Here is a 62,681-nt window from a genome sequence, read left to right on the forward strand (position 1 = left end):
GCTTGTGACTGCTGTTTGTTTTGGTTTTGTTTCAGATATTAGCGCCTCTGTAAGTTTCTCACTCATCCTTACTCACGATTCATTCAGGATTATTCATTAAAACAGACTTCATTTACAATAACAGTGACTCCAAAACGACATCATTTATTGTGTCACTGTCCCAATACTTTCAGAGTTCACTGTAGCAGACGGGGGTCATCGCAGTGTCTCCAGTGCTGCTTGCATGGACGTTTAGTCTCTAGACGTTTGGTTTCTGACGACACGTTACCGTGGAAATACAATCTAGCAATTTAGCTGTGTACAATAAGACATGATTTCCAACGTAAACAACAAAGCTCATCTCAGAAAGCTGATTTACAAGCCATATTGAAGACAGAAGACAGAGCATATTGTCAGTGTGGGGTTGGAGCAGAGCTTCCTGATTACGTTGGTCTGCTTCCCAAACGGCACCCTATTCCCTATGTAGTGCACTATTTGTGACCAGAGCCCTTATGAGGTAGTAGAGAAGAGGATGCCGTTTGGGACTGTCGTGGAAATTTCCTCTATTTACCAAATCATGGGAGCAAACCACAACACAAGTCAGAGTTAGTTATCAAAGTCCATCTTTCAATTATATGAGCTCTATCACAATCCTGTGACTCTCAGGCAATTCAGTGTCTAACCATGAATTCTCTGAGAGCCCCCTTCCACATTTCAAATGAGGTCCTTTTATAGTAAAGACACACACACAGGATAAGACAGCATCCGCATAATTCATCGTTCAGCTTTGTCTCCTTTCTCAAACCCCAGAACCATAAACCAACCCTCCATATCAACAGGCATATATCAAATTGTCATTTAGATACAACCAACTCTAAATACAACCAATCCTATCTTGACAAGATCACAGAGACACACTGACTGGCACACAGACATTGTGGAGCCAAGAGATATGTTTACACATGATGATACTTTGACCATGCAACTTAGTCTTGACATAGAACAGATACTGCAAACCCTGCCACAGTACTATACAAAAATAACATTCTTGATGAGAAGTAATTTACACACATTTGATGAATATAAAACGTCTTACATATGTTACCAACAAATTCTGATTCTTCCACGACAGTGCGTCTAGAGCAGAACGTCCCTATTACAGTGCTTCATAATGTCTCACTCTAAAGGTCACACTATGGTCACACTAAGGTCACACTAAGGTCCCACTAACGTCACACTAAGAGCACACTAAGGTCACACTAAGGTCACACTAAGGACACACTAAGGACACACTAAGGTCACACTAAGGACACACTAAGGTCACACTAAGGACACACTAACATCACACTAAGAGCACACTAAGAGCACACTAAGGTCACACTAAGGACACACTAAGGTCACACTAAGGACACACTAAGGACACACTAAGGTCACACTAAGGACACACTAAGGTCACACTAAGGTCACATTAAGAACACACTAAGGTCACACTAAGAACACACTAAGGACACACTAAGAACACACTAAGGTCACACTAAGGACACACTAAGGTCACACTAAGGTCACACTAAGGTCACACTAAGAACACACTAAGAACACACTAAGGTCACTTCTTACTCTTCTAGCCTGAATTTAAAAGGTTTTAAAAAAAGGCATGACTTTGGTTCTTAGTTAAAAGCTTGATTCGTTACTAATCTAAGTTGAGTTAAAATCATGTTTTGATACGTTACTAATCTAAGTTGAGTTAAAATCATGATGTTTTGATTCGTTACTGTTACTAATCTAAGTTGAGTTAAAATCATGATGTTTTGATACGTTACTAATCTAAGTTGAGTTAAAATCATGATGTTTTGATTCGTTACTAATCTAAGTTGAGTTAAAATCATGTTTTGATACATTACTAATCTAAGTTGAGTTAAAATCATGACGTTTTGATTCGTTACTAATCTAAGTTGAGTTAAAATCATGACGTTTTGATACATTACTAATCTAAGTTGAGTTAAAATCATGACGTTTTGATACGTTACTAATCTAAGTTGAGTTAAAATCATGATGTTTTGATTCGTTACTAATCTAAGTTGAGTTAAAATCATGTTTTGATACGTTACTAATCTAAGTTGAGTTAAAATCATGTTTTGATTCGTTACTAATCTAAGTTGAGTTAAAATCATGACGTTTTGATTCGTTACTAATCTAAGTTGAGTTAAAATCATGATGTTTTGATACGTTACTAATCTAAGTTGAGTTAAAATCATGTTTTGATACGTTACTAATCTAAGTTGAGTTAAAATCATGATGTTTTGATTCGTTACTAATCTAAGTTGAGTTAAAATCATGATGTTTTGATTCGTTACTAATCTAAGTTGAGTTAAAATCATGTTTTGATACGTTACTAATCTAAGTTGAGTTAAAATCATGTTTTGATTCGTTACTAATCTAAGTTGAGTTAAAATCATGATGTTTTGATTCGTTACTAATCTAAGTTGAGTTAAAATCATGTTTTGATACGTTACTAATCTAAGTTGAGTTAAAATCATGTTTTGATTCGTTACTAATCTAAGTTGAGTTAAAATCATGATGTTTTGATACGTTACTAATCTAAGTTGAGTTAAAATCATGATGTTTTGATTCGTTACTAATCTAAGTTGAGTTAAAATCATGTTTTGATACGTTACTAATCTAAGTTGAGTTAAAATCATGTTTTGATTCGTTACTAATCTAAGTTGAGTTAAAATCATGATGTTTTGATACGTTACTAATCTAAGTTGAGTTAAAATCATGATGTTTTGATTCGTTACTAATCTAAGTTGAGTTAAAATCATGTTTTGATTCGTTACTAATCTAAGTTGAGTTAAAATCATGACGTTTTGATTCGTTACTAATCTAAGTTGAGTTAAAATCATGTTTTGATTCGTTACTAATCTAAGTTGAGTTAAAATCATGATGTTTTGATTCGTTACTAATCTAAGTTGAGTTAAAATCATGTTTTGATTCGTTACTAATCTAAGTTGAGTTAAAATCATGATGTTTTGATTCGTTACTAATCTAAGTTGAGTTAAAATCATGATGTTTTGATTCGTTACTAATCTAAGTTGAGTTAAAATCATGATGTTTTGATTCGTTACTAATCTAAGTTGAGTTAAAATCATGATGTTTTGATTCGTTACTAATCTAAGTTGAGTTAAAATCATGATGTTTTGATTCGTTACTAATCTAAGTTGAGTTAAAATCATGTTTTGATTCGTTACTAATCTAAGTTGAGTTAAAATCATGTTTTGATACGTTACTAATCTAAGTTGAGTTAAAATCATGACGTTTTGATTCGTTACTAATCTAAGTTGAGTTAAAATCATGACGTTTTGATTCGTTACTAATCTAAGTTGAGTTAAAATCATGTTTTGATACGTTACTAATCTAAGTTGAGTTAAAATCATGATGTTTTGATTCGTTACTAATCTAAGTTGAGTTAAAATCATGTTTTGATACGTTACTAATCTAAGTTGAGTTAAAATCATGACGTTTTGATACGTTACTAATCTAAGTTGAGTTAAAATCATGACGTTTTGATTCGTTACTAATCTAAGTTGAGTTAAAATCATGACGTTTTGATTCGTTACTAATCTAAGTTGAGTTAAAATCATGACGTTTTGATTCGTTACTAATCTAAGTTGAGTTAAAATCATGACGTTTTGATTCGTTACTAATCTAAGTTGAGTTAAAATCATGATGTTTTGATACGTTACTAATCTAAGTTGAGTTAAAATCATGATGTTTTGATACATTACTAATCTAAGTTGAGTTAAAATCATGACGTTTTGCTCCGTTTTAATGTACTGTATCAGAATGACCAGAAAAGCTATGGACAGACTAAACTTTATTATGATTTAAAAAAAATAATATGTTACACACAAATGAGATAAACGAAGCGTCATGTTTATAACGGTGACCAGTGAGTTGTGATATTAGCGCCTCTGTAAGTTTCTCACTCATCCTTACTCACGATTCATTCAGGATTATTCATTAAAACATATTTGATTTAAAGTAACAGTGACTCCAAAATGACATCATTTGTAACTGTGAGCAGTGAGTTGTGCCTTGTCGTTCCCGAACGCTCATCTTCTTTATCTGGTTGCACCTCGTCTCACGTTGTTCAAGCACCTTCTACTCCTCGCCGCTTGCCAGGATGCCCAAAAAACCTGAAACCCTGACCTCATCCCTGGTTATGGGTAGAAGGTCGTCGGTTCAACTCCCTCCGCATGGCGAATTGCCTGGAATTGCGGTGTGAAACGATATCCATCTTCTATAGTCTCAGGGACGTCAGTAGACTGCACCTTCTTGACCTGACGAATCATCACGCCGGATAACACTTGCCCAATACACTGTGGGAAGGATATTACAAAACTACATTACCCATAAGGCAGTATGGCTGGAATTCAATCAAACATGGGAGGGACGGGTAAATCAGAGATAAACAACAGCAGAAAATGACAAAAGGAGTTAAACTGAGTTTGGTTGAATATTTGTTAAGGTTTTCTTCCGTCAAAGGAGAGGAGGACCAAAATGCAGCGTGGTTATTTTTGATTCATCTTTAATAAAAGATAAACCCGAACGATACAAAACAAGAAACCTAAAGTGAAAACCTAAACAGTCTTATCTGGTGCAAACAGAACACTGAGACAGGAACAATCACCCACCAAACACTCAAAGAATATGGCTGCCTAAATATGGTTCCCAATCAGAGACAACGATAAACACCTGCCTCTGATTGAGAACCACTCCAGGCAGCCATAGACTTTTCTAGACAACCCCACTATACCACAATCCCAATACCTACCAAAACCCCAAGACAAAACACACCACATAATTAACCCATGTCACACCCTGGCCTGACCAAAATAATAAAGAAAACACAAAATACTAAGACCAGGGCATGACAGTTATGTATAATGTATTAGCACAATTATCACATATTATTCCTTACAGCATACAAACCGAATCCAAGGAAGAATCCAAGTACGGTCTTAAAAGCTGAGTCGAAGTTCTCCAAGATGAGAGGACCACAGGGCTGAGAGGAGAGACACATACATTGATATTGGTCCATTAGATATTGATCTTTACATTTATTGGTCCATTAGATATTGATCTTTACATTCATTGGTCCACTAGATGTTGATATTTACATTCATTGGTCCATTAGATATTGATCTTTACATTCATTGGTCCATTAGATATTGATCTTTACATTCATTGGTCGATTAGATGTTGATATTTACATTCATTGGTCCATTAGATGTTGATATTTACATTCATTGGTCCATTAGATATTGATCTTTACATTCATTGGTCCATTAGATATTGATCTTTACATTCATTGGTCCATTAGATATTGATATTTACATTCATTGGTCCATTAGATATTGATCTTTACATTCATTGGTCCATTAGATGTTGATATTTACATTCATTGGTCCATTAGATATTGATCTTTACATTCATTGGTCCATTAGATATTGATATTTACATTCATTGGTCCATTAGATATTGATCTTTACATTCATTGGTCCATTAGATATTGATATTTACATTCATTGGTCCATTAGATGTTGATCTTTACATTCATTGGTCCATTAGATGTTGATATTTACATTCATTGGTCCATTAGATATACAGTAAAAGGAGGACTCTAGTCTAGAAGGATATCACTTTGTTTTGGTATAGACATAGCCACATTGCTTCCACCATTTAAAAGTAGTCAACTGGGTGTTGCCTGTGGTTTGTAAAACAAAGACGAAGGTAATATCCAGGAGCCAAGACCAAGATGTATACCAGGACATTGGTCCCAATGGGTCTATGGGCCCCATAGACTAAAGACCCAGTATGAGTTGAGACCATGACAAGTTGGTTCTTTATGTGGTCTTGAGTGGTTGCAAGACCAAGATCAATCGATCAAGAGTTCATGGGCCCTCTCTTCAATTGTAAGACACTCAAGTAGAGTAAACTTGTGCACAGTACAGTAGGGTACAGTACAGTACAGTACAGTACAGTAGAGTACAGTGGACTAGGGTACAGTAGAGTACAGTACAGTACAGTGAATTAGACTAGGGTACAGTAGAGTAGGGTACAGTAGAGTAGAGTAGAGTACAGTAGAGTACAGTACAGAAAAGTACAGTAGAGTAGAGCACAGAAGAGTACAGTACAGTACAGTAGAGTACAGTAGAGTTACAGTAGAGTAGAGTACAGTAGAGTAGAGTACAGCAGAGTACAGTACAGTAGAGTACAGTAGAGTAGAGTACAGTAGAGTAGAGCACAGAAGAGTACAGTAGAGTACAGTAGAGTTACAGCAGAGTACAGTGGAGTACAGTAGAGTAGAGTACAGTAGAGTACAGTAGAGTAGAGTAGGGTACAGTAGAGTAGAGTACAGTAGAGTAGAGTAGAGTATAGTACAGTACAGTAGGGTAAAGTAGAGTAGAGTACATTCGAGTACAGTATAGTACAGTAGAGTACAGTAGAGGAGAGTAGGGTACAGTAGAGTACAGTAGAGTACAGTACAGTAGAGTACAGTAGAGTAGGGTACAGTAGAGTACAGTAGGGTACAGTACAGTAGGGTACAGTAGAGTACAGTAGAGTACAGTACAGTAGAGTACAGTACAGTAGAGTAGGGTACAGTAGAGTAGAGTAGAGTACAGTAGAGTAGAGGAGGGTACAGTAGAGTAGAGTACAGTAGAGTAGAGTACAGTGGAGTACAGTAGAGTAGAGTACAGTACAGTAGAGTGGAGTACAGTAGAGTAGAGTACAGTAGAGTCGAGTTGAGTATAGTACAGTACAGTAGGGTAAAGTAGAGTACAGTAGAGTACATTCGAGTACAGTATAGTACAGTAGAGTACAGTAGAGGAGAGTAGAGTAGGGTACAGTAGAGCAGAGTACAGAAGAGTACAGTAGAGTACAGTACAGTAGAGTACAGTAGAGTACAGTAGAGTAGAGCACAGAAGAGTAGAGTAGAGTAGGGTAGAGTACAGTAGAGTACAGTAGAGTAGAGTACAGTAGAGTAGAGTAGGGTACAGTAAAGTAGAGTACAGTAGAGTAGAGTACAGTGGAGTACAGTAGAGTAGAGTACAGTAGAGTAGAGTAGGATACAGTAGAGCAGAGTAGAGTACAGTACAGAAGAGTAGAGTACAGTAGAGTAGAGTACAGTAGGGTACAGTAGAGTAGAGTACAGTAGAGTAGAGTACAGTAGAGTAGAGTACAGTAGAGTACAGTACAGTAGGGTACAGTAGAGTACAGTACAGTAGGGTACAGTAGAGTAGAGTATAGTAGAGTACAGTAGAGTAGAGTACAGTAGAGTACAGTAGAGTGCAGAAGAGTACAGTAGAGTAGAGTATAGTACAGTAGAGTAGGGTACAGTAGAGTAGGGTAGAGTAGGGTACAGTACAGTAGAGTAGGGTACAGTAGAGTAGGGTACAGTAGAGTAGGGTAGAGTAGGGTTCAGTAGAGTAGGGTACAGTAGAGTAGGGTACAATAGAGTAGGGTACAATAGAGTAGGGTACAGTACAGTAGAGTAGGGTACAGTAGAGTAGGGTACAATAGAGTAGGGTACAATAGAGTAGGGTACAGTACAGTAGAGTAGGGTACAGTAGAGTAGGGTACAATAGAGTAGGGTACAATAGAGTAGGGTACAGTAGAGTAGGGTACAGTATAGTAGGGTACAGTACAATAGAGTAGGGTACAGTAGAGTAGGGTACAGTAGAGTAGGGTACAGTACAATAGAGTAGGGTACAATAGAGTAGGGTACAATAGAGTAGGGTACAGTACAGTAGAGTAGGGTACAGTAGAGTAGGGTACAATAGAGTAGGGTACAATAGAGTAGGGTACAGTAGAGTAGGGTACAGTATAGTAGGGTACAGTAGAGTAGGGTACAGTAGAGTAGGGTACAGTATAGTAGGGTACAGTAGAGTAGGGTACAGTAGAGTAGGGTAGAGTAGGGTACAGTATAGTAGGGTACAGTAGAGTAGGGTACAGTAGAGTAGGGTACAGTATAGTAGGGTACAGTAGAGTAGGGTACAGTAGAGTAGGGTAGAGTAGGGTACAGTATAGTAGGGTACAGTAGAGTAGGGTACAGTAGAGTAGGGTACAGTAGAGTAGGGTAGAGTAGGGTACAGTATAGTAGGGTACAGTACAATAGAGTAGGGTTCAGTAGAGTCAAATAAAAAAAATGGAAACAGGATGCACCTGAGCTCAATATCGAGTCTCATTGCGAAGGATCTGAATGCTTATATAAATAAGGTATTTTTGTTGGTTTTATTTTTAATACATTTGCCAAAATTTCTACAAACCTGTTTTCACTTTGTCATTATGGGGTATTGTGTGTAGATTAACGAGTAAATTGTTGTAAAAAAAAAAATAAAACCATTTTAAAATAAGGCTTTAATGTAAACATAGTGTGGAAAAGGGAGAGGTTCTGAATACTTCCGAATGCGTTGCATAGTGTTGTTTTGGCTGACAATAAGAAGCATTACCTCTCTGTAGATCCACATCATTTCAGATTTGTCAGATCTTCCCTGAAGTAACAATGAACGCAAGAAAAAAAAGTTTCAAAATAACATTATGGGATTCAAATGTCTTTGACCTACAGTACCACTCAATAGTGTGGACACACCACCTCATTCAAGGGGTTCTCTTTATTTGGACTATTTTCTACATTGTAGAATAATAGTGAAGACATCACAACTATGAAATAACACATATGGAATCATGTAGTAACCAAAAAAAGTGTTAAACAAATCCAAATATATTTGAGAGATTCTTTAAAGTAGACACCCTTTGCCTTGATGACAGCTTTGCACACTCTTGGCATTCTCTTAACCAGCTTCATGAGGTAGTCACCTGGAATACATTTCAATTAACAGGTGTGCCTTGATAAAAGATCATTTGTGGAATTTCTTTCCTTCTTAATGCTTTTGAGCCAATCAGTCGTGTTGTGACTAGGTAGTGGTGGTATAGAGAAGATAGCCCTATTTGGTAAAAGACCAAGTCCATATTATGTTTAAGAACAGCTCAAATAAGCAAAGAGAAACGACAGCCCATCAATAGTTTAAGACATGAAGGTCAGTCAACCCGGAAAATGTCAAGACATTTCTTCATGTGCAGACGCAAAAACCATCAAGAGCTATGATGAAACTGGCTCTCATGAGGACCGCCACAGGAAAAGAAGACCCAGAGTTACCTCTGCTGCAGAGGATAAGTTCAGTAGAGTTACCAGCTTCAGAAACTGCAGCCCAAATAAATGCTTCACAATGTTCTAGTAACAGACACATATCAACTGTTCAGAGGAGACTGTGTGAATCAGGTCTTCATGGTCGAATTGCTGCAAAGAAACCACTACTAAAGGACACCAATAATAAGAAGAGATTTGTTTGGGCCAAGAAACACGAGCAATGGACATTAGACTGGTGGAAATCTGTCCTTTGGTCTGATGAGTTTTTTGGTTCCAACTGCTGTGTCTGTGAGACGCAGAGTAGGTGAATGGATTATATCTGCATGTGTAGTTCCCACCGTGAAGCATGGAGGAGGTGGTGTGATGGTTTGGGGGTGCTTTGCTGGTGATACTGTTGGTGATTTATTTAGAACTCATAGCACACTTCACCAGCACGGCTACCACAACATTCTGCAGCGATACGCCATCCCATCTGGTTTCCGCTTGTTATTCAACAGGACAATGACCCAAAACACCTCCAGGCTGTCTAAGGGATATTTAACCAAGAAGGAGAGTGATAGAGTGCGGCATCAGATGACCTGACCTCCACTATCACCCGACCTCAACCCAATTGAGATGGTTTGGGATGAGTTTGTGTTAGGAATTTTATGAAGAATGACTAAACAATATCTACATTTAAATAGAACTATAACTAATTAAACTCTACCCTGTTTTACAATATCTGATGAATAATGGTAGGTCCTAAGAAAGAGGTTATGTAGCATGGATAAGGGGTCAATGGAAATGATAACCATTGTGGAAGGATGTATTGTGTATGTCTAAAGTAAGCAAAGAAGATCATTAACCTATGCTTGAACCGACTCAACTATAACTCTGTGGCGATCAAATAAGACAACGAGAGCCTCTCCAGGTTTTCCGTATCTGGAACTGTCTGCTAAGTAGTGATAAACTATGGTGAGACTTCAGGAGTTAATCCAGATATAGTGTGTGTCATGTGTGTGCGCTAGAAAGTTGGAATGAACTTTTGAACCTGCTTTTTCCTGGTCCGGAGGAGGAGATTCATTTTATAACCTATGACGTCATATTTGATATATAAACTGTTGTACAGGGTTCTATGAGCAGCGCGCTCCGAGAATAAATACTATTGGCTAATTTTGATAGACTGGTCTCTGTCTATTTCATGCAAATAAGGATCTTACAAATTCTTAGAAACAGACAGAATGATTTTAATTGAATTGGTTAATGAACACATATAGGAATTGTTAAATTCCTTTGACAGTTGGACAGCAGAGTGAAGGACAACCAGCCAACAAGTGCTCAGCATATGTGGGAACTCCTTCAAGACTTTTGGAAAAGCATTCCAAGTGAAGCTGGTTGAGAGAATGCCAAGAGTGTGTAAAGCTGTCATCAAGGCAAAGGGTGGCTGCTTTGAAGAATCTAAAATCTATTTAGATTTATTGAACACTTTTTTTGGTTACTACATGATTCCATATGTGTTATTTCATAGTTTGTATGTCTTCACAATGTAGAAAATAGTAAAAATAAAGAAAAACTCTTGAATTAGTAGGTGTGTCCAAACTTTTGACTTGTCCTGTAAATTGTTTTTATTATATGTAGCATTCCTCGTAATTGAATTAGTTGGTTGCCGGGAGTTATTCCTGCTCAAATCACAGTTAGGATTGAAATCTCCTAGCACCATTTAAAACAGCTGACGTATGTTTTTTTACTTACCCAGTTGCCGCCATCTTTAGTCATTTGAACCTCCATACATTGGGACGGGTCTGACTTGAAACTAGAACATTGACAGGTCTCTGGAATATTGCTATCCCAGTCTCTGTAACTCATTATTCCACAACACTTACCCTGCAACAGCAAACACAGTTGTCAGTGAACACGAGGTGAGAAACAGTGAACACAAGATGAACACAAGGTTAGAAACAGTGAACACAAGGTTAGAAACAGTGAACACAAGATGAACACAAGGTTAGAAACAGTGAACACAAGATGAACACAAGGTTAGAGACAGTGAACACAAGGTTAGAAACAGTGAACACAAGATGAACACGAGGTTAGAAACAGTGAACACAAGATTAGAAACAGTGAACACAAGGTTAGAAACAGTGAACACAAGATGAACACAAGGTTAGAAACAGTGAACACAAGATTAACACAAGGTTAGAGACAGTGAACACAAGGTTAGAAACAGTGAACACAAGGTTAGAAACAGTGAACACAAGGTTAGAAACAGTGAGAAATTTACATTGCTAGTCTTACAATTTGATCATGACAGATTAAGACCTCTTTATGAATTAGGTTGCAAAATTCTGGTAATTTTTAAAAAATTCACAGGTTTTCCAGAAATCCTGTCTGGAAGATTCCCAGATTACCAAGGGAATGTAACAGTATAACTTTAATCCGTCCCCTCGCCCCTACCCAGGTGCGAACCAGGGACCCTCTGCACACAGACAACAGTCACCCACGAAGCATCGTTACCCATCGCTCCACAAAAGCCACGGCCCTTGCAGAGCCGCGGTGAACCACTACTTCAAAGTCTCAGAGCAGGTGACGTCACCGATTGAAACGCTATTTAGCGCGCACCACCGCTAAATAAGCTAGCCGTTTCACATCCGTTACACATGGAATCCAGAATCCTGCATCCAGGATTTATGGAAAACTTGGGAATTTAGGACATTTTGCAACCTATTTATGAATATGAATAATTGTGGACGATATGTAGACTTCCACAGTACTTGTACTTGTAGAGCCATGATAGTTTGTCGCTGCTCTGCATCAGACATCATTTCTGATGTAATTGCAGGGAGGTTTTCTTGAATCAGTTGCATGGCCTTAAATAACAAGGGGGGAAAAAAAATACACATTTTGAGAGGATTCATCAATTTAAGATGCTTTTATATTTAATTTAAAAAGTGTTAATCAAGCCACAAAGTAAATGTACAAAATATAAACTGTGAAAGAATAATAAATAATAGCAATAGCTTGTGTCTAGAGAACTTTAAAACCCTTCTGTATAACAACTTAGTTTAAGATAAACAGTGTTGGTGATATATCGGCATAAAATCAATGCATTTAAAAAAAAAATAATAATAATGCAATAGACTTTTAAATATCTAAAGAAAAGTTTACCTCAGGCATTGAACGAGCCACTTTAAATCCCAAAATAAGAAAAAGGATTGATCCAAAGCCTATTATTCCAAGGAACTGAAAACAAAATACAAATTTTCGGGCAAAAACAAACAATTAGTAAATCATACACAATCACACAGTTTTGTTTAATACATTTCTTTAAAATGTTATTATATATATATTTATATTTTTTTGCCACATTGAATTAAAAAATTGTTACCATGCAACCATATCATTGTCTCTTGCAGGAAAAGTTTTATTTTGTATTGTATAAACACTATGGTCAATAAAGGCTAATAATGTGATGTTTTAAAACGGTTTTGTATTGAGTCAATGAGATCCAAGTATTCACCAATCTCAGTATCACAATGTTCTCTTGGTATGCACCATATGCTCCAAGTAAAGAGAGCAGCACAGAAACAACTGCAGTCGATATAATCCATGTCAAGCCAATCGACTCTCCTTGGTCATGCTGGAAAACAGGATCACAAGCATTGTCATTGGGGGGGGGGGGAGAGTGAGACTTAAATTGTACAGTTGTTGTTTGTGTTGTTAATTAGTTGGATAATTTCACCTCTGTATTATGTGGTGCTGCGATCATTCCCAAAACCAATAGGACACACCCTGCAATCTGAAACACCATGAAAACCATGTCATTCCCAAAACCAATAGGACACACACCCTGCAATCTAAAACACCATGAAAACCATGTCATTCCCAAAACCAATAGGACACACCCTGCAATCTAAAACACCATGAAAACCATGTCATTCCCAAAACCAATAGGACACACCCTGCAATCTGAAACACCATGAAAACCATGTCATTCCCAAAACCAATAGGACACACCCTGCAATCTAAAACACCATGAAAACCATGTCATTCCCAAAACCAATAGGACACACCCTGCAATCTGAAACACCATGAAAACCATGTCATTCCCAAAACCAATAGGACACACCCTGCAATCTGAAACACCATGAAAACCATGTCATTCCCAAAACCAATAGGACACACCCTGCAATCTGAAACACCATGAAAACCATGTCATTCCCAAAACCAATAGGACACACACCCTGCAATCTGAAACACCATGAAAACCATGTCATTCCCAAAACCAATAGGACACACCCTGCAATCTAAAACACCATGAAAACCATGTCATTCCCAAAACCAATAGGACACACCCTGCAATCTGAAACACCATGAAAACCGGGTCACAATTTACAATGCAATATATTAATACATCAAGAAAAGTTAGAAACATACACAATGAAAGTATTCAAACAACAGAACTACTTTATAATAACTAAAAATAAATTAAAAAAAACAAAGAGGTTAAAAGACACACAGGCAGAAAAATCTATGAATAAACCAACAACAGGTACACTTAATGAACAATAAAATGGACGAGGTTATCTCATCTTAATATTGCTTACCCCTAACAACATGTTGAATCCAAAGAACAGCTGTTTCAGACATCTGTTGACCTGTGCCATTGTGAACAGAATCAAAGAGCAAAACAAGCTGTTAAAAATGATGTTGGGCACACAGAGTATCTACTTGCTTGCTTATCTAGACCCTTATTCTCAAGTCAGACTGTTTCAACGGCACGCACTGCTTTAATTATACCACTGCTTGTGGGGAGGGCGGTCTTTCAACTGCGTATCTACGGTAAATTACGTTAAAACAGGCAGGGTTTCTGACAGGAACGTCCTGTCACGGTCGTTTACATGATGTTTAGCAGAGCAGGACCGGATTTGGTCAAGATGGTTGTCGATGGGGAAAGTGACAAACTCGTCGTCCCTTGTTGGTACGTTTTCTCTAAATCTAAATCGTAAAAACATTTAGCTATCTTCAAGACAGTTTATTCAGTAGCTGAATAGATCTTCACTACATGACCATGAAAGTGACAAACTGACACATATCCATATTTGTGATAAATAACTTTATGTCAAAGGAAGTGCTGTACTGCACTGAATGGTTCTCCGCAGCTAGCTTGGCAGCCATGACATGCTAATCTAAAATGATCAGGCGTTTCTAAGGGAACCAGCTCTCATATAAAGGGGGACGGAAACACTAGGATTTAGAACGCCTGATAACCGGAACTGTAAATCGCCGTATTGGCATTGTTGCGTCAGTGGCAGGGGAGAGCATTGTGGAACTCCCCAAAATGGCTGAATTTACAGAGTAGCTCCAAATCTGAGAATGAGTTTATTCCAGAGACAGAAATAATTGTTAGTTAGGGAGCCAATAAACCAACTGAAACCGTTCATGTTTGAGCCGAGCGTTGCCCCAGATCAGAGTTTGTTATCTTAGCAGTAACAACACAGACATGCCGTCTGAAACACCTCAGCTAGAGGGTCCGCCTAGGCAAACACAAACTGGTGTGAGTGGGGATGCTGCCAGGTAATGGCTAGAGTATGAGTGTGTGTGTTGTAGAGAGATTGTCGCGATTCAGCACAAAATCCCAGCGGATAGTGGCTGTATTGCTGTACATCCAGTCAACGGTTCCTGTCAGTCTGTCTGGTGATGTATTTATTGGACGTGTCAATAATCTTTATGAAGGACTTCCTGGCCGAAGCGGTTACTCGACCAGTCAGCAGCCGATATGCCAGCTAAATAATTGGTGAAATGTTGCTTGATTATAAATTGTTTAAAGTTAATATCAGTAGTGGGTAGGTGTTCAATATATTGTAATGAAACAGGCAGGGAGCAGGTCTCGAACCCTCGACCTTCTAGCCCGAAGTCCAGCGCGCTATCGACAGTGCCCCAAAAGCATGCTCGAACGGCAGGGTCGATATCCGCGTTTATAAACCCAGGGTCGTTACACTATATAAGTATCCTATAACGCTGTTTATTATCAGCGCTGTTTGGCACGTTGGTAACACATTTACCATTAGATTAGACGACAGGAGTTTGAATCGCAGACAGCATCATGATTCATGAAATCCCATTCTAACCAATGATGGGGCGTGCTCCTTATAAATACATTGTGATTTAGTTTCGGTATCAGACTAACTTTTCTTATGATTTTGTTTTTGACGAGCAAAGTTTATCGCCAGTTCTCCCTATCTGCCTGCAAAAGGGAGAATTGGACGAGCTGCACGGCGGCTCATCCCCGCGTGTGCTGTTTCTTCCAGAACGCGCGCATACACAGACGAAAAGGCACTGTATACAATTAATTTCGTAACTCGAGCCCAAGACATAGACCTAATGTCCGCGCCTTATGTAAAACATTGTATTGGTTAGCTTGTCCACTATAACAACAGGTTCAAACGTAACCAGATGAACTTGCTTTGAAGATAATACCACTTTCAGTGCGCACTATCCCGGTGTCCCTGTCGTTAGAGTATTGACTTCAACAAGCGTTGGCTGCCATTATTGGAAAGGAATGGTAACTACACTCGGCAACTGGTTGGCAGAGTCAACGTAGACTTTAATAATATACCATTTAGCAGACACCTTTATCCAAAGCTAACCGGGTTATATGGTAGTGGAAACAGATCATAGAAACAGGATAACAATGTTGATATCATGGATGGTCAGTCCTTGCATCTATAACTCTTGTCTATGAATTTGAGATTGGTTACATTTCTCCAGCCCCAATCCCTCAGCTTTTTACCGAAAGAGGAGCAGGGAGACACTGTGTTGTTGTTTCTACTGCCGATTGCCACTTTAAGAAGTTAAGATGCAGATTAAATACACACACCAACATATGTTACAGATGCTATATAAAAATCCCATCACTCAGACAGTTAGTGAATACACAGTATCCAGCACAGCACAGCAGTAGGTAGCACACCCATTAAAACAGTAGGACAAGGTAACACATCCATTATAACAGTAGGACTGGGACAAGGTAACACCTCCATTAAAACAGTAGGACAAGGTAACACATCCATTATAACAGTAGGACTGGGACAAGGTAACACCTCCATTAAAACAGTAGGACAAGGTAACACATCCATTATAACAGTAGGACTGGGACAAGGTAACACCTCCATTAAAACAGTAGGACAAGGTAACACATCCATTATAACAGTAGGACTGGGACAAGGTAACACATCCATTAAAACAGTAGGACAAGGTAACACATCCATTAAAACAGTAGGACAAGGTAACACATCCATTATAACAGTAGGACTGGGACAAGGTAACACATCCATTAAAACAGTAGGACAAGGTAACACATCCATTAAAACAGTAGGACAAGGTAACACATCCATTATAACAGTAGGACTGGGACAAGGTAACACCTCCATTAAAACAGTAGGACAAGGTAACACATCCATTATAACAGTAGGACTGGGACAAGGTAACACATCCATTAAAACAGTAGGACTGGGACAAGGTAACACATCCATTATAACAGTAGGACTGGGACAAGAAACACATCCATTATAACAGTAGGACTGGGACAAGGTAACACATCCATTAAAACAGTAGGACTGGGACAAGGTAACACATCCATTATAACAGTAGGACAAGGTAACACATCCATTATAACAGTAAGACAAGGTAACACATCCATTATAACAGTAGGACAAGGTAACACATCCATTATAACAGTAGGACAAGGTAACACATCCATTATAACAGTAGGACAAGGTAACACATCCATTAAAACAGTAGGACTGGGACAAGGTAACACATCCATTATAACAGTAGGACTGGGACAAGGTAACACATCCATTATAACAGTAGGACTGGGACAAGGTAACACATCCATTATAACAGTAGGACAAGGTAACACATCCATTAAAATAGTAGGACAAGGTAACATCCATTAAAACAGTAGGACAAGGTAACACATCCATTATAACAGTAGGACAAGGTAACACATCCATTATAACAGTAGGACAAGGTAACACATCCATTATAACAGAAGGACAAGGTAACACATCCATTATAACAGTAGGACCGGGACAAGGTAACACATCCATTATAACAGTAGGACAAGGTAACACATCCATTATAACAGTAGGACTGGGACAAGGTAACACATCCATTATAACAGTAGGACAAGGTAACACATCCATTATAACAGTAGGACAAGGTGACACATCCATTAAAACAGGTAAAAAAAAAAAATCTGTGGAAAAACAATTCAGGATGAAGATGTCATTCTGAAAACAAACAAATGTTTTGTTAATACAATTGAATCCAAATAAATCAGTTGGCATTTAACAAGCTACCTGTCTTGTATGCCTTGTCAACAAACACACACACACACACACACACTACACAATACAGGGACATTTATTTTTCGGCAAACATTAGTTATGTCAATTTCAGTCTAGCTAAATGAGGTGGATCTAACAAAACACTACAAAAACAAATCTGCAACCAAATGTATTTCAGTGCTTGACTATTTGAGGTGGAAGCTACGCAACGTTACAGTAACTCACTTTACCGAATATGGGTACACGTATAAACTGTGTTGCAATTTTAGTTGCAGTTGAGTTGCTTTGCTAACGTTATTTGCTGAGGGGTGTTACACAAAACACTTCAGACGCAATTAACTTATTACCTTCATCTAGAGTTGTAACAAAGTTGTCCAGTGTCTAACGCTAGCCTCGTCAACAACAGTCATGACCGGTTAACGGTACCTCTCTTCGATTCACTCTCCGCGCAAAATCTCAATCAGACAATCTGCTGGTTCCTGCCAGTGACGCATTGGCGTCAGTCGTTTCTATGGCAATGTAAAATGGCGCAAATAAACCTTGTCGAAGATCAAAATACTAAATATAAATACGTTTTTATGTTAAATGCAAAAAAAAATTGTACTAGTGGATTGAATATATCTCTTTGCTTCCTTCCTAAAGTGTTTCCATTCCCCTGTGTATCTTCTTATATGGACTCTCTTTGAGGTTATGTTCATCCAATCACATTGTTCAATCATAACTGCCAGTTTCCACTTACTTGGCCATAGCAACATAGCACATCTCTGGAAATTATTCTGACACAATTACAACGAGCAGTAATGATTTAAATCATATCATTTTATTAACTCTGAGCTGGTTGTTTACTGACATGATGCTTGTTGTTGTGAGGATGACAAACCTTTCAGCATGTTGAACAGATATTCATAATGGCTTGTTCATTTACCATTGTCATACCACACTTATATACACTCATTATTAACATGCAGTTTCAGATTTTTTTTTATGCACTTTAAAAACAAGGTACAATAGTTAGATCTGAGGGGAACAATTGGCATTTATCATGTACAGGAAATCAAACGAAACCCAGACTTTAACCAAACTGTACAGCAGGGAAGAGGTGGGATGAGAGCCACACCATGTGTTTTTTTTTTCCATTTGAGTTCAGGCACTGGAACGTTTCAGGCACTGGAATTTAGCCATGTGTTTGTTTTTCATTTGAGTTCAGGCACTGGAAAGTTTCAGGCACTGGAATTTAGCCGTGTGTTGATTTTCACTATAGCTAGTGTTCCAAACAAAATACCAGCAGGAGGATAACAGTTTGGTATATATGAATCAAGTTCTCGTCCTCGTGCAGAGCAGGGTTATCTGTGGTGTTGACGCTGAGGTCAGGTGACAGCTAGAGGACTGAGTTGGTACTTGACTCTGTCGAGGCTGTCGTTGAGCGGTGGCTCTGTGGACCGTATCTGGAGGGCCAGCACTACCAGAGACATCACTATGGCAGCAATCTGGAATACAGTGGAACAGATCAAGTTTCAATGTTCCAGTTTATTTACAATGTATAACACGTTGTAAATGTTATACACTTTCACGTTATTTTGATTTTACCTTTGTTTTAACAGTAAAAAAACAAAACAATAACAAAACATGATATAATATATAGAAATGTGCACAGAATAATGTGCTTTTTATCCACTCATATCCACAACAACGAGTCCACATTGTGGTATTGAACCATAGTTGTGCTAAATGCTACACTTGTCTTGCATCTAAAGACATAACACCTGGGGCGGTAATAGTAGCTTCACAATAAAACATGAATAAACATTAAACATTAAAACAATAACAGTAGCGTCACAATAAAACATGAATCAACATTAAACATTAAAACAATAACAGCAGCTTCACAATAAACATGAATCAACATTAAGCATTAAAACAATAACAGTAGCTTCACAATAAAACATGAATCAACATTAAACATTAAAACAATAACAGTAGCTTCACAATAAAACATGAATCAACATTAAACATTAAAACAATAACAGTAGCTTCACAATAAAACATGAATCAACATTATTAAACATTAAAACAATAACAGTAGCTTCACAATAAAACATGAATCAACATTAAAACAATAACAGTTGCTTCACACTAAAACATGAATCAACATTAATTAAACATGAAAACAATACAAGTCAGTGGTCATACCATAATGGTGGCAAATGTAGAGATGAATCCGATCATGATCTGAATCAGGAAGTTCATGTGTCTCTTCAGGATGGGACCACAAGGCTGGAACAGACAGAGATGGCATTGTAACAGCCATATAATTAGATAGTAGAATTCATTATATATTACAATTACATATTAAATAATTGAATAGTATCTCTGTGGTAACAGATCCCTTAATTTTTTTAGTGATTTATCTTGTAACTTTGGAGTCAGTTTAGCCCAATGCTAGCTAGCTTTCCCCCGAAGATTGTGGCATCAAAATAAAAAAATTAACAAGGTTTAAATACGACTGCTTTACCTTGCTGTACACCCAGCGCTCCTGGGACACTGAAGTTGTAGTTTGTCCGTGTGTGTTATTGTGCTGACAGTTTAGCTTCAGAAAAACACAGAGACAGAGAAACAGGATCTAACTCCTTTATGGGTCACCACAAGCCTCTGTAGACTCTTTCGAGTCTGTTTAAAGCTTCTATCCTTAGTTGCTACATCCAGTTCTGGACTTGTATTATATATACCCACTGACATCAGGGCAGCAGGTAGCCTAGTGGTTAGAGGCAGGTAGCCTAGTGGTTAGAGGCAGGTAGCCTAGTGGTTAGAGGCAGGGAGCCTAGTGGTTAGAGGCAGGGGAGCCTAGTGGTTAGAGGCAGGGTAGCCTAGTGGTTAGAGGCAGGGTAGCCTAGTGGTTAGAGGCAGGTAGCCTAGTGGTTAGAGGCAGGTAGCCTAGTGGTTAGAGGCAGGTAGCCTAGTGGTTAGAGGCAGGTAGCCTAGTGGTTAGAGGCAGGTAGCCTAGTGGTTAGAGGCAGGGTAGCCTAGTGGTTAGAGGCAGGTAGCCTAGTGGTTAGAGGCAGGGTAGCCTAGTGGTTAGAGGCAGGTAGCCTAGTGGTTAGAGGCAGGGTAGCCTAGTGGTTAGAGGCAGGTAGCCTAGTGGTTAGAGGCAGGGTAGCCTAGTGGTTAGAGGCAGGTAGCCTAGTGGTTAGAGGCAGGGTAGCCTAGTGGTTAGAGGCAGGGAGCCTAGTGGTTAGAGGCAGGTAGCCTAGTGGTTAGAGGCAGGGTATTCTAGTGGTTAGAGGCAGGTAGCCTAGTGGTTAGAGGCAGGTAGCCTAGTGGTTAGAGGCAGGGTAGCCTAGTGGTTAGAGGCAGGGTAGCCTAGTGGTTAGAGGCAGGGTAGCCTAGTGGTTAGAGGCAGGGTAGCCTAGTGGTTAGAGGAAGGTAGCCTAGTGGTTAGAGGCAGGGTAGCCTAGTGGTTAGAGGCAGGGAGCCTAGTGGTTAGAGGCAGGTAGCCTAGTGGTTAGAGGCAGGGTATTCTAGTGGTTAGAGGCAGGGAGCCTAGTGGTTAGAGGCAGGTAGCCTAGTGGTTAGAGGCAGGGTAGCCTAGTGGTTAGAGGCAGGGTAGCCTAGTGGTTAGAGGCAGGGTAGCCTAGTGGTTAGAGGCAGGGTAGCCTAGTGGTTAGAGGCAGGGTAGCCTAGTGGTTAGAGGTAGGTAGCCTAGTGGTTAGAGGCAGGTAGCCTAGTGGTTAGAGGCAGGTAGCCTAGTGGTTAGAGGCAGGTAGCCTAGTGGTTAGAGGCAGGGTAGCCTAGTGGTTAGAGGCAGGGTAGCCTAGTGGTTAGAGGCAGGGAGCCTAGTGGTTTGAGGCAGGGTAGCCTAGTGGTTAGAGGCAGGGAGCCTAGTGGTTAGAGGCAGGTAGCCTAGTGGTTAGAGGCAGGGTAGCCTAGTGGTTAGAGGCAGGTAGCCTAGTGGTTAGAGGAAGGTAGCCTAGTGGTTAGAGGCAGGGTAGCCTAGTGGTTAGAGGCAGGTAGCCTGGTGGTTAGAGGCAGGTAGCCTAGTGGTTAGAGGCAGGGTAGCCTAGTGGTTAGAGGCAGGTAGCCTAGTGGTTAGAGGCAGGTAGCCTAGTGGTTAGAGGCAGGGTAGCCTAGTGGTTAGAGGCAGGTAGCCTAGTGGTTAGAGGCAGGTAACCTAGTGGTTAGAGGCAGGTAGCCTAGTGGTTAGAGCGTTGGACCAGAAACTGAAAGGTTGCTAGATTGAATCCCTAAGCTGACAAGGTATAAATCTGTCATTTTGCCCTTGAACAAGACAGTTAACCCACTGTTCCTTGGCCGTCATTGTAAATAAGAATTTAGTTTTTTAACTGACTTGCCTAGCTAAACAAAGGTCAAATTAAAATAAATTATTCAAGAATATAACTTAGAAATTTCTCATTAGCTTAGTTCATTCAGAACCCCAAACACAAGCTTGTTTTACTCCAATGTTTGTAGACAAACACTGTACAGCCTATAATGTTGATATCGTGGATGGTCAGTCCTTGCATCCATAGCTCTGTCTATGAGTTGGAGAGGGGTTACATTTCTCCAGACCCATCCCTCAGCTGTTTATCATTTACATGACGAAAGGCTGGTCCCAAGGCTGTCTTGTTTCTTCATTTCATATTTTGTTTATCTCAATCCGTTGGCTGCTGCTATTAGTCATCTCTGTGCATCTAAAATGTCTCCACTGTTAAGACAGCCTTAGCTCTCCTTGTCCATCTCCTAACAGGAAGGTACTGTAGGTAAGCTCACCATAGTGTTCTGTAGGCCTAGATTTACAGTCTCACATAGACTACTGTCCAATGAGTTGTCTGGAGGGAGTGGAGGACAGTAGCAGGAGAGTGGAATGTGACAACCCCAGTCTGAGTGGCCACGCAGTCCACAGCATTGATCCTAATGGACAAACCACAGAAACAAACAAACAAACCAAAAAAGATCACTAATTTTCAAATATCAATATTTGTTTGATTGTGCAACAACAAACGACAATATTGTACAACAACAAACGACAATATTGTACAACAACAAACAACAATATTGTACAACAGCAAACAATTAGTCTGGTCCACCTCTGTATGTTTTTGCCAACTATTCTGTCTACCGTTGTCAATAAATTGATTTTATGGTAATAATGACGGTGTTAAAGTCGATCCAGATCTGGCAATGTTAACAATATTTAGATAAGTTGGCTGAAGATAATACAGATCTGAAGCCAGATTGATTGATTGATTGATTGATTATTACTGATGCCTGGAGTTTGTTCAGCTCCCTCTGGACCTGCGGTTCAGTATCGTGAAGAGGAGTCACAGAGTGAAACCTTCTGTCCAGAATCTCCTCCATCTTAAATGAATAAAGAACACGTTATTATAACATCACACACTGTTCATTAACATAACAACCGTTTTTTAATTGTTAAAAAGTCAATGACATTTTTAGGGGAGGAAGTGGATACCTTTGGTTGGGCACGAAGCATCGGCACAGCGATGATTACGATGGCTATGAATTCACAGGTCATGAAGACAACATACTGTAGAAAGATACATATATATATATATATATATATATAGAGAGAGAGAGAGAGATAGAGAGAGATATAGAGATAGAGACAGATAGACAGAGAGATACAGAGACAGCTTAACAACATGCAGACCCCCCCCCCCCCCCCCACCAAAAAAAACCTGTCCTAATCATTTATTATAATTTTCAAATCAAATCAAAACAATCAGATGAATCTGAATAATAACACAAATCAACCATATTACTCTGATCTGTGAGACTAAGCTGTTATAAACCAGGGTTGTTGTCTATGAGACTAAGCTGTTATAAACCAGGGTTGTTGTCTGTGAGACTAAGCTATTATAAACCAGGGTTGTTGTCTGTGAGACTAAGCTGTTATAAACCAGGGTTGTTGTCTGCGAGACTAAGCTATTATAAACCAGGGTTGTTGTCTGTGAGACTAAGCGCTTATAAACCAGGGTTGTTGTCTGTGAGACTAAGCTGCTAAAAACCAGGGTTGTTGTCTGTGAGACTAAGCTGTTATAAACCAGGGTTGTTGTCTGTGAAACTAAGCTCTTAAAAACCAAGGTTGTTGTCTATGAGACTAAGCTGTTATGAACCAGGGTTGTTGTCTATGAGACTAAGCTCTTATAAACCAGGGTTGTTGTATGTGATACTTAGCTGTTAAAAAACTGGGTTTTTGTCTAGGAGACTAAGCTGTTAAAAACCAGGGTTGTTGTCTATGAGACTAAGCTGTTAAAAACCAGGGTTGTTGTCAATGAGACTAACCTCTTATAAACCAGGGTTGTTGTCTATGAGACTAAGCTCTTATGAACCAGGGTTGTTGTCTATGAGACTAAGCTCTTATTAACCAGGGTTGTTGTCTATGAGACTAAGCTATTATTAACCAGGGTTGTTGTCTATGAGACTAAGCTCTTATAAACCAGGGTTGTTGTCTATGAGACTAAGCTGTTATAAACCAGGGTTGTTGTCTATGAGACTAAGCTCTTATTAACGAGGGTTGTTGTCTATGAGACTAAGCTCTTATAAACCAGGGTTGTTGTCTATGAGACTAACCTCTTATGAATCAGGGTTGTTGTCTATGAGACTAAGCTGTTGTAAACCAGGGTTGTTGTCTATGAGACTAAGCTGTTAAAAACCAGGGTTGTTGTCTATGAGACTAAGCTGTTAAAAACCAGGGTTGTTGTCTATGAGACTAAGCTGTTATTAACCAGGGTTGTTGTCTATGAGACTAAGCTGTTAAAAACCAGGGTTGTTGTCTATGAGACTAAGCTGTTAAAAAAACAGGGTTGTTGTCTATGAGACTAAGCTCTTATTAACCAGGGTTGTTGTCTATGAGACTAAGCTGTTATTAACCAGGGTTGTTGTCTATGAGACTAAGCTGTTAAAAACCAGGGTTGTTACCTATGAGACTAAGCTGTTAAAAAACAGGGTTGTTGTCTATGAGACTAAGCTCTTATTAACCAGGGTTGTTGTCTATGAGACTAAGCTCTTATTAACCAGGGTTGTTGTCTATGAGACTAAGCTCTTATAAACCAGGGTTGTTGTCTATGAGACTAAGCTCTTATAAACCAGGGTTGTTGTCTATGAGACTAAGCTCTTATGAACCAGGGTTGTTGTCTATGAGACTAAGCTCTTATTAACCAGGGTTGTTGTCTATGAGACTAAGCTCTTATAAACCAGGGTTGTTGTCTATGAGACTAAGCTGTTATAAACCAGGGTTGTTGTCTATGAGACTAAGCTCTTATAAACCAGGGTTGTTGTCTATGAGACTAAGCTCTTATTAACCAGGGTTGTTGTCTATGAGACTAAGCTCTTATAAACCAGGGTTGTTGTCTATGAGACTAAGCTCTTATAAACCAGGGTTGTTGTCTATGAGACTAAGCTCTTATGAACCAGGGTTGTTGTCTATGAGACTAAGCTCTTATTAACCAGGGTTGTTGTCTATGAGACTAAGCTCTTATAAACCAGGGTTGTTGTCTATGAGACTAAGCTCTTATAAACCAGGGTTGTTGTCTGTGAGACTAAGCTCTTATAAACCAGGGTTGTTGCCTATGAGACTAAGCTCTTATAAACCAGGGTTGTTGTCTATGAGACTAAGCTATTTTAAACCAGGGTTGTTGCCTATGAGACTAAGCTCTTATAAACCAGGGTTGTTGCCAATTCCATTTCAATTCCAGTCAATTCAGAATTAAAATCTAATTCCAATTCCAAAATCAAACTTTTCCTTGTTAAAAAGCATTGAAAAGACTTGGAATTGGAATGTCATTGTACATTCTGAATTGACAGGAATTGAAATGTAATTGATCCCAATCGTGTTAGGCTGCATTTACACAGGTAGCCCAATTCTGATCGTTTCACCACTAATTGGTATTTTGACCAATCAAATCAGATCTCTTGCTTATAATTGAGCAGAAGATCAGAATTGGTCTGCCTGTGTAAACGGCGCCTTAGAGACAACTTACCAGGATCAGCAGTATTCTCTTGTCTCTGTAGGCAGCGTAGCCTCCCAGGATGGAGAACAGCACCGTCATGGGTCCAAACACATTTAGTACGTACATCTCATGGAGGGTACTGCGATGGTCAAACTGCACTCACACAAATAATACGGGTCTGTGTTGCTGTCAACATCACTTTAGGTGACGTCCTGTAGGTTTTTACAATGTCAATTTCACAGCAGGTCATTTTAAAGGTCAGTTAAATGACCTGACGACTTTGTTCATTTACAATGAATTGTAAATGGTGTTATTATTGTTATTATTGCATAAGAAGAAACTCTCTGAGTTCTGAAACATTTGTAGAGTTGTTACCTCAGGAGGGTGTTGGAAGCTGTATGAAACCCCAACTACGAACAGAAATACCCCAGATACCTGCAAGTATAGATATTTTAGCTCTGGTACGGTACGTTACAAATGTATTAAGATGTAAGATGCCATTATTGGAAACACGCTACACTGCTATTTACACAATATAGATATACTTCAATATGTTTTACATTTTGTTATTGTATTTTAGACAAACAGTTTGTTTTTAATATGACCCCTTTTCAGATGTTAAATGTTTACACAGGTGTTTTTAATATGATTTATACACTGTTATAATGATGAATCCATAACATAATTAATTAACCCAATAAGTCATTAACAAAAGAAGGTCAGACCCGGTAGGTCAAACCAGTACGTACCAGAAGCAGGACATTGAAAGTGATACACAGTCCTCTCGTGTACGTTCTGCCATTCCCCATAGTGCGTTAAACACGTCCTCGATCCCAAAACAGTTGCTTCGAACTATAACTGGACGGATAATGGACTGAACACGAGACCCTGGGGGTGATTTACTGTGTTTAAAGGGGATCCTTCAACTTGTTTCTGTTGGAGGGTGGAAAATGACCAAGTTTGGAAGGTTGTTTCTTTAACTACTACGTTAGTTGGCAGAAAGCCCTTGGTTACCAACTACGGCAGAAGAAATGGATCAAAATAAGGAGTTTTATTTTCTTCTTGCCAGTAGAAAACACTTGGGTTTTATTTGGCCTAAGAGAAGCACATCACTTGTCTGGGTGGGATTGGAGAGAACAGCATCTGTAGGTTACTCTTCCTAGTGAATTCCATGAAAACAGAGTAGATACACTGTACTACAGTACCAGTCAAAGGTTTGGACACACCTACTCATTCAATGTTTATTTTTACTATTATTCTACATTGTACATTCATAAAAAAACTATGAAATAGCACATGGAATCATGTAGTCAACAAAGAAGTGTTAAACAAATCAAAATATATTTTAGATTTTAGATTCTTCAAAGTAGCCACACTTTGCCTTGAAGACAGCTTTGCACACTCTTGGCATTCTCTCAACCAGCGTCCCTGGAATGCTTTTCCAACAGTCTTGAAGGAGTTCCCACATATGCTGAGCACTTGTTGGCTGGTTTTCCTTCACTCTGCGGTCCTACTCATCCCAAACCATCTCAATTGGGTTGAGGTCGGGTGATTGTGGAGGCCAGGTCATCTAACACAGCCTGTGTTGGGTCATTTTCCTGTTGAAAAACAAATGATAGTTCCACTAAGCGCAAACCAGATGGGATGGCGTATCGCTGTATAATGCTGTGGTAGCCATGCTGGTTAAGTGTGCCTTGAATTCGAAATAAATCACCAACAGTGTCACCAGCAAAGCATCCCCACACCATCACACCTCCTTCTCCATGATTCATGGTGGGAACCACACATGCGGAGATCGGCTGTTCACCTCCTCCTCCATGCTTCACGGTGGGAACCACACATGCAGAGATTGGCTGTTCACCTCCTCCTCCATGCTTCACGGTGGGAACCACACATGCAGAGATTGGCCGTTCACCTCCTCCTCCATGCTTCACGGTGGGAACCACACATGCAGAGATCGGCCGTTCACCTCCTCTGCATCTCACTAAGACACGGCGGTTGGAACCAAAAATCTCAAGTTTAAAATATATTTTGATTTGTTTAACACTTTTTTGGTTACTACAGGATTCCATATGTGTTATTTCATAGTTGGGATGACTTCACTATTATTCTACAATGTAGAAAATAGTTTAAAAAATAAAGAAAAACCATTGAATGAGTAGGTGTGTTCACACTTTTGACTGGTACTCTATTTTAATCAAAATAAATGTGGTGTAGGTTAAGATATCTGAACATTTAAAGTTGATATAACTCAGGCAGCACAATAACTTGAAATAATAAGCTGCAAATATTTGTTTTCAGTGGATACACAAGTCCAGTACCTCACTCTGTAAAGAATCTGGATCCTTCTCTCTGCTCTGCACAGAATAACAATGAGCTGACGAGTTCAGATAGGAATGCCATTTGTAATCAGACGTCCAAGTCAAGGCACTGCCATTAAACAGAAGAACATAAATACCTTTCAATTTAATTATTTTCTAAAATATTTCAGTCGTAGTAGCCAAATTCAGTAGCATTGAAGTGAAGTTTTAGATGTTTCCGGATCAACGCCACAACTGCAGACAGACACCTGTTAGAAAGTATGTGAAAGGGTGGGATAAGATTACTCAAGGCCACTGCAGCACTTTGGGGGCGTTTACACAGGCAGCCAAGTCTTTTGACCAATCAGATCAGATCTGCAAAAGATCTAACCGTGTTGTGTAATGGTGAGAGGTTAGCATGTCTTGGGGCTATGATATTTGTGCGCCTGTAACTTTCTGACTCATAGCCAAGAAATCTGTGATGCATTTTGACATTTTTGCAGAGGTCATAGTCACACAATTTGACATCTATCTAAGATGTTTGTTGCAGTATTTCTCAATGAAAAAATGTGCATGAAAACTATCCATCACTCTGTAAATGACAACAAACACTTAATTGAGGAATCCCATCCACTCCTACTAGGAGTACTACTGTTGACAAATCACCAATGAAGGGGCGTAGACTTCGGCTACCGAACTTCGACTTGCCTCAAGAAAACATTTTGTGTGCTTGTACAGCCGGAAAAAAACCTTCCCGAACACCAAAAAGAAGAAAAAATGTCACAAAATGTTGTCATTATATATGCGCAAGCTGTTTCCACTGGGAAGCATGTGACACTACCTAACCCCAAACCCTACCTTCATTTTAAACCAATGAGGAAATTCAACATTAGTTCTCTGGTCAGTCACGTCCCATTAGTTTTTCCCAACCTCTTGGTACGGAGGAGGTGGCGGGTCATACACGTTGGCGTAGGGAGGAGCTTGTGTTGAAGGCAGCATGGGAGGAGCTTGTGTTGAAGGAAGCATGGGAGGAGATTGTGTTGAAGGCAGCATGGGAGGAGCTTGTGTTGAAGGCAGCATGGGAGGAGCTTGTGTTGAAGGCAGCATGGGAGCAACTTCCTTGGAAGACAGCATGGGAGGAGTTCGAAGAATAGTTCCCATTTCCATGTTGGTTGCAAAGCTAAGTTAATAAACAGATCACTGGCCATTTTGAATCCCACCGTACCTTCTCTGCTGTGCAATCCGGTTTCCGAGCTGGTCACGGGTGCACCTCCGCCACGCACAAGGTACTAACCGATATCCTAACCGTCATCGATAAAAGATTGTACTGTGCAGCCGTCTTCATCGACCTGGCCAAGGCGTTTGACTCTGTCAATCATCGTATTCTTATCGGCAGACTCAACAGCCTTGGTGTCTCAAATGACTGCATTGCCTGGTTCACCAACTACTCCTCAGACAGAGTGTGTCAAATCGGAGGGCCTGTTGTCCGGTCCTCTGGCAGTCTCTATGGGGGTACCACAGGGTTCAATTCTCGGGCCTACTCTCTTCTCTGTATATATCAACGATGTCGCTCTTGCTGCGGGTGATTCCCTGATCCACCTCCACACAGACGACACCATTCTGTATTCATCTGGCCCTTCTTTGAACACTGTGTTAACAAACCTTCAAACGAGCTTCAATGCCATAAAGCACTCCTTCCGTGGCCTCCAACTGCTCTTAAATGCTAGTAAAACTAAATGCATGCTTTCAATCGTTCACTGCCCTCACCCGCCCGCCTGACTAGCATCACTATTCTGGACGGTTCTGACTTAGAATATGTGGACAACTACAAATACCTAGGTGTCTGGCTAGACTGAAAACGTTCCTTCCAGACTCATATTAAACGTCCCAAGTCAAAAATGTAATCTAGAATCAGCTTTCTAATCCGCAACAAAGCCTCCTTCACTCACGCCGCCAAACATACCATAGTAAAACTGACTATCCTACCGGTCCTCGACTTCAGCGATGTCATTTACAAAATAGCCTCCAACACTCTACTCAGCAAACTGGATGCAGTCTATCACAGTGCCATCCGTTTTGCCACCAAAGCCCCATATACCACCTACCACTGCGACCTGTATGCTCTAATCGGCTGGCCCTCGCTACATATTTGTCGCCAGACCCACTGGCTCCAGGTCATCTATAAGTCTATGCTAGGTAAAGCTCTGCCTTATCTCAGCTCACTGTTCACAATAACAACACCCACCCGCAGCATGTGCTCCAGCAGGTATATCTCACTGGTCATCCCCAAAGTCAACACCTCCTTTGGCCCGCCTTTCCTACCAGTTCTCTGCTGCCAATGACTGGAACGAATTGCAAAAATCACTGAAGCTGGAGACTTATATTTCCCCCACTAACTTTAAACATCAGCTATCTGAGCAGCTAACTGACCACTGCAGCTGTACATAGTCCATCTGTAAATAGTCCACCCAATCTACCTACCTCCTCCCCATATTTGTTTTTATTTACTTTTCTGCTCTTTTGCACACCAGTATTTCTACCTACACATCATCATCTGCACATCTATCACTCCAGTGTTAATTTGCTAAATTATAATGACTTGCTACTATGGCCTATGTATTGCCTTACCTCCTCAAACCATTTGCACACACTGTATATAGACTTTATTCTTTTTTTTTGTATTGTGTTATTGACTGTACGCTTGTTTAAATTCCATGTGTAACTCTGTTGTTGTTGTTGTTTGTGTCGCACTGCTTTGCTTTATCTTAGCCAGGTCGCAGTTATTAATGAGAACTTGTTCTCAACTGGCCTACCTGGTTAAATAAAGGTGAAATATATATATATATATATATATTTTTTTTTAAAGTAAAAACCTTTAAAGTACTACTTAAGTTGTTTTTTGTACTTCACATTTACTATTTATATTTTGGATAACTTTTACTTCATTACATTCCTAAAGAAAATGCTGTACTTTTTACTCCAAACATTTTCCCTGACACCCAAAAGTTCTCATTACATTTTGAATGCTTAGAGGGACAGGAAATGGTCCAATTCAAGAGAACGTCCCTGGTTATCTCTACTGCCTCTGATCTGGTGGACTCACTAAACAGAGAACGTCCCTGGTTATCTCTACAACCTCTGATCTGGTGGACTCACTAAACAGAGAACATCTCTAGTCATAACTACTGCGTCTGATCTGGTGGACTCACTAAACAGAGAACGTCCCTGGTTATCTCTAATGCCTCTGATCTGGTGGACTCACTAAACAGAGAACGTCCCTGGTTATCTCTAATGCCTCTGATCTGGTGGACTCACTAAACAGAGAACGTCCCTGTTTATCTCTAATGCCTCTGATCTGGTGGACTCACTAAACAGAGAACGTCCCTGGTTATCTCTAATGCCTCTGATCTGGTGGACTCACTAAACAGAGAACGTCCCTGGTTATCTCTAATGCCTCTGATCTGGTGGACTCACTAAACAGAGAACGTCCCTGGTTATCTCTAATGCCTCTGATCTGGTGGACTCACTAAACACAAATGCTTTGTTTGTAAACGATGTCGGAGTGTTGGAGTGTTGGAGTGTTGGAGTGTTGGAGTGTGTCCCTCACAGAGATTGCAGGCTGTAGGTTGAAGTTACCCCGAGACTCCGATCCTGGGTCTGTTTAGCATTTTCCTCACCAATGGTTAAGGTTAGGATTGGGGGAGGGGGACCTGATCCTATATCTGTACCTAGGGGAAACTTCACCCTGAGCGAGATGTCAGTCAACATTCCAACCACTTCCTTCTTCATTGGAAAACATGCAAATGCTAAGTTACACAAAGAGTACACCTGCATCCCAAATGACACCCTATTCCCTATATAGTACACTACTTTTGACCAGGACCCACTGGGCACTATGTAGGGTATAGGGTACAATTTAGGATGAAGTCCTGCATTTTATTATGACCATAGTAATAACTTCCGCCAGGTTGCAGTTCGGTAACAAAGTCATACATTTAAACAGAGTAAAACCAAAGGGACTTTTTGAATAGTTGGAAGACCCTTGTTTGCCCCATCTACACTCTTGTGGTTTATTTTCTCACGACAAGCACTGCTTTCCATTCCTCTGAAACAAAGTACTGTGGTTTTGTCTTTTTTACAGCACTGATCTGCACGTACTGCGTATACAGTGCCTTGCGAAAGTATTCGGCCCCATTGAACTTTGCGAACTTTTGCCACATTTCAGGCTTCAAACATAAAGATATAAAACTGTATTTTTTTGTGAAGAATCAACAACAAGTGGGACACAATCATGAAGTGGAACGACATGGCACAACACTGTTGAACAGGATGATGGGCAATAACAAAGCAGCCCTGACAACCTCCACAAGAAACATGAAAACATTAACCCTTCATACACATCACTGAAAGACAACAAATTATTAACTGAATAAAACAGTAGAGTTTACAACTTTAGAAAAGGAGTTTATTTGATGTTAGAGGAGTTACCAGACAGGAAAACGGGTGATTCACGTGGGTGATTGTTTGACAATGAAATGGGCCCCTTCCCTCGGCCACGTTACTTCCAGAACACCACAAACAAATTGGTACCGAGGAAGACCTGTGTGCTCAGCCTTTACTAAGGCATATTGGGGTGCAACACATTGGCAGTCCAATGAAGGCAAACGTTAAAACTGACCCCAACCTCAACCCTAACCTTAACCCCAACCCTAACTTTAACCCTAGCCTTAAACCCAACCCTGGTCCAGTTGTAACCAATGAGGAAATTCAACATGGGTTCGCAGGTCAGTCACGTCCCTCTAGTGTTTCCCATCGTACTGGTACGGAGGAGGTGGCTGGTAATAAGAGCTGGCATGAAGAGGAGCTTGTGTTGAAGACAGCATGGGATGAGCTTGTGTGGCAGGCAGCATGGGAGGAGCTTGAGGAGTAGTTGCCATTTCCATGTTGGGTGCGTTTCTATAGCTAAGATCCATGGTCACCTCAGCCGAGGAGGCTTCTTGGATTCTACGGGTCATTACCAACGCCAGAAGCATTACAATGGCCTGCAAGTAAGAGACAATTGAAATGGGTTTTATTTTCAACCTATAAGATATGGCTTGTATATTGTAAACAGATGTGTTGTTTAATACTGATTTTATTAAAAATCAAGCATATCTTCCCTTCCTCTCAATGAAGGCTGTTCTCTTTTTTTTCCCTGCCCAATGTAATTAAGAAGGCTAGTCATGGCCGTCAATAAAGTGTTTGGCTTGTGAGACCGCTTGGAAAGGCATCTTAATCAGCGAAGCTTCCTTAAAATATCAAGGTTGATAGGAGCAGAACAGTGACATTCCCTTTGTATCTATGTGTTGTAGGCAGACCTACATTATATTCCCTTTGTATCTATGTGTTGTAGGCAGACCTACATTATATTCCCTTTGTATCTATGTGTTGTAGGCAGACCTACATTATATTACCTTTGTGTCTATGTGTTGTAGGCAGACCTACATTATTTCACCTTTGTATCTATGTGTTGTAGGCAGACCTACATTATATATCTATGTGTTGTAGACAGACCTACATTATATTACCTTTGTGTCTATGTGTTGTAGACAGACCTACATTATATTACCTTTGTATCTATGTGTTGTAGGCAGACCTACATTATATATCTATGTGTTGTAGACAGACCTACATTATATTACCTTTGTGTCTATGTGTTGTAGACAGACCTACATTATATTACCTTTGTATCTATGTGTTGTAGGCAGACCTACATTATATTCCCTTTGTATCTATGTGTTGTAGGCAGACCTACATTATATTACCTTTGTATCTATGTGTTGTAGGCAGACCTACATTATATTACCTTTGTGTCTATGTGTTGTAGACAGACCTACATTATATTACCTTTGTATCTATGTGTTGTAGGCAGACCTACATTATATTACCTTTGTATCTATGTGTTGTAGACAGACCTACATTATTTCACCTTTGTATCTATGTGTTGTAGACAGACCTACATTATTTGACCTTTGTATCTATGTGTTGTAGACAGACCTACATTATATTCCCTTTGTATCTATGTGTTGTAGACAGACCTACATTATATTCCCTTTGTATCTATGTGTTGTAGGCAGGCCTACATTATATCACCTTTGTATCTATGTGTTGTAGACAGACCTACATTATATTACCTTTGTATCTATGTGTTGTAGACAGACCTACATTATATTACCTTTGTATCTATGTGTTGTAGGCAGACCTACATTATATCACCTTTGTGTCTATGTGTTGTAGGCAGACCTACATTATATTACCTTTGTATCTATGTGTTGTAGACAGACCTACATTATATTCCCTTTGTGTCTATGTGTTGTAGACAGACCTACATTATATTACCTTTGTATCTATGTGTTGTAGGCAGACCTACATTATATTACCTTTGTATCTATGTGTTGTAGGCAGACCTACATTATTTGACCTTTGTATCTATGTGTTGTAGGCAGACCTACATTATATTACCTTTGTATCTATGTGTTGTAGGCAGACCTACATTATATTACCTTTGTATCTATGTGTTGTAGGCAGACCTACATTATATTACCTTTGTATCTATGTGTTGTAGACAGACCTACATTATATTACCTTTGTATCTATGTGTTGTAGGCAGACCTACATTATATCACCTTTGTATCTATGTGTTGTAGACAGACCTACATTATATTACCTTTGTATCTATGTGTTGTAGGCAGGCCTACATTATATTACCTTTGTGTCTATGTGTTGTAGACAGACCTACATTATATTACCTTTGTATCTATGTGTTGTAGGCAGGCCTACATTATATTACCTTTGTGTCTATGTGTTGTAGACAGACCTACATTATTTCACCTTTGTATCTATGTGTTGTAGACAGACCTACATTATATTACCTTTGTATCTATGTGTTGTAGGCAGACCTACATTATATTACCTTTGTATCTATGTGTTGTAGGCAGGCCTACATTATATATCTATGTGTTGTAGGCAGACCTACATTATATTCCCTTTGTATCTATGTGTTGTAGACAGACCTACATTATTTGACCTTTGTATCTATGTGTTGTAGACAGACCTACATTATTTGACCTTTGTATCTATGTGTTGTAGACAGACCTACATTATTTCACCTTTGTATCTATGTGTTGTAGACAGACCTACATTATTTGACCTTTGTATCTATGTGTTGTAGACAGACCTACATTATTTCACCTTTGTATCTATGTGTTGTAGACAGACCTACATTATTTGACCTTTGTATCTATGTGTTGTAGACAGACCTACATTATTTCACCTTTGTATCTATGTGTTGTAGGCAGACCTACATTATATTACCTTTGTATCTATGTGTTGTAGGCAGGCCTACATTATATTACCTTTGTATCTATGTGTTGTAGACAGACCTACATTATATTCCCTTTGTATCTATGTGTTGTAGACAGACCTACATTATTTGACCTTTGTATCTATGTGTTGTAGGCAGACCTACATTATTTGACCTTTGTATCTATGTGTTGTAGGCAGACCTACATTATTTCACCTTTGTATCTATGTGTTGTAGGCAGACCTACATTATATTACCTTTGTATCTATGTGTTGTAGGCAGACCTACATTATATTACCTTTGTATCTATGTGTTGTAGGCAGACCTACATTATATTACCTTTGTATCTATGTGTTGTAGGCAGACCTACATTATATTACCTTTGTATCTATGTGTTGTAGGCAGACCTACATTATTTTAGCACTGCAGCTCCTGTTTTGGATGTGTGTAAAACCCCCTCCATAATGTAGGTGACGTGTGTAAAACCCCCTCCATAATGTAGGTGACGTGTGTAAAACCCCCTCCAGGATGTAGGTGACGTGTGTAAAACCCTCTCCATAATGTAGGCGACGTGTGTAAAACCCCCTCCATAATGTAGGTGACGTGTGTAAAACCCCCTCCAGGATGTAGGCGACGTGTGTAAAACCCCCTCCAGGATGTAGGCGACGTGTGTAAAACCCCCTCCAGGATGTGGACTACATGTGTCAATGCCCATCATGAAACGACAGTTGAACATCTTGGTGAATACCTGTGAACCTCGTATTTAGAAGTTATTTTTCTTGTAACAATTGTTTATTTTCATATTTATTTTTAAATTTATTTTGTATCCAAAAACCCTTACCCTAGGCCTAGGTAACAAAGGTTCAACAGCATTACGTCATGTCTTATTTTATGATGTCATTAGGCTACATTTTACATGTATTTGTTGTTGTTGAAGAAACAAACAGATTGCTTGTTTTTTGTAGAATTTGATTTAAACCTAACTTATTAGAATGATTCAACATCCTGGTTTTATGGTGAGAACGTACATGCATACAATGCAACTTCTGGAGAAGTGTGAATGCGATCTGTAACATGGTGGCAGGGACTGGGAGGCTAGTCAGGATTGAGGGAAAGATGAACGGAGCAAAGTTTTGTATTTTTTTTAAGTAGACAAGTCAGTTAAGAACAAATTCTTATTTTCAATGACGGCCTACCCCAGCCAAACCCTAATCCGGACGACGCTGGGTCAAATGTGCGCCGCTATATGGGGAAACCAATCACGTCTGGTTGTGATACAGCCTGGAATCGAACCAGGGTCTGTAGTGCCACCTCTAGCACTCATGCAGTGCATAGGACTGCTGTGCCACTCGGGAGCCGCCCCCCACAAAAAAAAAAAGAAGCACAGAGAGATCCTTGATAAAAACCTTGTCCAGAGCTCTCAGGACCTCAGACTGGTTGTGCTATTCTACTCACCGTAACGACCACGTAGAAAATACAGGTGTTCCTCACAATATTCATGTCCATGTAAATCTTCACAATTAGATCCATACAAGGCTGAAATAATACCAACAAAGGAATTACACAAGGAATAATAACACCAACAGCTCTATGTTATGTTTAGCTATTAAATTAGACTAACTAGACTACTGTACGTATAGGAAAACCAACACTCACTTGTTTGTAAACAAAGCCATGCTGTATACAGGGAGAAAATACACAAATTTCAGTGTTCAGTCCATACAAGTATACAGTGAATGTACAGACAGCCCCAGTGTAATTTCTGTACATGTAAGACCCAGTCTGACCTCAGTAAAAACACAGGACCCTTGTCGGAGAGGATAGCATGTACACGAGGAGGGGACAGGAGAACCCCAATCTTTATACCCATGGAACAATCCACAGCATTCACCCTGTTCAGAGTTTTAAGAAGAGTGAAACAAGAAACAAAACGAACGGCAAGGCAATTCAAATTTAATTCAATATTTAACAGAATTATTTGAAAAGTACTTTCGGGACAACCTATCAGTTTTTCTGATTGTTTGTTGTTGTTGTTGTTGTTGTTGTTGTTGATTAAAGTGAAACATTTAATGACATGGGTGTGGATGGTTTCTTAAGATCTAGTTTAGACCAGTTTAACTGATCATAAAAAAACACATCCTGTTAGATAATAACTTACAATGATTTGCAGTTGCATCAGTCCTGGTACCACATCTCTTCCATTTGTGTGCAACGGGATGTACCCTTCATACCAGGCTTTGATCATATTTGGAAGCTGGGGGGGGGGGGGGGGATTGGACACAGAATTAATTAAATACCAACGTTGTTTTTAAACATTTGTTTAATTACATTTTTATGGACTTGAACCTGTAATTCTGTCCTACCTGTGGTGGAAGGTAGTAGGTCAGAAACCCCAGTCCAAAGCATCGCAGACAAGATCCAACTGAATACTGCATCACCCCATGAGTAAAGAAAACAATAAACATTATATATTTTGGGGCAGTACACTGTACCCCATGATGTACTTGACTTGGTCTTAGTTGAACGGGTCAAATAATAAGTATTTCACTTGTTGATTATACCAATGAGATTTTGGCTTTAATACAGGGGATATCTGGGATTGAGCCATCGGTTTTTGGACTTTTAAATTAACACTATGTAGCTATTTATTATTGAAGAATATAACTTATAAAGCCTCAGGAGCTCAGTTCAACCATCTTCCAGGTTTGAGAGTGGTTACATTTTTCAAGCCCCATCCCTCAGCGGTTTACAAAATAGCATCAGGATGATGGCAATGTTTGAATCCCAGATTGCCCCTTTAAGAACTGAGCGTACCGTGATCAGGAAGTTCTTGTTCTTCTTACGAGCTCCATGCAGACCCGTGATGCCAAGGAGAAAGGAGACCACACCTGCTGTGAAGATAGTCCATCTGACAGGAGACAGGCGTTCATCTAGGTCCTTCAACATTAACACACACCCATCAGACTGGAGACAGACATTCATCTAGGTCCTTCAACATTAACACACACCCATCAGACTGGAGACAGACATTCATCTAGGTCCTTCAACATTAACACACACCCATCAGACTGGAGACAGACGTTCATCTAGGTCCTTCAACATTAACACACACCCATCAGACTGGAGACAGACGTTCATCTGGTCCTTCACCATTAACACACACCCATCAGACTGGAGACAGACATTCATCTAGGTCCTTCAACATTAACACACACCCATCAGACTGGAGACAGATATTCATCTAGGTCCTTCAACATTAACACACAGTGAAATCAACACTTTAGTAGTAGTAGTTTGTTCCAATGCAGTTACTACAAGTGGAAAATAACAGGTTAGAAAATGTTACTCACATTTTCTCTGCTCCTGTAATACTTCCAAGGGGTGACAATGAAACTCATGCCACCAATCTGAAGAAAAATACATTTAGGGAGAAAAACGATAATAAAATTAATATATTCATAATATTGGACACCATTTTTTAGATGTATTAAAAATAGTTTCCGTTATTGATAGATTAAAAATAAATCCAACACAGTAACATAATATTTAAGTGTTGCGTTACCACTTGTAGGATTGTGAAGAAAATCAGCCAGCCTCTAATAGAGCAGGAACAACACATGTTGCAGCTCTGGTCTCACCTCTGACTCGGTCTCTGAGAGAATGTGCATTGAAGGAAGAACTCTGGGTTTTATGTCATTTCCTGTAACCGACAAGTGTCTTGACAGTGATTTTACAGAGTTCCTCTTAGACATCAGGTTGGTGTTCATTGGTACACATATATAATGCACATATAAAAAATAAAAACCTAAGTGTTTCTTATTGGACAGGTTCAGTTAGTCCCTCCCAGTTTGTTATCTGTCTTCAGTTTGGTGCCTAACGAATACAACCCAGGTCTGATCTAGGATCAGATCTCCCCCCAGCGGCCATGTAATCTGATCTAGGATCAGATCTCCCCCCCACCGTCCATGTAATCTGATCTAGGATCAGATCTCCCCCCACCGGCCATGTAATCTGATTTAGGATCAGATCTCCCCCCACCGTCCATGTAATCTGATCTATTACGTAACTGAACCTAGATCTATTACGTAACTCAGCCCTCCTTCTGAGGTTTTAAGACTGGATTTCTTAATGAGTCAAAGTTGTTCTCTGAAGAGGCGGGCTGGAGGCGGGGATGCAAATGAGGAAACCAATTGAGTTACTACTTCTTTATTTCTGATGTGCCTCAAAAAAGGGGAACATCCATAAAGACATTGGTCACAGGCCTTGAACAGAAGACATTCTGACATGTACTGCAATCATTATACAACTCAAATATACAACAGGTTAAATGTATATACAGCGTGATCAATATTTACCGTCAGACTTTAATATCTACGAGATGATAGCAATAAAACGGGGGGAAAAAGTTCAACATTTCAGCATGAATAATACACAGTTCAGTGTATGGACAGCGAAGCCCTCCATTCAGAGAGAGACGTAGAGCAGTACAATGACACAGAGCTCCTTTAAAGAAAAACACTAATTCATGTTCAATGACATATGGATCAACCAACTTCACAAGTGAAGAAACTGCCATAATTTTAACAAAAGATCTGAAATCTAAAATCACAGCATCATTTGATGCAGGTAAAATGATGGAGAAACACATGATGCATTGTGGTCCATAGTTCAGCAGGTTGGGGGTTCCAGTCCATTCACAAAGCAAACCTAATTCCAAAATGTTCCTGATTGAAGAGAACTGGAATTTCAGTGTACTTCCTGAATGGACTAGATTTGAACCCCAACGTTCAGTATCAAATACATGTTGCAAGCATGCTGTATGGGATATGTCAAAGCCAGCTTTTGATCAAGTCATGATCGGGGTCCATTTGAATTGAAGCCAGTCAATTGAGGAAGTGAATTGTATTTAACATTGCTAATGTAAAAAAACTTGGAATAAATAACTTCTGCTTTTCAGTTTGAGAAATCATTGAAAATAGATCGTTTTTTTTTCTTCTTCATTTATTGTATTGTAATTTCAGTTGACTTCCTGAATTGATGACTTCTAATTCACCTTGACCACAGCCCCAGATCAAGTGGTACCACGTGTTGCTGCTTTAGGCAGTGTTGGCGTCCCTCTTCCCAATCTGGCAGTACAGGGTCATGGTGAAGGCCATTCCAAAGAGCTGAAACACAAAACAGGTGCGTCACAACCCATTCACTACCAGGCTATAGCCCGGTCCCACATCAGTTTGTGGTGTCTAGCCTGGTTCCAGATCCATTTGTACAGTCTTGCCAACAGGTTGCTAATTGGCAATGACAAACAGCCATCGGCGTTGCCAAGAAGGTGCTAACAGATCTGAGACCAGGATACAGTCACTAAGTACTGAACAGTGACAGAGTGAATTGCACATATCCATCTTAATGCCAATGAGAACAGCCATAAAGTAAGAGTTAGTGAAGATGAAACAGACCAGTACTGAACAGTGACTGGAACAATACAAATGTATTCCATTTATATGACCGGTATAGTACATTATATAATGTATTAATAGAGGCTTTGTTATACATACATAATATAATGTATTAATAGAGGCTTTGTTATACATACATAATATAATGTATTAATAGAGGCTTTGTTATACATACATAATATAATGTATTAATAGAGGCTTTGTTATACATACATAATATAGTGTATTAATAGAGGCTTTGTTATACATAATATAGTGTATTAATAGAGGCTTTGTTATACATAATATAATGTATTAATAGAGGCTTTGTTATGCATAATATAATGTATTAATAGAGGCTTTGTTATGTATAATATAATGTATTAATGGAGGCTTTGTTATACATTATATAATGTATTAATGGAGGCTTTGTTATACATTATATAATGTATTAATAGAGGCGTTGTTATACATACATAATATAGTGTATTAATAGAGGCTTTGTTATAGAGATTGGATTCTTACCGTCAAGACTGCCATACTAAAAGGAGACGTGATGAAGAAAGTGATGAAGAAAGTCATAAACTTGGCACAAGGCTGCAGAGGACAAAGCAAACAGTCAACACTAGTTAACACCAGGTCAAGGTGACTGTACGAAGACGCTGCTTTGCGGTTCGTGGTTGTATCATCCTGGAACCCTCTATGGTTTCATGTGGCTGTAGATCAGTTCCCTGTACAGGTTCTGTTTATAGGACTTTGATGTACAGTACTGGAATGTAGTGTGATGGTAGTGGTAATGTAATGTAGTGTTAGTGTAATGTAGTGTTAGTGTACGTAGTGGTACTGTAAAGTAGTGGTTGTGTATGGGCAGTGGTACTGTAAAGTAGTGGCTGTGTATGGGTAGTGGTACTGTAAAGTAGTGGCTGTGTACGGGTAGTGGTACTGTAAAGTAGAGGTTGTGTACGGGTAGTGGTACTGTAAAGTAGTGGTTGTGTATGGGCAGTGGTACTGTAAAGTAGTGGCAGTGTACGGGTAGTGGGACTGTAAAGTAGTGGTAGTGTACGGGTAGTGCTACTGTAAAGTAGTGGCTGTGTACGGGTAGTGGTACTGTAAAGTAGTGGTAATATAGCGGTAATGCAGTATATAGCGGTAGTGGCAGAGTACGGGTAGTGGTAGTGTAAAGTAGTGGTAATATAGCGGTAATGCAGTATATAGCGGTAGTGGCAGTGTAATGTACGTTCATTGATTTGTTTTCTTTATACCATGTAAATCCATCTTCCTTGAAAACCGTCTTCTAAATAGTATTTTATTAATAATAAGTGATTCTCTGCTTACCTTTGAGTACCCTTTGCGTCCTTTTGCAATTTTGCACAACTCAGTGTGGTCAACGCTGGGGTCAGGAGTTAGCCTTTCCTCCTGTCGACAAAATTATCCAATAACATTTGTAGCCGATTGAATTAGAACAATTAATCTGGACCCAACTAAACAAACCAATAATTATTGAGCCAGGAAGAGGCAATTTACAATTTACTGAAACTAATTGTATTGATTTTTTTCCTAATAATAATGTAAAATTAACATCTGTAGAGAAAGACTCATGTGAAGGCCAAATTACAGAAGAGGAACTTATTGATGCAATTAAAGCCTTTAAGGCTGGGAAAACTCCAGGGCTGGATGGCATAACAGTGGAAGTATACAAAGGAAACTCCAGGGCTGGAGTATATCAACTTACTTTGATATACTCAGAGGACCGTTATTAGCATGTTTTAACCACTCCGATATAAATGGTAGATTATCAGACACGCAACAAGAAGGTCTGATATCATTATTACTGAAACAGGACCCAAATGGTATATATAAAGATCCAGTCCATTGAAAACATTAGATGCCTCTTACACTTCAGTGTTGTGATGCAAAATGCTTGGTGCATAGAATTAACAAGTATTGTCAGATATTATTCATCCTAATCAGACAGGTTTTTTACATGGACGATACATTGGAGATAATACAAGACAAGTACTGGAAACAATAGAATACTATGAAATATCGAGGACACCAGGCCTAGTTTTCACAGCTGATTTTGAAAAGGCTTTTGATAAAGTACGACTGGAGTTTATATATATATATATAAATGCCTAGAATATTTCAATTTTGGGGAATCTCTTATAAAATGGGTTAAGGTTATGTATAGTAACCCATGGTGTAAAATAGTAAATAATGGCTACATCTCAGAAAGGTTTGAACTGTCTAGAGGAGTAAAACAAGGTTGTCCACTATCGGCATATCTATTTATTATTGCCATCGAAATGTTAGCTGTTAAGATTAGATCCAACAATAATATTAAGGGATTAGAAATCCGTGGCTTAAAAAGTAAGGTGTCATTGTACGCTGATGATTCATGTTTTCTTTTAAAACCACAATTAGAATCTCTCCACGGCCTCATAGAGGATCTAGATACTTTTGCTGTCCTCTCTGGATTAAAACCAAATTATGATAAGTGTACTATATCACATATTGGATCACTAAAAAAATTCACATTTTACAGTACCGTCTAGTTTACCAATTAAATGGTCTGACGGAGATGTGGACATACTCGGTATATATTTTTATAGAAAGTTAGAAAAATAGATAAGATCTTGCTACCATGGAAAGGAAAATACCTGTCTATTTGTGGAAAAATCATCCCGATTAACTCGTTAGTCATATCACAGTTGACCTATTTGCTTATAGTTTTTCCTACACCTAGTGACCTGCTTTTTAAATTATATGAACAAACAATATTACATTTTATATGGAATGGCGAGCCAGACAAAATGAAAAGGGCCTCTTTATATAACAAATCTGAATTTGGAGGGCAGAAATGATTAAATATTAAAGCATTAGACCTCTCACTAAAGGCGTTGGTTCAACATAATTTCATTGACATGTGGAAACAACGCTGATTCAACCAGTGAGGGTTTCCTCCTTACGTTCTTCTCTCCGACAGCTCCCAGGATTCCGGCGATGAACAGGAGGATGAAGATGTGGAGCAGCCCGATGAAGAACTGAAACAAACAAACGCTCACATGATATGCCCACCACATGTTATTTGTCCAGTTAGTCCCATTGAGGCCAGGGAACAGTTACCTGGATTTAACATATCAGATTAAAATGTTAGAATTGGAATTTTCAAAACTGAAATGATACTCTGATCCTTCATAAAAGGATTTGGAAAACCAATATCAACTTAAAAAAAAAAAAATCATCAGGATTCAAATGTAGTGAAATAATATTTACACATATTGTGTTACAGCCTGAATTCAAAATGGATTAAATAGATCCCCACACATTTATGCACAATACGGCATAATGGTGTCACGTTCTGACCTTTATTTCCTTTGTTTTGTATTTATTTAGTATGGTCAGGGCGTGAGTTGGGTGGGCGGTCTATGTTTGTTTTTCTATGTTTTGGGTTATTTCTATGTTTCGGCCTAGTATGGTTCTCAATCAGAGGCAGGTGTCATTAGTTGTCTCTGATTGAGAATCATACTTAGGTAGCCTGGGTTTCACTGTGTGTTTGTGGGTGATTGTTCCTGTCTCTGTGTTTTGCACCAGATAGGACTGTTTTTGGTTTTCCACGTTTATTGTTTTGTAGTGTTCGTGTTTATCTGTTTTTATTAAACATTAATCAATATAACCACGCTGCGTTTTGGTCCGCCTCTCCTTCACCACAGGAAAACCCTTACAAATGGCAAAGTAAAAAAAAATCAAATTTTTGCACATTTGCACATTTATTGAAAATTAAATACAGAAATCCCATTTTAAAAAAGGATCCATCCCCTCCCGTCAATGTATACTTTCTGAAGGCACCTTATATGGGATTTGCAGCCTCCATTTTAAATTGTACTTATTTTAGTGAATGTAGTTTACTCATCTCTGTGTCCCTGTAATAGTGAAGTAGTACCCCAAGCTGTCAATTAGATGGTGAGGTGTGGACCAGTTCAAAGCACTGAAAATCTGGATTCTGTGATCTTGATATGTTGCCATCTGGATCAGATTGATCCAATTATTTTCTGGAGGGGAAAAAATGGCTGAAAAACAGCCAGATGGATCTGATCCTGGATAGCAGAAAATACGATTACAGATTCTGGATTATTCTGATCAAGTTTAAAAATAGTGAAAAATGCCATAGAAGTCTATTCCCATAGGTGACCTGGGAAACCATTATATTCACCCAAAAGCCTTCTTATACTTGTAACTGTCACTCTTGCAAAAGTGACACCATCTCTGACATGTATAAACAAGTTAAATACATGATTGTGTGAAGGTACAGTGCCGTTACTTTTTCCACATGGTTACATCTACATACAACACCCCATAATGGCAAAAAGAAAACAGGTTTAGAATTCTTTGCTCATTTATAAAAAACAACAAATCTAATCTTATTTACATATGTATTCAGACCCTTTGCTATGAGCTCAGGTGCATCCTGTTTCCATTGATCATCCTTGAGATGTTTCTACAACTTGTGGTAAACCTGTGGTAAATTCAATTGATTGGACATGATTTGGAAAGGAACACACCTGTCTATATAAGGTCCCACGGTTGACAGTCCATGTCAGAGCAATAACCAATCCATGAGGTTGAAGGACCTTCCAGAATGACAACAATCTCTGCAGCACTCCACCAACCAGGCCTTTATAGTAGAGTGTCCAGAAGGAAGCCACTCGTCAGTAAAAGGCACATGACAGCCTGCTTGGAGTTTGCTAACAGGCACCTAAAGACTCTCAGACCATGAGAAACATTATTGTCTGATGAACCCAAGTTTGACCACTTTGGCCTGAATGCCAAGAGTCACGTCTGGAGGAAATCTGGCACCATCCTTACGGTGAAGCATGGTGGTGGCAGCATCATGCTGTGGGGATGTTTTTCAGCGGTAGGGACTGGGAGACTAGTCAGGACCGAGGGAAAGATGAACGGAGCAAAGTACAGAGAGATCCTTGAATAAAACCTGCTCCAGAGCGCCCCTGACCTCAGACTGGGGTGAAGGTTCACCCTCCAACAGGACAACAGCCCTAAGCACACAGCCAAGACAACGTAGGAGTAGCTTCCGGACAAGTCTCTGAATGTCCTTGAGTGGTCTCTGGAGAGACCTAAAAATAGCTGAGCTGCAACACTCCCCATCCAACCTAACAGATATTGCGGGGATCTGCAGAGAAGAAAGGGATAAACTCCACAAATACAGGTTTGCCAAGCTTGCTGCATCATTCCCAAGAATACTCAAGTTTGTAATCGCTGCCAAAAGTGCTTCAACAAAGTACTGAGTAAAGGGTCTGAAGACTTATGTAACTGATTTATATTTATTTTTCACAATTGCAAAAATGTCTAACCTGGCTTGGTCATTATGGGGTATTGTGATGTCATTATGGGGTAGTGTGAGGTCATTATGGGGTAGTGTGATGTCATTATGGGGTATTGTGATGTCATTATGGGGTATTGTGATGTCATTATGGGGTATTGTGATGTCATTATGGGGTATTGTGATGTCATTATGGGGTATTGTGATGTCATTATGGGGTATTGTGATGTCATTATGGGGTAGTGTGATGTCATTATGGGGTATTGTGATGTCATTATGGGGTAGTGTGATGTCATTATGGGGTAGTGTGATGTCATTATGGGGTAGTGTGATGTCATTATGGGGTATTGTGATGTCATTATGGGGTAGTGTGATGTCATTATGGGGTATTGTGATGTCATTATGGGGTAGTGTGATGTCATTATGGGGTAGTGTGATGTCATTATGGGGTAGTGTGATGTCATTATGGGGTATTGTGATGTCATTATGGGGTATTGTGATGTCATTATGGGGTAGTGTGATGTCATTATGGGGTATTGTGATGTCATTATGGGGTATTGTGATGTCATTATGGGGTATTGTGATGTCATTATGGGGTATTGTGATGTCATTATGGGGTATTGTGATGTCATTATGGGGTATTGTGATGTCATTATGGGGTAGTGTGATGTCATTATGGGGTATTGTGATGTCATTATGGGGTATTGTGATGTCATTATGGGGTATTGTGATGTCATTATGGGGTAGTGTGATGTCATTATGGGGTAGTGTGATGTCATTATGGGGTATTGTGATGTCATTATGGGGTAGTGTGATGTCATTATGGGGTATTGTGATGTCATTATGGGGTAGTGTGATGTCATTATGGGGTATTGTGATGTCATTATGGGGTAGTGTGATGTCATTATGGGGTAGTGTGATGTCATTATGGGGTAGTGTGATGTCATTATGGGGTAGTGTGATGTCATTATGGGGTAGTGTGATGTCATTATGGGGTAGTGTGATGTCATTATGGGGTAGTGTGATGTCATTATGGGGTAGTGTGTAGATTGAGGGGGGAAAAAGTTGATATATTTTAGAATAAGGCTGTAACATGAAATGTGGAAAAAGTCAAGAGGTCTGAATACTTTTCGAATGCACTGCATATGAAGAGACTGGTTTGGTTAGAACCTAGAACCGCTTCAGCGCTTGGCTATTGGGACAGCATTATCCTGTGCAGTGTACAATGTAACATTTTAAATGTGAGGGTTGGCTATTGGGACAGCATTATCCTGTGCAGTGTACAATGTAACATTTTAAATGTGAGGGTTGGCTATTGGGACAGCATTATCCTGGGCAGTGTACAATGTAACATTTTAAATGTGAGGGTTGGCTATTGGGACAGCATTATCCTGGGCAGTGTACAATGTAACATTTTAAATGTGAGGGTTGGCTATTGGGACAGCATTATCCTGGGCAGTGTACAATGTAACATTTTAAATGTGAGGGTTGGCTATTGGGACAGCATTATCCTGGGCAGTGTACAATGTAACATTTTAAATGTAAATGTGAGGGTTGGCTATTGGGACAGCATTATCCTGTGCAGTGTACAATGTAACATTTTAAATGTAAATGTGAGGGTTGGCTATTGGGACAGCATTATCCTGTGCAGTGTACAATGTAACATTTTAAATGTAAATGTGAGGGTTGGCTATTGGGACAGCATTATCCTGGGCAGTGTACAATGTAACATTTTAAATGTGAGGCTTGGCTATTGTAAGGGAGTGTGTGTTTCCCCTCACCAGAATGAGCATGCATCGGTTTTCCTTAATGGCTCCACAGCAGCCCAGGAAGCCCAGTACCATGATGATGACGCCAACAGCTATCAGCAGGTCTACAAACGGCACTGCCTCATCCATTATCTGAGGGAGGGGGACAGACAGTTACTCAGTCATTTTACATGTAGATATGTGCTGAATAGGTGTATATGACTGGATGCATTTGTGTCAAGGTGTTATTTTTTACTGTGTAAAGAGGACTTTTGATGGTGTTGGCATTAATTTAGTGTCACACTGGATATGTTTCCATTCTTGCTCACTTTGAAGTAGATGGAGACACCAAGAATGACGCAGCCACCGATCTGGAAAACAAAATGAGATGACATGAGCATTTTATCTAGAATCAACTTCAGAAAGTAGTGCGTTTCAATGTCACTGGGATTGAATGAACAGGTCTTGTTGTTGTTGTCAACTCAACTTCAATGTGGATTCATTTTGTGATTCACAACACACTAGCTACATCTGGTGGCAACTCTGAGGAACTACAGTTGAACCACCATCACAATAGAGGAGATACAGCATCATCCAGCCCCCACATGAGGATATCTTTCCTGGGTTAACAGTGGACTCTAGACCACATGGGAGAATCTCAATTGCATTAACTTGATTCCTCAGATACTCTCCTCTTAAATCCAGAGGGGAGAGGATGCGAGGAATCCAGGAAATTAAATAGAGATTCTCATGGGGGAATCTCAATTGCACTAACTTGATTCCTCAGATCCTCTCCTCTTAAATCCAGAGGGGAGAGGATGCGAGGAATCCAGGAAATGAAATAGCGATTCTCCCGTGGTGTCAGAACTGATAGTGACAGGTTACATATACATTGAATATTTGATTGAAAAAAAAATAGCTGGTCAACCCAACGACTCCAGAAGCCATCGATGAATGATTTGTTTGAAAGCATTCCATACTCACAGTATGGGCCTGTGGACATGTAGACATGGGGTTAAATGTCAAGGCTATATGAATGAATGCTCATTATTTAGGGAGATTACAACGTATACCCACGTTTTTATGTTGAAGACGTTCTGCGATGACTGGACTATGAATTTGACAATTATTTTGGCTTTCAAAAAGTTGAAAGATTCCGTTCAAGATTTTTTTTTTTTTTTAAGATTCTGATTGAGATTAACTCTAAAACTCAACACTTAAGCTAAATGCAATGAGAGCTGTTTCCAAAGTAAACACTGGGGTATAGTCTTCGACAAGAGAGCTACTGTATAGTGTAATTTCAGCAAACAATGGCAATTTTTCATGTTGTAAAAAGTTTAGCTATGGAGTGCACTAACGAATACGACCCCTGCAACTGAGAAGGCTTGTTAAACTATCATCGCAAAGACAACACCTTCCAGAGTCAGAGTTAATGGCTTAATGAAAGTTAGTCATATGATGATCACACATTGTTACCATAGACATTTGAATGTTATCTAATTTCCATAGCAGACATGTAAATAGCTTTTAAATGGATTACTATGTGTACTAGGCTACTAGTTGATCACTAAACAAACAAACATCACTATACCACACACACACACACACACACACACACACACACACACACACACACACACACACACACACACACACACACACACACACACACACACACGATTAAAAACCTACATCAAACCAATGGAGAACACTATAGTTAAAGTAAAGAATGTAGGTTAATAGGACTCACCCAAAACAGTAGAATGAAGAGGAAGAGCGACTTCTTGATATGCTTATTCACAGCCATCTTCTAACCTTCCAACAGACAGGAAAGATGTGATATGACAGACCAATGTTAAGTTAATCCCTATTCCTCTGTTCCAGACCCACCCTGGTGTTGCAGGTGTGTGTGTGAGAGGGTTATTTCACAAGCTCATATTTAAAATCTGTGGGTGTGGTTACTGACTACTTAGTCCAGGCTCCAACAGTCTCCTACCAGTCCCCTCCCTCTAGCTCATATTTAAAAGCTGTGGGTGTGGTTACTGACTACTCAGTCCAGTCCAGGCTACAACAGTCTCCTACCAGTCCCCTCCATCTAGCTCGTATTTAAAAGCTGTGGGTGTGGTTACTGACTACTCAGTCCAGTCCAGGCTACAACAGTCTCCTACCAGTCCCCTCCCTCTAGCTCATATTTAAAAGCTGTGGGTGTGGTTACTGACTACTCAGTCCAGTCCAGGCACCAACAGTCTCCTACCAGTCCCCTCCATCTAGCTCGTATTTAAAAGCTGTGGGTGTGGTTACCGACTACTCAGTCCAGTCCAGGCTACAACAGTCTCCTACATAAAGACCCCACAGCAAACACCCTCCTCTGAAAACTGACCCTCAGTCTTCTAAACAGTGAAACCCCAGAGCAAACATCCTCCTCTGTTTGTAGTTAAATAAAGTCAGACGAGTTCAAGTTTGAGCAGTTCTGACTCTCGCTTGAGAAGGAACATTTATTCAGACCACAGGGTAAAATAGTGGCAGACTGACCGCCAAAACATAGACTATGCAAACTACAACACCACCAGCTAATGTTTGTAATGAATGTTTTTACTATTTTTGTACATAATGTTGTCGCTACCGTCTCTTAAGACCGAAAATAACTTCTAGACATCAGGACTGCGATTACTCACCATGGACTAGCAGAATCCTTTTTCTTCTTTCACGACGATATATGGCTCCCTCGGGAACAGGCCCCGACACCAGTGGTCTGCGCTAAGAGGAGGCATAGAAAGGGAGGCCGGAGGGCGGACTGCCTTCTGAGGAGTAGGAGGTGATCGAATAACCCCCCTCTCCCTTCAATTCTGCTAGCAAACATGCAATCTTTGGACAATAAAATGGACGAGCTATTGGGAAGATTAAACTACCAACGGGACATTAAAAACTGTAACATCTTATGCTTCACGGAGTCGTGGCGGAGTCGTCACGGAGTCGTGGTGAACGACGACAATATCTACATACAGCTGGCTGGTTATACGATGTACCGGCAGGATAGAACAGCGGCGTCTGGTAAGACAAGGGGCGGTGGTCTACAGTATATCACAAAAGTGACTACACCCCTCACATTTTTGTAAACATTTGAGTATATCTTTTCATGTGACAACACTGAAATGACACTTTGCTACAATGTAAAGTAGTGAGTGTGCAGCTTGTATAACAGTGTACATTTGCTGTCCCCTCAAAATAACTCAACACACAGCCATTAATGTGTAAACCGCTGGCAACAAAACTGAGTACACCCCTAAGTGAAAATGTCCAAATTGGGCCCAATTAGCCATTTTCCCTCCCCGGTGTCATGTGACTCGTTAGTGTTACAAGGTCTCAGGTGTGAATGGGGAGCAGGTGTGTTAAATTTGGTGTCATTGCTCTCACACTCCCTCATACTGACTGGTCACTGGAAGTTCAACATGGCACCTCATGGCAAAGAACTCTCTGAGGATCTGAAAAAAATAATTTATGCTCTACATAAAGGTGGCCTGGACTATAAGAAGATTGCAAAGACCCTGAAACTGAGCTGCAACACGGTGGCCAAGACCATACAGCGGTTTAACTGGACAGGTTCTACTCAGAACAGGCCTCGCCATGGTCGACCAAAGAAGTTGAGTGCACTTACTCAGCGTCATATCCAGAGGTTGTCTTTGGGAATTAGATGTATGAGTGCTGCCAGCATTGCTGCAGAGGTTGAAGGGGTGGGGGGTCAGCCTGTCAGTGCTCAGACCATACGCCGTACACTGCATCAAATTGGTCTGCATGGCTGTCGTCCCAGAAGGAAGCCTCTTCTAAAGATGATGCACAAGAAAGCCCGCAAACAGTTTGCTGAAGACAAGCAGACTAAGGACATGGATTACTGGAACCATGTCCTGTGGTCTGATGAGACCAAGATAAACTTATTTGGTTCAGATGGTGTCAAGCGTGTGTGGCGGCAACCAGGTGAGGAGTACAAAGACAAGTTTGTCTTGCCTACAGTCAAGCATGGTGGTGGGAGTGTCATGGTCTGGGGCTGCATGAGTGCTGCCGGCACTGGGGAACTACAGTTCATTGAGGGAACCATGAAGGCTAACATGCACTGTGACATATAGATCATGCAGAGCATGATCCCCTCCCTTTGGAGACTGGGCCGCTGGGCAGTATTCCAACATAATAACGACCCCAAACACACCTCATCTGTGGGGCATCCTCAAACGGAAGGTGGAGGAGTGCAAGGTCTCTAACATCCACAAGCTCCGTGATGTCTTCGTGGAGGAATGGAAGAGGACTCCAGTGGCAACCTGTGAAGCTCTGGTGAACTCCATGCCCAAGAGGGTCAAGGCAGTTCTGGAAAAGGATGGTGGCCACACAAAATATTGACACTTTGGGTCCAATTTGGACATTTTCACTTAGGGGTGTACTCACTTTTGTTGCCAGCGGTTTAGACAATTAATGGCTGTGTGTTGAATTATTTTGAGGGGACAGCAAATTTACACTGTTATACAAGCTGTACGCTCATTACTTTACATTGTAGCAAAGTGCCATTTCTTCAGTGTTGTCACATAAAAAGATATACTCAAATATTTACAAAAATGTGAGAGATGTAGTCACTTTTGTGATATACTGTACGTATTTTTGTAAATAACAGCTGGTGCACAATATCTAAGGAAGTCTTGAGCCATTGCTCATCTGAGGTAGAGTTTCTCATGATAAGCTGCAGACCACATTACCTACCGAGAGAGTTTTCATCTATATTCTTTGTAGCTGTTTACATACCACCACAGACTGAGGCTGACACTAAGACAGCATTGAATGAGCTGTATTCCGCCATAAGCAAACGAGAAAACGCTCACCCGGAGGTGGCGCTCATAGTAGCCGGGGACTTTAATGCTGGGGAACTTACAACCTGGCCATCCCCAGGTTGTAAGGGTAGATAACAACACATCCGCCACGCTGATACTCAATATAGGGGCCCCTCAGGGGTGCGTGCTCAGCCCTCTCCTGTACTCCCTGTTCACTCATGACTGTACGGCCAGGCAAGACTCCAACACCATCATTAAATGTGCCGACAACAGTGGTAGGCCTGATCACCGACAACAATGAGACAGCCTATAGGGTGGAGGTCAAAGACCTGGCCGTGTGGTGCCAGGACAACAACCTCTCCCTCAACGTGATCAAGACAAACGAGATGATTGTGGACTACAGGAGCACGCCCCAATTCTCATCAACGGGACTGCAGTGGAGCATGTTGAGAGCTTCAAGTTCCTTGGTTCCTTCAAGTTCCTTGTTGGTGATGTGGTATACATCACCAACAAACTAACATGGTCCAAGCACAGCATTACAGTCATGTAGTGGTCACGACAAAATCTATTCCCCCTCAGGAGACTGAAAAGATTTGGCATTGGTCCTCAGATCCTCAAAAGATTCTACAGCTGCTCCTTCGAGAGCATCCTGACTGGTTGCATCACGGCCTGGTATGGCAACTGTTCAGCCTCCGACCGCAAGGCACTACAGAAGGTAGTGTGAACGGCCCAGTACATCACTGGGGCCAAGCTTCCTGCCAACCAGGACCTCTACACCAGGTGGTGTCAGAGGAAGGCCCTGAAAATTGTCAAGACCCCAGCCACCCCAGTTCCCCACTGTTCTTTTGCTACTACACAGCAAGCGGTACCGGAGCGCCAAATCTAGTTCCAAAAGGCTTCTAAACAGCTTCTACTCCAAAGCAATAAGACTTCTGAACATCTAGTCAAATGGCTACCCAGATTATTACATTGCCGCCCCTCCCCTCTCCACACCGCTTCCACTCTCTGTTGTCATCTATGCATTGTCACTTTAATTAACTCTACCTACATGTACATACTACCTCAACTAACCGGTGCCCCCACACATTGACTCTGTACCGGCACCCCCCTGTATATATTGTTAATTTTTACTGCTCTTTCTTAATTACTTGTTACTTTTATCTCTTAAAACCTCTTGAAGCTAGGGGGCAGTATTTTTATGTTTGGATAAATAACGTTCCCAAAGTAAACTAACTATTTCTCAGGCCCAGATGCTAGAATATGCATATAATTGGCAGATTAGGATAGAAAACACTCTAAAACTGTCAAAATATTGTCTGTGAGTATAACATAACTGATATTGCAGGCGAAAACCTGAGGAAAATTCAACCAGGAAGTGCCACTTATTTTGAAACCTCCCTGTTCCATTGCCTGCCATTTAAAGGGATATCAACCAGATTCCACAGGGTGTGAACAGTCTTTAGACATAGTTTCAAGCTTTTATTCTGAAAAAGGAGCGAGATTGATCACGTCGCGTCAGTGGACTGCCAGATGTCCTTAGATTTGTTCATGCATGCGACACTGGTAGCTAGACATTTGCTTTCTCTCTTGTATTGAAAAGTTTACCGTCTGGTTGAAATATTATCGATTATTTATGTTAAAAACAACCTGAGGATTGATTATAAAAACCGTTTGACATGTTTCTCCGAACTTTACGGATACTATTTGGAATTTTCGTCTGCACGTCTTGACCTGCACGAGCCTGTGGATTACTGAACAAAACGCCCCAACCAAATGGAGGTTTTTGGATATAAAATAATCTTTATCGAACAAAAGGAACATTTATTGTGTAACTGGGAGTCTCGTGAGTGCAAACGTCCGAAGATCATCAAAGGTAAGCGATTAATTTGATTGCTTTTCTGACTTTCGTGACCAATCTACTTTGCTGCTAGCTGTTTGTAATGTTTGGTCTACTGATCGATGTCCTCACACAAATGCTTGGTTTGCTTTTGCTGTAAAGCTTTTTCTCTAAATCTGACATGCAGGATGAATTAACAACAAGCTAATCTGTGTTTTGGTATATTGCACTTGTGATTTCATGAAAATTAAATATTTTTTGTAATTTAATTTGAATTTGGCTCTGCAATTCAGCGGATGTTGACGAAAATGATCCCGCTAAAGGGATCGGTGCGCCAAGAAGTTATTAATGAATCTTATTCATATTTTTTAAAACTGCACTGTCGGTTAGGGGCTCGTAAGTACGCATTTCACTGTAAGGTCTACCTGTTGTATTCGGCGCATGTGACTAATAGAATTTGATTTGATATCCTGGGTAAAGAGTTTGTATGATGCCCTGAATATGCTTTCTGTATGGTCCTCATCACCTGCCTTTCTGAAGAACAATAGGCTGTTTTCCTTCATTAGATTGGTTGGAAAGTCCTGGTGTTAAGGGCTTGATTTGGCAATGGGACCAATTCCAAATCAACCTCTAGCACCTAGGCCAGGGGTATCCAAGTCATTCCATGTTGGGCCTTGTGTCTGCTGGTTTTAGTTGTTAAGCCCTCGACAACCAGGTGAGGGGACTTCCTTACTAATTAGCGACCTTCATCAAGTACAAGGGAGGAGCAAAAACACACCCTCCGTGGAATGAGTTTGCCACGTGACCTAGGCCCTCTTTGATCAGATAGGTGAAGGCAAGTCCTCTACTGGCTCATTCATCACAGTAATCAGCAAGTAACAATTATCATCGGAGTCCAATCGACTAATTATGCCTACTGACAATGAACTACATTATCAAGGCTAACAAGCAGTACCTACTGCTGATGAACTACATTATCAAGGCTCACAAGCTGCCATGATGCAATATGAGGTCCATAGTGATGTTCAGCAGGTTGGGGGATCAAGTCCAGTCAATTCACAAAACAAACCAAATTCCATTCCAAATGTTCCTCATTGAAGAGAATTGGAATTTGACTTCCTGAATTGACTGTAATTGAATCCCAACACTGACATTCAGTATCAAGTACATGTTCCATTCATGCTGTATGGGATATGTCAAAGCCACCTTTTGATCAAGCCATGATTGGGTTCAATTTTAATTGAAGTCAGTCAATTCAGTAGTGAAAACTTTGGAATTAATAACTTCTGCTTGTATATGAAGAGGCTGGTTTGGTTAGATTCTAGAACTAAAGTTCCACTGAGTGAAAGTGTCACAGAACATTTCTAAAGCCACTAACCCACGGAAGCCAAACCACACCCTTAACATGAAGATTAAAACACTACTGACCTACTATGGAACAAGCCACTAACCCACAGAGGCCAAACCATGCCCTTAACATGAAGATTAAAACACTACTGACCTACTATGGAACAAGCCACTAACCCACAGAGGCCAAACCACGCCCTTAACATGAAGATTAAAACACTAGTGACCTACTATGGGACAAGCCACTAACCCACATCCTGCAGCCTTCTGCTCCTCTTCCCTTCACATTTCAGCCAAAATGCCTGCAGCACATTTGGAAAGTATTCTGATCACGTGACTTTCTTATTATAAAATGGATTCATTTAATGTTTTTCATCTATCTACACACAATACACCACAATGACAAAGTGAACAGGATTTAACAAATGTTTGCTAATGTATATCTTTTTTTTTTTTTTACAGTGATTTGAGTCTATATGTTGGCAGCAGCCTTTCTATGTTAGTGATGACTGTTTAACAGTCTGATAGACTTGAGATGGTACTGGGAGTCTCGTGAGTGCAAACATCCGAAGATCATCAAAGGTAAGCGATTAATTTGATTGCTTTTCTGACTTTCGTGACCAAGCTACTTTGCTGCTAGCTGTTTGTAATGTTTGGTCTACTGATCGATGTCCTCACAGATAAACGTTTTTCAGTCTCAGCTTTGATGCACCTGTACTGACCTCGCCTTCTGGATGATAACGAGGTGAACAGGCTGTGGCTCGGGTGGTTGTTGTCCTTGATGATTATTTTTTGCCTTCCTGTGACATTGGGGTGTGTAGGTGTCCTGGAGGGCAGGCAGTTTGCCCACGGTGAAGCGTTGGGCAGGACAACTTAACTGATCATATAAAACCACATCCTGTTAGATAATAACTTACAATGGTTTGCAGTTCCGTCAGTCATGGTACCACATCTCTTCCATTTGTGTGCAACAGGATGTACCCTTCATACCAGGCTTTCATCATATTTGGAAGCTGGAGATTTTTTTTTGGGGGGGGGGGGGAGGATTGGACACAGAATTCAATAAATACCAATGTTGTTTTTAAACATTTGTTTAATTCAATTTTTATGGACATGATCTTGTAATTCTGTCCTAACTGTGGTGAAGGTGGATGGCCAGAAACCCCAGTCCAAAGCATCGAAGACAAGATCCAACTGAATACTACATCACCCAATGAATAAAGTAAACATTATATTGGGGACAATACACTGTACACTGTCATACACTTGACTTGGTCTTAGTTATAAACGGGCCAAAACTGTTATTTGAAGCTGGTGAACCAAAACTGACAACTTTAACTTTTGTTTTTTGTTCACCAGCTTCAAACGGCTGTAAAAACCAGTTGAAAATATATTTCACAGCGATTTAGATGGTAGAATGATTCCCTACACTATTCAGTGCTTTTTTTCTGTCATAAACCTAACTTCAATTTACAATTTTTATTTTTAACAACTTTTATGCTCTCTCTAATTCTCTTTCTATCTTTCTTTCTCTCTCTCGGAGGACCTGAGCCCTAGGACCATGGCTCAGGACTACCTGGCATGATGACTCCTTGCTGTCCCCAGTCCACCTGGCCGTGCTGCTGCTCCAGTTTCAACTGTTCTGCCTGCGGCTATGGAATCCTGACCTGTTCACCGGACGTGCTACCTGTCCCAGACCTATTATTTGACCATGCTGGTCATTTATGAACATTTGAACATCTTGGCCATGTTCTGTTAAAATATCCACCCGGCACAGCCAGAAGAGGACTGGCCACCCCTCTTAGCCTGGTTCCTCTCTAGGTTTCTTCCTAGGTTTTGGCCTTTCTAGGGAGTTTTTCCTAGCCAACATGTTTCAACACCTGCATTGCTTGCTGTTTGGGGTTTTAGGCTGGATTTCTGTACAGCACTTTGAGATATCAGCTGATGTACCAAGGGCTATATAAATACATTTGATTTGATTCAATAGTTCAAAATATGGGTTCCAAAAGGGTTCCTTAGCTGTCCCCATAGGAGAACACTTTTTGGTTCCAGGTAGAACACTTTTCTAGTTCCCTTTTGTGGAAAGGATTCTATATGGAACCCAAAAGGGTTCTTCCTGAAACAAAATAGGTTCTACGCTGATCTAGGATCAAGTCTCACATTCCATGTAATTCCAATACCTCATGGAGATGACAGGCTGTAGGGTGAAGTTGTAGAACCAACACCTCATGGAGATGACAGGCTGTAGGGTGAAGTTGTAGTACCAACACCTCTTGGAGATGACAGGCTGTAGGGTGAAGTTGTAGTACCAACACCTCATGGATATGACAGGCTGTAGGGTGAAGTTGTAGAACCAACACCTCATGGAGATGACAGGCTGTAGGGTGAAGTTGTAGTACCAACACCTCTTGGAAATGACAGGCTGTAGGGTGAAGTTGTAGTACCAACACCTCATGGATATGACAGGCTGAAGGGTGTAGTTGTAGTACCAACACCTCATGGAGATGACAGGCTGTAGGGTGAAGTTGTAGTACCAACACCTCATGGAGATGACAGGCTGTAGGGTGAAGTTGTAGAACCAACACCTCATTGAGATGACAGGCTGTAGGGTGTAGTTGTAGAACCAACACCTCATGGAGATGACAGGCTGTAGGGTGTAGTTGTAGAACCAACACCTCATGGAGATGACAGGCTGTAGGGTGAAGTTACCCCTAGACTCTGATTCTGGGTTTATTTTCCCCACCAATAGTTAAGGTTTGGATTGGGGGAGGGGGAGTTGATCCTAGATCTGTGCCTAGGTGAAACTTCAACATGCCAATCACTTCCTTCTTTAGCGGATAACATGCAAATGCTCACCTAGGTCCCGAGAAGACTACGTATGTGTACAAAATTGCACCCTATTCCCTATGTAGTGCACTTCTTTTGACCAGGGCCCATTGGGCACTATGTAGGGAAAAGGGTGCCATTTGGGATGTAGTCCTACATCAAATTTTATTTGTCACACATGGTTAACAGATGTTAATGCGAGTGTAGCGAAATGCTTGTGCTTCTAGTTCCGACAATGCAGTAATAACCAACGAGTAATCTAACCTAACAATTCCAAAACTACTATCTTATTCACACAAGTGTAAAAGGATGAGGAATATGTACCACTAGAGAGAATACAGTACCGCTAGAGAGAATACAGTACCACTAGAGAGAATACAGTACCACTAGAGAGAATACAGTACCACTAGAGAGAATACAGTACCACTATAGAGAATACAGAACCACTAGAGAGAATGCAGTACCACTAGTGAGAATACAGTACCACTAGAGAGAATACAGTACCACTAGAGAGAATACAGTACCACTAGAGAGAATACAGTACCACTAGAGAGAATACAGTACCACTAGAGAGAATACAGTACCGCTAGAGAGAATACAGTACCACTAGAGAGAATACAGGACCACAAGAGAGAATACAGTACCGCTAGAGAGAATACAGTACCGCTAGAGAGAATACAGTACCGCTAGAGAGAATACAGTACCACTAGAGAGAAAACAGTACCGCTAGAGAGAAAACAGTACCGCTAGAGAGAATACAGTACCGCTAGAGAGAATACAGTACCGCTAGAGAGAATACAGTACCACTAGAGAGAAAACAGTACCGCTAGAGAGAAAACAGTACCGCTAGAGAGAATACAGTACCACAAGAGAGAATACAGTACCGCTAGAGAGAATACAGTACCACTAGAGAGAATACAGTACCACTAGAGAGAATACAGTACCACTAGGAGAATACAGTACCACTAGAGAGAATACAGTACCACTAGAGAGAATACAGTATTCAGCACCATCTACATGACAAGGTCCAATGGTTTTTCCCTCTCTATTCAAAGCATGTTGAATTAAAAGGTTTTTAGCCTGGGACAAGTACTCCAACCATTGAATAGACCCGCTAGAGTTTGACTTGAATTGTCGGCGGTAGTTGTCAGGCGATGGAATAGCTATAGATGCTGGAGGTAAAAAGTGTGTACGATAGGTTTTCATGCACGCCGATGCAATAGTTGTACAACTCCAGGGGTCAATGCCGGCATCTTTGATTACCTCTTCTCTGAATCTGAGGCATCCTTCAGGCAGGATAACCACATCATCATCACAGTATGATTCCATCTCTTTATGGAAATCAAAGGTATTATGACGTACTGTCTCATACCATGTCATGAATCTCTCTCTCTCTTTGGGAGACATTTGATCACACCCGTACATTTCGGGACCAGGATAAGATTCAATATAATGTAGATTGTCCTCAGATGAAATGAGGAATCCCTCCTTTCACAGAGTTTTCAAAACTCAAGGCCTCTGGCATTATAGCCAATCTTGGTTGGTCCTGGTTGGTCCCTGGATGGGAGACCAGATGCTGCTGGAAGTGGTGTTGGAGGGCCAGTAGAAGGCACTCTTTCCTCTGGTCTAAAAAAGTATCCCAATGCCCCAGGGCAGTGATTTGGGACACTGGGGGGTGCCGTCTTTCGGATGGGACGTTAAATGGGTGTCCTGACTCTCTGAGGTCATTAAAGATCCCATGGCACTTATCGTAAGAGTAGTGGTGTTAACCCCGGTGTCCTGACTAACTTCCTAATGTGGCCCTCAGACCATCACGGTCACCTAATAATCCCCAGTTTACAATTGGCTCATTAATCCCCCTCCTCTCCCCTGTAACTATTCCCCAGGTCCTTGCTGTACATGAGAATGTGTTCTTAGTCAACTTACCTGGTAAAATAACGGTAAAATAAAATAAATGTAATTAATCTCATGGGTAAGAAAGTTAAACTGTCAATATATCTCTGGTTGAAGGCGGGGTCTACCAAACACAAGACTGTTCTACCTTGGGCTATGACACTGGGTGCAACTCCTTGTTGTATCAAGGGGTTCAAAAGGAGATAGGAATCATAGGATGTAGAATTGTGAGCTATGAACGTTTTTTTTGTACTGGGGTTTTCTGAAATGTTTTAGAAAGAGTAGTGCACAATTTGGGCCCTCTGGCGACCACTTTTCACCCTTTTAAGTCAAGGCAGATACATAGACAGGCAAATGAAACCCTGATTCTGGGTCAAAAAACATATATTTCTCTGAATGTTCCTTTTCAGCCAATGGCTGAACACAGCGCCCATGTTCCACTTCTTCAACCACTTCAGTGTCTCTGCTTTTCAAAAGCCCCTTTAACAGATCAGGCAGCGTATGATACCACATACGTGAGGTTGGGGGGGGGGGGGGGGGGGTTGTCTATTTTAAGGTTGCAATTGCAATGGCATTTTGGACATTTCTTGTTTAATGTCACAACTGCTTACAGATTTACATGCCTTGGGATGCCATGTTTCAAGTTTGTGTTTTTTTTTTGTAGCAGTAGGAGGAACGACATGTACGATGACAATCCTCACAAGGTGTTAGTCGTAAGGGTCGCATGGGACATTTTTCATCCTGACACTGAACAGTTATACTGACAAGAGTGCCCCCCCCCCCCTGTCGGCTGTAGCCTGAATGACATGATGTACACACATTGTTCTCCTAAGAAAGCTCTGACGTTGGTAATACCATAAAAATGGTTGTTTTGCACATAAAAGTACAGAATATGAGGATGAGGTTGAGGAATGATCTGGAATTTCAAGAGAGCTGAGTTAGCCTATGGTTCTTTCAAATGTAACTGTCAGAGAAAGCCACAGGCTCCTGTATAAATAGACCTACAGCCGTATGGAGCTCCCTAGCCATTTGTAAAGCTTCTAGATCAGTACATCCAGGCCTGAGTAAATGTAATAGGCCTATTGCAAAGCATAACTGATTATCAGGATTGTTAACGTTTATGAGATAGGCCTGCTTATTGTTTATGATTTCTGATTGCATGAGACTATCACGTTTCCTTCTCTGACCCAATCCGCCCCAGGGGGGGGTTCTCTGACCCAATCCGCCCCAGGGGGTTTCTCTGACCCAATCCGCCCCAGGGGGGGTTCTTTGACCCAATCCGCCCCAGGGGGGGTTCTCTGACCCAATCCGCCCCAGGGGGGGTTCTCTGACCCCCTCCGCCCCAGGGGGGGTTCTCTGACCCAATCCGCCCCAGGGGGGGTTCTCTGACCCAATCCGCCCCAGGGGGGGTTGGCGGACGATTTGTACAACAAGTTCTAATGTCCTGTCAGCTATGATGGATAAACTAGATCGGACAAGACGTTCCAGCAGGGCTATAAATTGTTCAAGATCTGCTTTGCCATTAGGTAAAACAAGAGTCTTGGCCGTTGTGGAGAGGTTGGCGTCTGTTTAATTGAGTGTGTGGACAGGTGTCTTTTATACAGGTAACGAGTTCAAACAGGTACAGTTAACTTCTTCGATATAGGGGGCGCTCTTTTAATTTTTGGATGAAAAACGTTCCCGTTTTAAACAAGATATTTTGTCACGAAAAGATGCTCGACTATGCATATAATTGACTTTGGAAAGAAAACACTCTGGCGTTTCCAAAACTGCAAAGATATTGTCTGTGAGTGCCACAGAACTGTTACAGGCGAAACCCAGATAAAAATCCAATCAGGAAGTGACGCATTTTTTGAAACCACCTCATGGCAATGACTCCTTATATGGCTGTGGAGGAGCTAGGAGTCAACTTACCTTTTCCACGTTTTCCCCAAGGTGGCTGCAGCATTGTGACGTATTTGTAGGCATATCGTTGGAAGATTGACCATAAGAGACTACATCTACCAGGTGGTCGCTTGGTGTCCTCCGTTGCAATTATTGCGTAATCTCCAGCTGCAGTATTTTTCCGTTTTCTTCTGATGAGAAGCCAGCTGCCACCACTGATAGATTATCGAATAGATTTGTGAAAAACACCTTGAGGATTGATTCTAAACAACGTTTGCCATGTTTCTGTCGATATTATGGAGCTAATTTGAAAAAAAGTTTGGCGTTTGTAAGTGACTGCATTTTCCGGTATTTTTCTTAGCCAAACGTGATGAACAAAACGGAGCTATTTCGTCTACACAAATAATCTTTTGGGAAAAAATGAACATTTGCTATCTAA

At 40.4% G+C, this 62,681-nt stretch overlaps 3 protein-coding genes across 6 annotated transcripts; all 3 read right to left on the minus strand.

Moving 5' to 3' along the window:
* Positions 1–3,836: 3,836 nt before the first annotated feature.
* Positions 3,837–18,224, minus strand: LOC110512520 (tetraspanin-8). 4 transcript variants are annotated; one of them, XM_090201288.1, is made up of 10 exons: positions 17,868–18,224; positions 13,774–13,824; positions 12,909–12,965; positions 12,687–12,806; positions 12,335–12,409; positions 11,941–12,036; positions 10,922–11,053; positions 8,493–8,534; positions 4,961–5,044; positions 3,837–4,358 (listed from the first exon to the last, which is right to left on the minus strand). In XM_090201288.1, exons 1-10 carry the CDS (start codon positions 17,871–17,873, stop codon positions 4,200–4,202), a joined length of 822 nt encoding a protein of 273 aa, XP_090057414.1. In that variant the 5' UTR covers positions 17,874–18,224; the 3' UTR covers positions 3,837–4,199. The 4 variants fall into 4 exon arrangements, with proteins under 4 accessions (XP_090057414.1, XP_036812491.2, XP_090057413.1 ...); XM_036956596.2 differs by lacking the exon at positions 12,909–12,965 and having other exon boundaries at positions 17,868–18,030; XM_090201287.1 differs by lacking the exon at positions 17,868–18,224 and having other exon boundaries at positions 13,774–14,366.
* A 100-nt stretch (positions 18,225–18,324) lies between these two features.
* Positions 18,325–26,519, minus strand: LOC110499714 (23 kDa integral membrane protein). Its single transcript, XM_036956598.2, has 9 exons — positions 26,234–26,519; positions 25,860–25,919; positions 25,515–25,637; positions 22,985–23,059; positions 22,777–22,872; positions 22,285–22,425; positions 20,033–20,107; positions 19,711–19,794; positions 18,325–19,007 (listed from the first exon to the last, which is right to left on the minus strand). Exons 1-9 carry the CDS (start codon positions 26,291–26,293, stop codon positions 18,888–18,890), a joined length of 834 nt encoding a protein of 277 aa, XP_036812493.2. The 5' UTR covers positions 26,294–26,519; the 3' UTR covers positions 18,325–18,887.
* A 5,708-nt stretch (positions 26,520–32,227) lies between these two features.
* On the minus strand, positions 32,228–49,596 carry LOC118942827 (uncharacterized). The gene is made up of 15 exons (XM_090199047.1): positions 49,395–49,596; positions 47,974–48,015; positions 47,678–47,797; positions 43,528–43,602; positions 41,894–41,974; positions 41,084–41,155; positions 40,226–40,291; positions 38,477–38,533; positions 37,941–38,063; positions 37,490–37,555; positions 37,285–37,380; positions 36,914–37,018; positions 36,783–36,803; positions 36,582–36,662; positions 32,228–32,826 (listed from the first exon to the last, which is right to left on the minus strand). The coding sequence occupies exons 1-15, from the start codon at positions 49,449–49,451 to the stop codon at positions 32,584–32,586; spliced, it is 1,305 nt and encodes a 434-aa protein (XP_090055173.1). The 5' UTR covers positions 49,452–49,596; the 3' UTR covers positions 32,228–32,583.
* Positions 49,597–62,681: the final 13,085 nt, after the last annotated feature.

Source organism: Oncorhynchus mykiss, chromosome 15 (assembly GCF_057628025.1).
Source record: "Oncorhynchus mykiss isolate SJ-2025 chromosome 15, ASM5762802v1, whole genome shotgun sequence".
NCBI classification, from domain to species: domain Eukaryota; kingdom Metazoa; phylum Chordata; class Actinopteri; order Salmoniformes; family Salmonidae; genus Oncorhynchus; species Oncorhynchus mykiss.

Coding starts and splice junctions, on each gene's coding strand:
- LOC118942827 (XM_090199047.1), bottom strand. CDS start 49,451: ATGGCTGTGAATAAGCATATCAAGAAGTCGCTCTTCCTCTTCATTCTA. Junction 47,798..47,973: donor GTGTCTCCATCTACTTCAAA/GTGAGCAAGAAT, acceptor CCCCTCCCTCAG/ATAATGGATGAGGCAGTGCC. Junction 37,381..37,489: donor CCTACTACCTTCCACCACAG/GTAGGACAGAAT, acceptor CCCCCCCCCCAG/CTTCCAAATATGATCAAAGC.
- LOC110512520 (XM_090201287.1), bottom strand. CDS start 13,833: ATGGCACAGGTCAACAGATGTCTGAAACAGCTGTTCTTTGGATTCAAC. Junction 12,037..12,334: donor TGGCTCGTTCAATGCCTGAG/GTAAACTTTTCT, acceptor TTGTTATTTAAG/GCCATGCAACTGATTCAAGA. Junction 8,535..10,921: donor CTAAAGATGGCGGCAACTGG/GTAAGTAAAAAA, acceptor TTGTTACTTCAG/GGAAGATCTGACAAATCTGA.
- LOC110499714 (XM_036956598.2), bottom strand. CDS start 26,293: ATGGGGAATGGCAGAACGTACACGAGAGGACTGTGTATCACTTTCAAT. Junction 22,873..22,984: donor TGCTTCGTGCCCAACCAAAG/GTATCCACTTCC, acceptor TATTCATTTAAG/ATGGAGGAGATTCTGGACAG. Junction 22,426..22,776: donor TGAACAAACTCCAGGCATCA/GTAATAATCAAT, acceptor TTTGTCCATTAG/GATCAATGCTGTGGACTGCG.